Source organism: Magnolia sinica, chromosome 6 (genome assembly GCF_029962835.1).
Source record: "Magnolia sinica isolate HGM2019 chromosome 6, MsV1, whole genome shotgun sequence".
Taxonomy (NCBI): Eukaryota; Viridiplantae; Streptophyta; class Magnoliopsida; order Magnoliales; family Magnoliaceae; genus Magnolia; species Magnolia sinica.
Genome location: NC_080578.1, coordinates 7,859,005 through 7,931,093, shown reverse-complemented (window position 1 = coordinate 7,931,093; position 72,089 = coordinate 7,859,005). Strand labels below are relative to the sequence as shown.

At 40.9% G+C, this 72,089-nt stretch overlaps 4 protein-coding genes and 1 long non-coding RNA gene across 5 annotated transcripts; 4 read left to right on the top strand and 1 right to left on the bottom strand.

Annotated features, from left to right (window-relative positions):
• Positions 1-22,992: 22,992 nt before the first annotated feature.
• Positions 22,993-23,854, top strand: LOC131249848 (probable serine/threonine-protein kinase WNK9). The gene is made up of 3 exons (XM_058250596.1): positions 22,993-23,428; positions 23,526-23,563; positions 23,668-23,854. Exons 1-3 carry the CDS (start codon positions 23,351-23,353, stop codon positions 23,852-23,854), a joined length of 303 nt encoding a protein of 100 aa, XP_058106579.1. The 5' UTR covers positions 22,993-23,350.
• A 2,849-nt stretch (positions 23,855-26,703) lies between these two features.
• LOC131248153 (protoheme IX farnesyltransferase, mitochondrial) lies at positions 26,704-38,852 on the top strand. Its single transcript, XM_058248238.1, has 7 exons — positions 26,704-27,115; positions 33,859-33,988; positions 34,219-34,356; positions 34,517-34,650; positions 36,277-36,402; positions 36,508-36,611; positions 38,221-38,852. The coding sequence occupies exons 1-7, from the start codon at positions 26,787-26,789 to the stop codon at positions 38,607-38,609; spliced, it is 1,350 nt and encodes a 449-aa protein (XP_058104221.1). The 5' UTR covers positions 26,704-26,786; the 3' UTR covers positions 38,610-38,852.
• Positions 38,853-41,970: 3,118 nt separating this feature from the next.
• Positions 41,971-42,993, top strand: LOC131249479 (uncharacterized). The gene has a single exon (XM_058250292.1). The coding sequence runs from the start codon at positions 41,971-41,973 to the stop codon at positions 42,991-42,993; it is 1,023 nt and encodes a 340-aa protein (XP_058106275.1).
• A 1,880-nt stretch (positions 42,994-44,873) lies between these two features.
• On the top strand, positions 44,874-46,209 carry LOC131249847 (uncharacterized). The gene is made up of 2 exons (XR_009172869.1): positions 44,874-45,619; positions 45,764-46,209. It is a non-coding gene; the product is annotated as an uncharacterized LOC131249847 (long non-coding RNA).
• A 9,961-nt stretch (positions 46,210-56,170) lies between these two features.
• LOC131249478 (egg cell-secreted protein 1.1-like) lies at positions 56,171-56,557 on the bottom strand. Its single transcript, XM_058250291.1, has one exon. It carries the CDS (start codon positions 56,555-56,557, stop codon positions 56,171-56,173), a length of 387 nt encoding a protein of 128 aa, XP_058106274.1.
• Positions 56,558-72,089: the final 15,532 nt, after the last annotated feature.

The following is a 72,089-nucleotide window of genomic DNA, read 5'->3' as shown; positions in this document are numbered from 1 at the left end:
ATCATCCAAATATGTAGATTCTAGCCTGCCTCATAACTGTTCTCGACTGTTGATTTTCAGATAAAGAATTGAATGGATGGGATTTCCCTATCAAGGAGAATTTTTTGGAAAGGTCCATTCCTGGTGAGAGAAAACATACGGATGGTTCGGATCATTAAATCATGGACCCAGTTACACAATCTGAAAACCCGAGTGCATTTTTGCATATGCTGCGGTTTGCACAGTATGCTGCGGCTTCTTGTCCTGACTGCTGATGAAGCCAGTATTTCAGTAATCTATACCGTTCATCTGTTGCATCCAACTGTGGATGGATTAAAACTCTTCTACTCGTCTCATCAGGCAGCTCAAACCTTATTTCGGCCCAGGGAGTTGGTGGACGGCTTAGATCTTGCCCCTCAAATGTGCGGGAAGTAGTCCGGACTCCGGAGTGTAGAATTTCAATCCTACTTGCATGTAAGCATTGTTATTTAGCATTTCATCCTCACGTATTGCAATTGTATCCGTGGGATACTTTTTAACCATTCGATCAAGCTGACCAGGAATCATTTACACGATGATCCTCACCTTGAATAGGATGCCCAACACAACAATCACATTTAATTATTTTTAACTTTGCAAAGATAATTAAGACCGTCCCATTCAAAGGACAAGATTCAAATGATGAAAGAAATCTAATTTTTGGAGGTACTTGTAAATACCTCCCTTCTGTTTAAATTATTACAAGTACCCCCTCTACTAAAAATGTTAGAGAAACCTACACCAAATGACAAAAATACTTCATTTTTAAGAGTTCCATCAGGGTCCCACCATTATGAATAGATGGTATACATCCCATCCATTAGGGTCCCTCCACTGTAATTCTTGGACGTTGAAAAATGAAGCTAATTTAATCAACGGGTGGTCCACGCCCACCCAAGCCTCCAAGTTTACTTGGTGGGTCACCTAATGGTTAGGTTAATCTAATTTTTTATATTTCTCATTTTTATGGTGGTCCACGCCAAGCCATCTACTACTAGCTGCCTATGTGATAAGGGTAAAATGGTAAATTTCTCAATGATCAGGCCCTATGGGGTAATCTGCATTGAATGGGTGAACCAAAGTGGACGTTTTTGTAATAATAAACGAAAGGGTTGGTGTTTACAATTGCCTGAAATCAGAGGAAAAGTGTTTAAAATTATTCCTTTTTCATTTTTGCTGTTCCATATCAAGGTGAGGCCCATCATCTGAACGCTTTGGATCATTTAAAGATGGCATTGTGTACATACGTTAGAGTAGCAATGTATCTTCTAGATGTATTCTAGCCAACCTCTCTGTTTGGAGGGGCAAGGGCACGTGATGGGAGAAAAAACAACCGGCCCTGCTCTTCGCAGGCAGATGGGGGAGTCTTTACTATCTTTAACGTGGATGGATCGATATCGATCATTTGAATCATCCACAAGGTACATCAGATGCATCTCACCTCATCAATGAATAGAAATTCAAAAGTCAGATCGACCCAACAGTCAGTTGGGCCACACCATGGGAAACAGTTGAGAAGTTCCACCATTGGGTGTAGTTTGGCACCATGGATTGTTGAGGGGATTTTAGTATGTTTGGCACCAGAAAGAGGGGGTTTGCTTTGTGTAACATGTGTGTCACTAGATTATTAATCTCCCAGGCACATGATGTGCCGATGATATCTCAAAACAATTAGATTATCAATTGCATCACTATAAGTATTTTTAATATGATGATCTGCACCATCCAAACATTGTTCATGTAAATCAATGATTAAACATCATTGGTTAATCGTTGGAATGTGATCTTATGCTTGTGCCCATCTACGACTTGAAATTTTGTAAATTATATATTTCGACAAATTTATTATAATTATTATGTCAAAAATTAAACACATATACTAATTAAAAATATTAAAGTTGATTTAGTAACTAAAATCAAACTCCCGTGAATATGAACTACTTTTGAATTACGTAAGACTCTTGACCAAAGTGACAAACACAATAGAAGAATTTCAATCCTAGGGTCCAAACATGGTAGAGTTGTCTAAATTCATTTTAGGGTCTTTTACTTGTATATGCCATCCAATCCATTCATCTTGCGCAGCACACCAGGATGAATGGATTTCCAAATATTAGGACATTTCAGGAGTTAGGTAGGGCACATCATATGAATTTAGAGGTTGAAGGCATGATTTTACACCATTTCTTATAGTGTGGCCCACCTTGACCTTGGATTTACTTTTTTCTTTAGAATCCTTTCCGAAAATGTAGCCGAGCAGCTGATACACGGGTTGGATCTGATGCATATTTGTACCAGCTTCCCGGACTCGGTGTAGGTTAGGCTGTCCACGTCCATACGCAAAGTCAGGCCAGCGCATTATCAGGTCAGGACAAAGGGTTGGTTCTTATTATTTTTCGGTACACGTGATCGTGCCACTTTGATGCATAAAAACCGTGCTCGGACCAAAAGGATACAAGAACCATTCGGGTCTAAGACTCTTAGGTTTGTATAAGTGGGGCCCATTGTTCTGTGGTCGAAAACCTTCGGACTGAAGGGACCGGATTACGTGTTGCCCGAGTAACACGCTAGGCGGTGTTTCCTTGGCAGTGGACCCCACTTTGATAATATGTGTTGTATATCCACACCGTACATCAGTTTTTACAGTCTATTTCAGAGCAAGGTCCAGAGAATGAAGGAGATCCAACTCTTAAGTAGACCACAGTAGGGATTGAATGATCACCATTAAAAACTTCTCTGGGGCTACGAAAGTTTTGAATCATGCTGATAATTGTGTTTTCCAGTCATTTGTCTTGCTGACCTTATCAGCAGGTTGTATGGCAAATGAACATTACAGTGGGTCCTAGGAAAATTTAATGGTGGCCGTTCATTAACCATTATTTCCTGTGGTGTGGCCCACTTGAGATTTGGACATGATTCATTTTTGGGACCATGCCCTAAAATGAGCTGTAAAAACTGATGGACAGCATAGATATAAAACACATGCATCAAGGTGGGCCCGATCAGGGGACATGTTCCCCTGGTAACCCCTAATCTGCTCTCAGAGGTACCCAAGTTCATCCACACGAGCAGTCCTTATAGATGCATGATATTGAGCCTTTTTCTTGGTTGGACGTGAACCCTTTCTATATTTTCTCATTACCCACGTGGAGGATTTTTTGTGTGGAGTCCATCTCGAGTGAAGCACACAATATCAATGATTTGGATCACTGGTAGGCTTTCACTGGATGATACTAAGGTTTTAAATATCATTATTGCGTAATGTGTCACAACCTTAGGATATGGATGCATGTTGGTTATTGCATGGGATCTATCAGTTATATCGCATAATATATCATTGTTGTTGGGAAAAATGAAAACATTAAGAAATTGGTAAAAAACTTCAATAAAACTTTAGAAATGGTTGAACAAGCTATTAATAAATATTTAGACATCAAAACATTACAATATATATATATATATATATATATATATATATATATATATATATATATATATATATATATATATGCATGATGACAAAACATGCTTAATATAACATCATGATACATGCATTTTTAATTAAACCGATGTAAATATGTTCAAAGTCTATTTATATAATTTATAAATGTAAAAAGACATATAAAAACATAAGTAATACGTTCAAGTGAAAAAGAAGAATCACTAAATCAAGTTACATATACGTTTAATTTTATGTTTGGATATAAATATTGCAATTGATTTACGAGAAATTTAGAAATTTTGATTTTTTTTTTTTAATTTTTACATATTTAACCCACTTTCCTTAAATATCGAAATCAAAGTTCTAAATTCATAATTTTTCTTGAAAAATACGAAAAATCATATATTATAGCCATTTGATATTGGTTTAACATAATTTACAATAAAAATATGTATTAAAAATAAAAAAAACTTATTGAATCAAATAAGTGGAATATAACAACACATTTGTAAGTTTCATATCACATAAGTGTGATACAAAATATATCGTGCGATATATCAGCTCATATGGTTGATATTTCGAATATGGGACAAGACATTTTTTTATCACGCACTCACACACTCCACACACGCCCTTAAACCCACGCCATAGTTGGTACTCAACTCCTGTCCTCATGTTGAAACTCTCGAGACTTGTGAGCACGACTCCACCATGTCCTGCTATACACACTGGAAACCTGGACACTCATTGGATGGCCCTCATTTTTGTGACAATAAATCATGAACGGTTGGCAATCATTAGTCGAGAGTTGTGGATATCCCAGGGACCCCTGGACTGCCAAGATGGAAATACCCAACGACAATTCCAGCCGTTCGATTGATGGTTTTGTTAGGAGAGTTTGAAATCGACTTTGTTTTGGGTGTTGTCCAGATCAATGCCATTTTGAACCATGGTCCATCCCAGTGGGGCCACATTTTAAATGTCTTGGATGTTAACACGAGTGGTGGATATTTGTGGGGCCCACCAACGCGGCATCTCGTGATATTGTCTACCTGTAAATGTAGCTGGTAGATCTTTCCATGCTCGTGTCAGGTGAAAAGCATGCGTTCGAACAACTCTTTTATAAAATCTTCGATCATGCATTAAAGAAAAGAGAAACAAGAACAAGAATAAAAGAAAAAAAGAGAACGTTGGAGAATTAAGGAGAGAGTGTGTTCAGCCGCGCATGAGGATTCCACGTAAACAAGGGTTCCAGACCTCCGGAAACGGATTGGCTACTCCCCCAGCCACCGGCCAATGGCAGGTGGTCAGTGATCTGCGGGCCCCACCATGATGTATGTGTTTTATCCATGGACGGCCGTCCATCTATTTTTTTAGATCATTTTATACAATGAGACAAAAAATGAAGTATATTATAATCTCATTTTGGACCACATTATAGGAAACAATGTTGAACGAACGTTGACCATTAAAAACTTTTTGAGGCCTATAAAAGTTTTGGATCAAGCTAATATTTGTTTTTTTCCATTCATCTGGGTTTGTATGACCTAATCAACAGATTGGATGTCAAATAAACAGTACATTGGGCCTTAGGAGGATTTTAATGGTGGATATCCAATCACTATTGTTTCCCTGTGGTGTCGCCCACATGAGATTTGGACATGATTCATTTTTGGGACCATGCCCTAAAATGAGCTGTAAAAACTGATGGACAGCATAGATATAAAACACATGCTTCAAAGTGGGCCCGATCAGGGGACATGTTCCCCTAGTAACCCCTAATCTGCTCTCTGAAGTACCCAAGTTCATCCACACGAGCAGTCCTTATAGATGCATGATATTTAGCCTTTTTCTTGGTTGGACATGAACCCTTTCTATATTTTTTCATCACCCTCGTGGAGGATTTTTTGTGTGGGTCCATCTAGATTGAAGCACACAATATCAATGATTTGGATCACAGGTAGGCTGCACTTTTTTTTTTTTATTGGATGATACTAATGTTTTAAATATTATTATTGAGTAATGTATTGCAACCTTAGGATGTGGATACATATCGGTTATTGCATGAGATCTATCGGTTATATCGCGTAATGTATCGTTATTGTTAGGAAAAATGAAAACATTGAAAAATTGGTAAAAAATTTTAATAAAACTTTAGAAATGGTTGAACAAGCTATTAATACATGTTTAAAAATCAAAACATTATAAAAAAAAAATATGCATGATATATATATATATATATATATATATATATATATATATATATATATGTGTGTATATATAATATATATTATTTATGAACATTGTAAAATATATGTACCTTTTAATTGAACTGATGCAAGTATATTCAAAATCTATTTATATAATTTATAAACGTAAAAAGAAATATATAAAAATATGAGTAATACATTCAAGTGAAAAAAAAAAAAAAAAGAATCACTAGATTAAGTTACATATAAGTTTAATTTTGTGTTTGGATACAAATATTGTAATTGATTTATGAAAATTTAGAATTTTTGATTTTTTCTCAAATTTTCACAAATTTAACCCACTTTCCCTAAACATCGAAATTGAAGTTCTAAATTCATAATTTTTCTTGGAAAATACGAAAAATCATATATTTATAATCATTTAATATTGGTTTAACATAATTTACAACAAAAACATGTATCAAAAATCAAATAAGTGAAATATAACAACACATTTGTGCATTTCATATCACACAAGTATGTTATAAAATATATCATGGGATATATCAGCTCATATAGTTGATCTTTCGAACATAGGACAAGACATTTTTTTATCACGCACTCACACACTCCACACACGCCCGCAAACCCACGCCACAGTTGGTACTCAATTCCTGTCCTCGTGTTGAAAGTCTCGAGACTTATGCGCATGACTCCACTTGTCCTGCTATACACACTGGAAACCTGGACGCTCATTGGATGGCCCTCATTTTTGTGACTATAAATCATGAACGGTTGGCAATCATCAGTCGAGAGTTGCGGATATCCCAGGAACCCCTGGACTGCCAAGATGGAAATACCCAAGGACAATTCCAGCCGTTCGATTGATGGTTTTGTTAGGAGAGTTTGAAATCGACTTTGTTTTGGGTGTTGTCCGGATCAATGCCATTTTGAACCATGGTCCATCCCAGTGGGGCCACATTTTAAATGTCTTGGATGTTAACACGAGTGGTGGATATTTGTGGGGCCCACCAACGCGGCATCTCCTGATATTGTCTATCTGTAAATGTAGCTGGTAGATCTTTCCATGCCCCGTGTCAGGTGAAAAGCATGCGTTCAAACAACTCTTTCATAAAATCTTCGATCTTGCATTAAAGAAACAAGAACAAGAATAAAAGTAAAAATGAGGACGTTGGAGAATTGAGGAGAGAGTATGTTCAGCCGCGCACGAGGATTCCACGTAAACAAGGGTTCCAGACCTCCGGAAACGGATTGGCTACTCCCCCCGCCACCGGCCAATGGCTGGTGGTCAGTGATCGTGGGCCCCACCATGATGTATGTGTTTTATCCATGGACGGCCGTCCATCTATTTTTTTTAGATCATTTTATACAATGAGACAAAAAATAAAGTATATTCCAATCTCAATTGGACCACATTATAGGAAACAATGTTGAATGAACGTCGAACGTTAAAAACTTTTTGGGGCCCATCAAAGTTTTGGATCAAGCTAATATTTGTTTTTTCCATTCATTTGGGTTTGTATGACCTAATCAACAGATGGGATGTCAAATAAACAGTACATGGGGCCTTAGGAGGATTTTAATGGTGGATATCCAATCACCATTGTTTTTCCGTAGTGTCGTCCACATGAGATTTATATCCCTCTCTTTGAGACTAGCCCTAAAATGATATATAAAAATGGATGAACGGAATGGATGAAACACATACATCATGGTAGGGCTCACAGAGCACCGATCATCAGCCACAAGGCTGGTGGCAGGGGAGTAGCCAATACGTTTCCCAGACGTCCCCGGCAACGTGGCACGTGCACACAGGATTTAGGACATCCATTGAACGGGCCGCCCCATAGTGAATGTTCCTTAGCTCACGCTATCTGGTAAAATTCATCACGTGGGCCATGCTTGCATGGATCGACGGTCCACACTTAGCATACATGTGTGTGGGCCACCTGACCAAGTGAATGTGGGGAGCGGATTTCATCCGAACCTGGTCGGACCTTGAAGTGTCCAACCAGATACGTGTGAGCCCCACCGTAATATATTTATTTATCCCAGCTGTCCATTCCTTTTTTTTAATATCATGTCAGGATAATGGCCAAAACATAAGCAGATATAAAGCTCTAGTTTTATTAAATGTGCATTAAATGCAAGAGTCGTATCTAGTGTAGTCCGATAAAGCTTTGGATTTGTTCATTTTTGGACCATACCTTAACATGATCTTATTTTTTACGATGGACGACGTAGATTTCCACACAGATCTGGTCGTACGTTTAAAAGTACGACTGGGAGTCATACGCAATGTCCAATTTTTAGGACAGGTGAAATTTGCTTGGAAGCCGTTCGATGAATGACTCAATCTCGCATGACTCATGCACCACGTCAGCACATGAGATTCTTGCGTTCAGCACTTTTTCACACGTGCGAATTTATTCTTTCACGTAAGCCAGCAAGTAGCAATTTGCAATAGAAGTGGAGGTCTCAAGTCCACGTGGTTGTACCAAAAGCGACTGTCCGTACAGATAATATCTTCTAACCTATTAACTGCACATGACATCAAACCTTTCCAATAGATTGATCCCACCAAGAATATCATCTAGAGAAAATTTCACCCTTATCTACTCATCAGGTGGGCCAGAAATATAAAATAATTTTTATCCATTGATAATTAGAAAATTATAAATTTGGCTCATTCGATGAGTGGATATGGGTTTTTTTTTTTTTTTTCCAAAAGTAAGAATCATGGTGGGGCAAACCTATTGGACGGATTAGATTTTGCACAGGCGTTAAAGATTGGAAGTTATAGACTGGGTGGTGCTTGATTTATTCAACCGCTTGGAATTTATAGCGGTATTTTTTTTTTTCGGAAGACGGTGGGACTTGCAGATCGACGATACCGCGGAGAGTCTGAATTCCCGTGTCGTGTTACACGTTGAATAGTCCAAGGGAAGCAATTTGATACTCTGATAAACCACGGTGAACGATACGCAGGCAGTTGGAAATTACTGCGAAATTGCAAATGGCATGCAATTAATTCGAATTAACTGGCCATATTATGGACACAAGTTTAGATGTATCATGGACAAAATATTATTATTATTTAGTAATCCATCTGTTAGATTTTTAGATATTAATCGGACGGTTAACAATGAAGAGAAAATCCAATGGTCTTATTTCAAACAACAGTGATCCACGAATCAGAGGAGAGGATGGTTAAACCAATCGAAATTTTAAATTGTAACGTGTTCCGTAATTTTAGTTAATATATGTCATGTGTATCATTTCCACGTGCCTGCGTATCAAGTGTCGTACTTGGCCAGAGTGTCGTTGTACGAATCAACAACTTTGGAATATGCACGCGGCACTCAGTTGTCAGTCTAGAATGTATTCGGTGGACCACGGTTCAATGATCCAGACCATTGGTGAAGGGACTACCTGACCCATAGATCTCTCGGATAGGAAGATCTTAACCTACAGTCTTGATCATTTTTCGGTGGTTGAACATGGAACATTGCTGAATTTCTCTTCTTGACCGTCAATTTGCAGGTCACCGAATAGAAAGGTTGGGATTGTCCTGGTGATGAATCTTTGTAAGGAATGGTCTGGACACATCAGTTAAATGGATTGCTAGAATCTCAAATCGGAATTTTTTGGAGCATGGTCCATCACGGTGGGGTGCATGCAACAAAGGTCTAGATTGCGAAAGAATGGGCCCCACTTGTCAGAGTCGAAAATCCACTTGTTCTTTATACAACGCCTCAAGTTGGGAAACGGATTGGCTACTCCCCTGCCACTAGCCCGATGGCTGGTGGTCGGTGCTCCGTGGGCCCCATCATGATGTATGTGTTTCATTCATGTTTTCCATTCATTTTTACCTATCATTTTATGCCTTGATCCCAAAAATGAGAGGGATATAATATAAGAACTCTATTTAGTGGGTTTTACTGATCAACGGTTTGGATTTTTATTCAGTTGGACTGGATAATTGAGTAGACCAGTGGGCCCCACTTCAGGTGATGCACTGCGCAGTGTATCTGCGCAGCTTTGCGTACTAGGGCTAAAATGTTATAGCTGTCTTACGCAAATAGCTATTTGAGTTGAACTAGGATGCTACAATGTGGAGCATGGGGGAGAGAGAGTTGTGATGAGTTTCAAACTCTCTCTCCATATACTCTATATAAGGGAACTGGGTCCCCGATCCTACATTACGGTAGAAATTCGAGTCTCATCTTATGAATTGCAGAAAGGGTATAAAGGAGAGGAAGACCCTAAGCTCTACAGGTATTCTGGTATTCATATCCGGCTTCCATGGTGGCGTCTCAGGTAGGTAAGCTATTCGACCCCCTGATCGCCATGTCCCATGCACAGACAAATCCCTAGATTTCCATAACCAGATAAAAATTACAGTTGATATCAAAGCCATCTGTGCATAGGTATGGTTGATCCCATACATCAATTAGGGCTTTCAAATTCGAAACCCATACAACAATTAGGGCTTTCGAATTCGAATTCCATATCAGATCAGTATTAGGGATTTTCGAATCCCTGAATCCAGAAACAGTATAGATTAGGGATTTCAAATCCCAAATCCTAAATTGGGAATTTCAAATCTAAAATCCTAAATCCAGTTAATTAGGGAGTATTCGAAAACCTAATCCAATTAATTAGAGATTTCCAAATCCATCAATCCAGAAACATTTAATTAGGGTATCACGTCCAGATTTAAATTAGGGATTTCAAATCTCAACTTTGAATATTAGGGATCCAGATCTCAAAACCCTAAATCGAGGAAAATTAGGGATTTCAAATTCCCAAATCCAGATGCCAATTGGGGATCTTCGAACTCCAAATCCAGATATTAGAGATTTGAAATCCCATATCAAATTAGGGATTTCAAAATCGGTTCATCCAGTGGGCCCTTACCTGTAATTTGTGGGGGCCGACTACCATTGTCAAATTCCGGATCTACGATTACAAGCGATGGCGTGCCACCTTCCTTTCAACCATGTTTATGAAGCCATTACCAACGTCTCATGGATGGATCTTCATTGCTGGAGGCCATGTCTGTCCTTTTCGATGACACTGTTGGCACCATAGATCCATCTCAGCCCATCAGAACCGCCAAAAAACGAGTTGCAGAAAGAGGAAATTCACATCTTCTCATCATCTCGAGGTGATGGATGGCGAGCGCTGCTTCTCTCTCTCTCTCTCTCTCTCTCTCTCTCTCTCTCTCTCTCAGCCAGGAAGTTTTAGAGATAGGCTCGTGAAGAGTCTAGGGCACTCTGCCCTGATACATCGCACATATGGGATTCATCCCATACGTTTAATAATCGGGTACTTGGACCCGGTTTCTGTAGATTCGGGTCCATTCTCTGAACCCGCGAACGGGATAGATCTGTTATGGGCCTGCTGCATTGGGCCAGAACCGAATTTCCAGATCTGGAACAAGCCTGTTACTTGGGCCTGTACCAGATCTTGGTGCTAATCACCTTATGACATAAGTTATAGACCCGTGTGCTGGATCTACCTACTGGGCCTAACGCTCATTTTAGAGCCCACTTCGAGTTATGGATCCACCTAATTTTTGTATTGGGCCTGACACTTGTTCTAAGCCCATTACATATACTCTAGGACATTAGATCAAGTTTCCTTTTGTCACCAGTGGGCCTCATTAATAGATTTTAGCATGGATGTTAGTTAGGCCCATTTCTTTGGACCATGTAGTTCATATTAAATTCAGATCATATCCATGGACCGTGAAGTTTAATGGGCCCTATATTCGTGGCCCAGTTCAGGTCTATGCCCACTTAAATTTTATTTTGGGTCCATTTTAGCCTCTTGTGTTGATCCTTAATTTAGGCTTGGGGTAAAATTGGATCTGTCTAGCAATTCATAATAAGGAACCATCTCATGGGCCCACTCCAGTCAATTTTGGGCCCAATTAAGGCCTGATGGTTGACTATATGAAGCCCCTATTTTAGGCCTATACCAATTTTATTCAACCCAACTTAAGAAATGTTAAATGCACATTTAATGCTTGAGCCTTCCATTTGGACCAATTTTGGAATTTGTTTTCCTATATCTGAGCTGTCTGTTTAGTTTAAAATGGGCATATAATCTAACTCATTCACTAGATAGGACAATGAAGAATATAAAACTTTCACATGTGGATCTTAAGTATTGGATCTGATTTGTCCATCTTATGGACACTTCAGTTGTCGCCTCCCCTAGCAACTGAATTGGTTTAGTTTGCCTGATATTTAGCTTTTTCATGAATTGTTCTATGTAAAACAATCTGCCAATGTGAGTATATTTTGCATTTAGTTCCTATCCTAACTGGATTCGATTATGTTCAATAAAAGGAGTTCATAGAGATAGTTCTGAGATGATTACATTTGGAGATCACTTCAGAAAATTCTAAACCGTTAAAACCTTTTGAAAACAGTTAGAACATTGATCTTGTAACCTTAGGATATGTACCTGAACATAATGGAAACAGAAGAGAAAACATGGTTCTAACGAGGGATCCTCAGGACCTCACAGTCCTCTAGGTTCTTCAATTGAAAACCAACCTAGGAATGGATCGAGTCGCAAGCAGACTAAAGAGGATACTTGCTTCTTTTACAAGAAGCAAAACCATCAGAAGAAAGACTGCGTAAAGTATAAGGAATGACTCATAAAGAAGGGTAATAATTCTATTCCAGTTTATTTTAAATCTAATCTAACTGATGTGTTAGTGGATTCTTAGTGGATAGATTCGAAAACCACTATTCACACATATACTTCTATACAGGACTAACTACAGACCAGGCCACCAACTGATACAGAATTCTCAGTATACGTAGGCAATGGTGTCAAAGTCAATGTTGAGGCAATTAGAGTCTATAAACTTAGGTTAGAGTCTGTTTGTTTATTGAATTTGGTAGATACATTTTGTGTGCCTTTTATAAAGCGCAATCCAGTCTCTATTTCTCGTTTTGATAAATTGGGATACTCATTCCAATTTGAGAATAAAGGATTTAGTATTTACCTTAATTCGATTAAAGTCAACATAAACTCTATAGTAAACAACCTATGCCAGCAAGACTTGATTGTCTCACACGTCTATAATGTTAATGACTTGTATGGAAATAGAGTAGGATTTAAGCAAAGGCTAAGCTATGAGAAATCCTCCATGTTGTGGCACAGGCGTCTATGTCTCATATATCGTGAGAGATTGGATAGACTTGTGCGAGAAGGAATTCTACATTCTCTAGACTTCTCTGACTATAAGGTATGCATTGATTGCATAAAAGGAAAACAGACTAGAACTAGAAAAAATAGTGCAACCATGAGTGTAGGTTTATTAGATGCGATACATACAGACATTTGTGGACCATTCCCTACAGCATCATGGAGAGGATACAAATATTTTATTACCTTTATAGATAACTACTCTCGTTTCGGGTACCTTTACTTTATTACTGAGAAATTAGATGCCCTAAATGCTTTTAAAATTTATAAGGCTGAGGTTGAAAATCAACTCGATAAGAGAATTAAAGTTGTCAGATCTGACCGTGGTGGTGAATACTATGACAAATATGACGAATCAGGATGCAATCCAAGGCCATTTGCTAAATACTTACAGGATTGTGGCATTGTTGTTCAGTATACTATGCCTGGTACTCCAGATCAGAATAGAGTGGTTGAGAGACGCAATCGCACCCTTATGGATATGGTGCGAAGCATGGTCAGCAATTCGACATTGCCAGAATCTCTGTGGGGTGATGCGATCAAAATCGCAGTTCATATACTAAACAGGGTTCCTAGTAAAGCAGTAAACAAAACTCCTTTTGAGTTGTGGAATGGGGGAAAGCCAAGTCTCCGATATCTACATGTTTGGGGTTGTCCCGCTAAGGTCAAAAGTTATAACCTGCATGAAAAAAAGCTTAATCCTAGAACCATAAGTTGTTTCTTCATTGGATACCTAGAAAGATCAAAAGACTATCGATTCTACTGTCCTTCCCACTCCATCAGAATTGTTGAGACTGGGTATGCCAGATTCATTGAGGACAATGAAAACAGTGAGAGCATGAATATAAGAAATTTTGTATATGAGGAACAAAGGACTGTGACTCATATCATAGTCAATCCAGATTACGTAGACATTAATGATGCGGTTGATTCTGCAGTCACTGCAAAGCACCACGTAAAACCTCATATACAAACCACTGATGAGGAAAATCAAGATCAGACCCGACAAGCTGAACCATTGAGAAGATCTGAAAAAGAGAGAAGTTCTGTAAATCGAGACGATTACATCGTATACTTACAGGAGCACGACTTTGACATAGGGGTGAAAAAAGATCTTGAATCCTTTACACAAGTCAAACAAAATGCTGATCTTTTTCGTTGGTTTGATGCCATGAAAGATAAGTTGAAATCCATGTAGGACAATAAAGTATGAGATCTTGTAGAATTACTCATTGGAATAAGGCTTATTGATTGTAAATGGATATTTAAAACCAAACGGGACTCCAAAGGTAATGTCGAACGATATAAAGCTAGACTTGTTGCCAAGGGTTTTAACCAATGTGAGGGCATTGACTTTAAGGAGACTTTCTCACCAGTATCCAAAAAAGACTCATTCAGGATCATAATGGCTCTTGTAGCTCATATGGATTTAGAGTTACATCAGATAGATGTAAAGACTGCATTTCTCAATAGGGATCTGAATAAGAATGTGTACATGTTGCAGCCCAAAGGTTTTGTAGCTACTGGCTCAGAACATTTGGTTTGCAAACTTAAGAAGTCCATCTATGGGTTAAAACAGGCATCGCGACAGTGATACCTTAAGTTTCATGAAGTAATTTTCTCATATGGCTTTGTAGAAAACACTGAAGATGAATACATTTACATTAAAACTAGTGGGAGTAAGTTCATTATGATAATTTTGTATGTTGATGACATTCTATTAGCTACCAGTGATATCAAGATGTTAAGTGATACTAAGAAATTCTTATCTCAAAGGTTTGAAATGAAAGACCCTGGTGAAGCTTCTTACTTCATCGGCATTAAGATTCGCCGTGACAGAACATTTGGACTGCTCAGCCTGTCACAGAGAGCCTATATTACTAGGGTACTCGAAAGGTATGACATGCAAAATTATGCTTCAGGAAAGTCGCTCATTGTAAAGAGCGACAAATTTGGTCTATTTCAGTGTCCAAAGAATGATTTAGAAGAGAATCGAATGAAGAAATTTTCGTACGCATCAGTAGTAGGGAGCAAAATGTATGCTCAAGTCTGTACGCAACTGGACATTACCTTTATCACTGGAATGTTGGGAAGATATCTATCTAATCCAGGAATGCAACTTTGGATAGCTGCGAAAAAAGTGTTACGGTATCTTTAGAGAATGAAAGACTTCAGACTCATATACAGAAGATTTGATCAGTTGGAGTTGATCGGATATTCAGATGCAGACTTCGCAGGCTACGTTGACACTAAGAAGTCTACTTCAAGATACATATTCATGATGGTGGGAGGAGATGTGTTGTGGAAAAGCGTGAAATAGTCTACCACAGCCTCATCCACTATGGAAGTTGAATTTATTGCATGTCATGAGGCATCTAATCAGGCACTATGGTTATAGAGTTTCTTCTCAGGTTTGTGGGTATTGGAGCATATCCCGAAACTATTGAGAATATTTTACGATAATTTGGCTACTATTTCATTCTCTAGTAACAACAAGCATTCGTCAAGGTCGAGACATATTGACATCAAGTACCTTGTTGTAAAGGAAATGGTTCAGAATCACCAAGTGTCCATGGAATTCATCGACACTAAGCAGATGATTGCAGATCCGCTCACTAAAGGGCTCCCTATCACGCCATTTTAGGAGCATGTAACATCCATGAGAGTCATTGACCCCACAGATATTTTCAGTTAGTGGGAGTTGAGCGTATTGTGTTTTTCACAGACACTTAGAGATCTCGTTTTATACAGTTTGTTTAGGTGATTTTGATATAAAGATTTATTTCTGCTTCTCTATATATATGCGCAAATTTTGAGTAAGTAGAACTACAGTCGTGTCTCGTTGGAGACATGTAAAAGCTTCATGACCTCTTAAGGATAGACACATATCATCACACTAAAGTGTGTAATCCTTATACTACATTTCCTAGTTCGTAATCTATGTCGTTAAGATTGAAAGTATTTGTGATCGCGCTTACACTCACTTCGCCTAAATTAAATGTTGTGATGACTACCGCGTTTCGATACTGACTGTCTTGATGGACCAGATTGAATAGCATTACTTATACTGTACAAATATTTCATTGGTTAACCATTTAGATATTTTCTTAAAAGATCAAAACTTATTTTCAAAATAATTCTATATGATTATCATTGACGTTGCTCAATAAGGCCCAAGTGGGAGAATGTAAGAACTCTATTTAGTGGGTCTTACTAATCAACAGTTTGGATTGTCATTCAGTTGGACTGGATGATTGAGTAGACCAGTAGGCTCCACTTCAGGTGATGCACTGCGTAGTCTATCTGCGCAGCTTTGCGTACTAGGGCTAGAATGCTATAGTTGTCTTACGCAGACAGCTATTTGAGTTGAACTAGGATGCTACAATGTGGAGCGTGGGAGAGAGAGAGAGTTGTGATGGGTTTCAAACTCTCTCTCCACAGACTCTATATAAGGGAGCTGGGTCCCCGATCCTACACCACGACAAAAATTCAAGTCTCATCTTGTGAATTGCAGAAAGGGTGTGAAGGAGAGGAAGATCCTATGCTCCACAGGTATTCTGGTATTCTTATCCAGCTTCCATGGTGGCGTCTCAGGTAAGTAAGCTATTCGACCCCCTGATCGCCATGTCCCATGCACAGACAAATCCATGGGCCTATTCCGCATACAGATTAAGTCCCGCATATAAATCTCAGGTGGACCACACTACGGGAAAATAATAGTGATTGGATATCCACCATTAAAATCCTCCTAAGGCCAACTGTACTTTTTATTTCACATCCAATTTGTTGATTAGGTCATACAAACTTATATGAAGAGAAAAAACAAAGATCAGCTTGATCCAAAACTTTTATGGGCCTCAAAAAGTTTTAATGGCCGACATTCATTCAACACCATTTCCTATAATGTAGTCCAATTGAGATTGGGATATACCTCATTTTTTATCTCATACCTTAAAATGATCTAAAAAAATAAATTTACATCACGAATGAAACACATATATCATGAGGGCCCACGGAGCACTGACCACCGGTCATTGGCTGATGGCAGGGGTAGTAGCCAATCGGTGCATGTAATAAATCCATCATTGCGTGTTGCATTTTATAAGGAGAAATTGCCCACGGTATACAGTAAATGCCACCTTTTACCAGTGTCTTTTCAATGCGCTCGCAAACTTTACTTTCCCAGGGCAAACCATTTTGTAGGGACATACTATTTGTGGACGAAAATACCGAACGTGGATTTCCTGCGAAAGTTCCTGTGTTGGGAACTCATGTGGGGCCCATTGTGATGTTTGTGAGAAATCTCACCCGTCCATCCGTTTTTTGAGTTCAATTCAAGACATGAAGCCAAAAATTAACCATTTCCAGAGCTCACGTGGGCCGAAAACGTGATAATTGAACGTACACAATTGAAATATTCATGGGCCACAGAAGTTTTGAATCATGCTAATATTTGTGATTTCAGTTCATCCCAATAGGAATGAAGTTATTAACGGTATGGATGGCTTTTAAACTTCACTGTTGAACCCAGGTAGGTTTTAACGGTAAGAATTTCCCTAACCACATTTTCCTTTCAGTACAGCCCACTTGAGCTTTGGATACGTATTCAATTTTGGCATCATGTCCTAAAATGAACTCAAAAAACAGATGGAAGGGGAGGAATTCTTACAACCATCACACTGGGCCCCACTTGGTTCCCAATAGGAACTTTATGCGAGAGCTTTTAGCAGGAAATCCGCGTCTGAAAACGTTCCATTCATGTGGCTAAATGCCTATAGCTACGGTTATAATCTGTAGCCGTATGTAGTGAATGCGAGGTCAATTTGATCTCCAAATAGTATGTCCATACACAATGGTTTGCTATGGGAAAGTAAAGTTTGGGAGCGCTTTGAAAATACGCTGGGTAAAAGGTGATGTTTGCAGTGGTCAATTTCTCTTTTATAAGAGAGCGGATTAGGTGAGACCCCGGCCTCACCCAATATGGTGCGGCCCTTACCGTGGGCCCCACCTTGATGTATGTATTTTGTATCCACACCATCCATCCATTTTTATACATCATTTTAGGGCATGATCCTAAAAATTAAGAAGATACAAATACCAGGTGGACCATAATCTAGGAAATAGTGGTGATTGAATACCCTACCATTAAAAACTTCTTAGGCTGCAAATTAATATTTCTGTAGTGTTTATTTTCCATCCAATATATTGATAAAGTCACTGGATGAAGGTTAAAAAACAAATATCAGCTTGATCCAAAACTTGTGTGGCTCATTAATGGTAAATCACCACTGTTTCCTAAGGTATGGTCCACCATGATACAATTTTTGGTTAATGTCAAAATGATTTGGAATAATAGATGGATGGTGTGGATACAGAATAGAAACATCTAAGGTGGGCCCCACAATAAGGTTCGTATCATCTTGGTGTGAGGCTAAGGTCTCACCTAATCAAATCCCCATTTAATAAGGCATGGTTTGTACTATAGTGGACGGTTAAGAGTTTAAAGAAAAGGGATAGTTAGGGGTGTACATCGAGTCGAGCTGGCCTCAGATCGACTCGGCTCGAACACTGGCTGACCTCAGCTCGAACTCAGCTCAGCTCGGTGCTCGAGCCTGATTGGCTAGCTCGGCTCGGTTCGATCAACAGCTCAGGCCAGCTTGGGCCGAGTTCAAGCTAAGATCGAGCCGAGTTCACCATTGAGGCATTTCCACAAACACTTGAACTGCAACTTCAAAAACCCATTGTTTTACAAACAGAGGCAATGGTTTTACAGGTGTTTTATCAAACACCTCTCTAAGTAACATAAAAACCAAAAAAAAAGAAGAAAAATATTTGTTTAATGTACATACCTTGCTTGCCACCGGCCAAACCTTCCTTGCCACTTGCCACATCTCGTTGAGTCATTTTATCAAACAGTTGGTGAGCAACATCAATGCTAAAGTAATCGAGTCACCAAACTGGTTCAATTCGAGTTCAATTCGAGCTGGATTCGATCCGAGTCGAGTCGAGCTGGAGCTTGCTCGAACTCGGCTCAAACTCATTTTCGAGCTAAAAAAATCAGCTCGACTCGACTCGAACTCAGCTTTGAACCGAGTTAAATCGAGCTTTTTCGAGTCAAGTTGAGCGAGCTAACCGAGCTAGCTCGGTTCGTGTACACCCCTAAGGACAGTTATTAGACTAATAGCGGTGTGATCCATGCCACATGATGAATAGTTTGTAACATGTTAGAATGTGCCATGTTGACACGTAAGCATGTAGAACTTAAATGGCTACTAGCAATCCCAAATTAAATTGAACGCAGACACTTCAAACCATGATGCTATAGCATGGTACTCCATGTGATTGGAACATGATATTGGACGATTCTAGTATTTCCAACTGTAATTGGAACATGAAATTGGACCATTCCAGTATAGCCAACAGAATAAACTAGAATGACGATTGTAGAGATCAAAGATGCGTTGGAGATGTGAATAATTTGTTAAAAGGATATAAAATTACTATTAATAACTACTGCTACAAATAGAGGTGTACACAAACCGAGCTAGCTCAGTTAGCTCACTTGACTCGACTAAAAAAAGCCCGATTCGACTCAGTTCGAAGCTGAGTTCGAGTCGATTTTTTGAGCTTGAAAATGAGTTCGAGTTGGCCCCAGCTCAACTCGACTTGGATCGAACCTAGCTCAAATCGAACTCAGATCAAACCAATTTGGTGACTTGGTTACTTTGATATTGATGTTGCTCATCAAGTGTTTGATGAAATGACTCAACGAAGTGTGGCTGGTGGCAAGGAAGGTATGTATATGAAACAATATCCTTTTTTTTTTCCTTGATTTTTATGTTGCTTAGAAGGTGTTTGATAAAATACTTGAAAAATCTTTGCTGCTGTTTTACATACAGTGGATTTTTGAAGGTGTAGTCCAGGTGTTTGTGGAAATGTTGCACAGACGAACTCGGCTCGATCTTGCTCAAACTCGGCTCGAACTGGTCCGAGTTGCTGACCGCACTGAGCTGAGCTGGCCAACCAGGCTCGAGGACCGAGCCGAGCTGCCGAGTTTGAGCCGAGGTCAGCTAGTGGCCGAGCCGAGTCGAGTTGAGGCCAGCTCGACTTGATTCGACTCAATGTACACCCCTATCTACAAATAAAGAGAAGAGGTGAAAAAAGACTTATTGTCCACTAATAACCAATAATCTTAATTTACATTTTTAAGCGTGTTCCACCTAGTAAACTTTCACAACATCACACGCTTGCAAGATGTTAGTATCATGAAACTTTTCAAATTGCTTACTTTTAAAGTCAAAACTATTAGTATGCTAGTTAAGTGCTTATCCTTAATGGGATTGGCCCACTCTTTAAGTTAAATATGTAACGAAAGGACCTTAAATGCCTTTATACATATTGAAGTTAAACTTTAGGTAAAGTCGCCTAAATACCATCCTTAAGACATGAAGGATATGCTGATGCTTAACTCGACACTTAAAACCTAAGGCCTAAGCTCAACCTGAGCAAGGCATGGGCCTAGCATAACAGGCCAAAGCCTTTTAAAAAATGGTTTAGGTCCAAGTTCCCCCTTAAATTGACCCGACTCAGCTCGAAAATTTATAAAATTCCTATTTTTCCCTTGAATTTTCCTAATGATTTTGTTTATAAATTGAGTCATATATGCACAAAAAATAAGCATTTTAGAAAAATATAAACCAACGGTCCATTTTTTTTTTTTTTGGTAGCACGTTAGTACACACCCTCCATTGTAGGCCACACCCCATTTGGGAATGGATACCAAGACTTTAGTGTTGAAACGGGATTATCTTCACTCAATTTATTACTTAAGCTATGGATCGGTCTACATTAAGAAAAATGGTTATGTAATTAAGGATTATAATTATATATTTGTAAGATTTAACACATGTACATATTAATTCGGGTCAAGCCCTAACACATGTACATATTAATTCAGGTCAACCCATGATAAAATCACTGTAGCTCAAGCCTAACCTGAAAATTTGATTGGATCATGTATGCGAGGCCTAAGCCCGGCCCAAAGGCCAAGCTAGTAGGTCCAAGCCTAGCCCAAATTAAGTTGGTTCGGGCTTGTCAGTCTGAGCAGGCTACCAAGCCATTGCCATCCTTATAATTCACGAATATATGATACGATGATCTACGGTAGATCTCTACAGATCTCCTACTCTTATGTATTTGGTCATTCTCATCAACGACCCACACATATACTACACTTTAACAAAATCTACATGTAAAAGCACCTAATATGCCAATCCTTTATGCATTTAGCCTTAGTTCTCTTGATAAATGCCACTAAGTGTTAATTTTTTTAGGCATTTAAGCTATGATTTCATCAAAATTTTATTAGAAAAGGCGCATTGATTCTTTTCCTTAAGGCGTTTAATCTAAAATTTGAGTTAAAATATAGATAAAATCAACCTAACAAGTTCAAGTTTTATGTAAGGGCTCGGTAACTTAAATTAAAACTGCAAGTAAAGAAACCTAAATGCTTATGGTAAATGTATTAACTCTCTTTACAAGCTAACATTATAAGGCACTTAAATACCTACACTTGGAGCATTTAACCAACTTTTCAAGTTATAATTATAGGCAAAGGCATGTAAATGCCCATCCTTGACGCATTTAGCTAATTTTTAAGGTTGAAGCTCTTGTTAATGTACCTAAATGCTAATCCTCATGGCATTTATCTTGCATTTAAAATTATATTTGTAGGTATAGTCACCTCTATGCCTATGATTTAGGCATATGATCATCTAATTTAAAGTTAGACTTAAAGATAAATTCACCTAAATTGTTAAACTCAATGCATCTAGAGTACTTTTAATTGAAAAAAGAGCAGCTAAAATGCTTCGAGGATAGACGTTTAGGTGCACTTACATAAGTTATAACTTGAAATGTTACATAAATGGCTTGTAAACATATATTTAAATACATTTACACACAAATATAACATAAAAATTGCCTAGATTTATAGCATTTAGCCAACTTTCAACCTAAAACTTTCGGTAAAGGCATTTAGATGCTTAAGGCAGTTAGTCCACTTTAAATATTAGATGTGTTTGGATGCACTAAGTTTTAAGTTGTAAACACTTCACATGTGAAAAGAGTTTTAAGTACTGTAAACCGTTTACAGGATATTCTATTTGACTTTTTAAGTTATAATCCATTTATAGTGGGCTAACTTGTGAAGTGTTTATAATGCATAAAGTATATGTTCGCGCTACATACAGCTTGAGGTAGTTAATTCCACAAAAAAGAGCAAATCACATAAAATTAACATAATTTTTTTTAGAGCCCTGAAAGATCATTAAAGCATGCATGCACCAAATGGATTGGACTTCCTCCACCCATTATAATGGGCCTCAAAATACAATTTGGAAGTGTTTACGATGGACATCCCATCGGTGCTTATGTGGTCAATTTGATGACCAATCAAGCTATTTTGGGGACCATAGAAGAACATGAAGGCAAGCATGTGGTGGACAATTTGAATGCACCATAAACATTATGGTGGGCCCTACACATCATGAGTGTGTATTAGCCATTGTGTTATCTTACGTATGATTAGAGGTGGGCAACTTGGGCCCGATTCAGTGGATCCGACCTGACCAGACTTGACTCGGTACCGTTCCGAACAAAACCGAAGGTTTAGATCGAGCTTGATTGATTCTGATGGTCCAGATCCGATATTATTTCGAGTCGGGTTCGGATAGTACTGTATCCGGACAGATCCGGTACGAATACCTGGACCGTAGGGTCCGAACCGAACCGAACAGACCCGACCTGGAGCGACGTCGGGTATACTATAAATACCATTTTTTCACCCAAACCTAACCCTCTTTTCTTACCCTAGCTCATTTTTTCCCCCAAACCTCTCCCTCTTTTTACCCTAGCTCGTTTTTTCCCCAAAACTCTCTTGCCTGAACGAGAACGTGTGAAATCTTCTTCGGTTCTTCCTCTCCTCTTCTTCTTCGATGCTCGTCGCTTGATCACAGGTAGGTTTCTCTTACCCATAAGCCGTGGAAGTCCACTGTGGATTAATGTGGACTTCTGCTGGGTTTTCACAGGTATTATTTCCATTTAAACTTTAGAGAAAATCGCTATGATTTCGGACCTCCGGCCTCTGTTACAAACATCCAGAAGAGAGAGAGAGGGAGTCTGTTTGGAAATGGAGGAAAACAAGAGAGAGGAAGAAGGGTTTCCTTGTTCTTGTCTTAATTTTGTTGTGGTGTGATGGTCCGTACCCATCTCAGACCTTTTGCATTGTATATGAGTTGGAAAGTCTTGTCTTTTGATAACCCATCTCTCTCTCTCTCTCTCTCTCTCTCTCTCTCTCTACTATTTCTCTCTAAATCTAAAGTGATATCTTCCTTCTTCTAATATTCTCCATGGGTTTTTAATTTGGAAATGATTTTCTAGAAAAAAGAGGATGATAGGTCTTAGTACACCACATGAACCAGATTACTTTGAGTTTCTTGGAGTTGATCCCACTGGAAGATATGGAAGGGTATTGTTATATTTTTATATTTTATATTTCTATTACTTTTCAGTCCTTTTTCTTTCTTTCTTTATTTTTGGTTGAGAAATTTCTATTGTTGTTACAGTACAATGAAGTCCTTGGCAAAGGAGCTTCCAAGACAGTGTATGGCCTTCTCCTCAAGTTATCCAATAACCCTTTTTTGTATTTTAGGAAACTGTGCGGTTTTCCTAATGTGGGTACTTTTTTGGGGTGGGGTTTTGTTGAAGGTATAGAGGTTTTGATGAATATGAAGGTATTGAGGTTGCTTGGAACCAGGTGAAACTGTATGACTTCCTTCAGAGCCCTCAAGATCTTGAGAGGCTCTATTGTGAAATCCATCTCTTGAAGACACTCAAACACAAGAACATCATGAAATTCTACACTTCTTGGGTTCATACTACCACTGGAATATAAATTCAAGCACCCTTTTATTTCATTTTTTGGGATTTGAAATTGTACATATGAAAATTCAGCAATCGATCCGAACCTTGCACAATTCGATCCGACTCGGTTTTCCTGACCGAGTCGGACTCGGATCGGTTCAAACCAGCATATGTTCGGGTCGAACGGAGTTAGCTGACTTAGACTCGGTTCCGGTTCGGTCCGAGTTCGGGTTGGGCCATGTAAAATCCGAACCTGGTCGGGTTGGGCTAAATCTGAGCCGACTCGGTCCGATGCCCAACTCTACATATGATGTCTTTTTAATTGTAAACATTATAACTATGATTTAAAACATGGCCTTGTATTATGGGCACTACCTTGATGTGTGTATTTTGTAATCTGAAACATGGCCCTTCCCACCACCATGGGCTGTTTGTTAGATTACCTGCATTTGGGCAAATGCAGGTATCCCAACAGCCTATGCAATCTAATTATTAGTAATCCTTCACAACTTGAAGATTTTGCGAGCATCCAACGGACCCCTTATTAAAGCAACAACAATGAAATTATAATTTCTCAGCATTCAAACCAAGGGCTTGAGTAGCATTTGATATCTCCCAACTGGACTTAAGAGACATCAGAACAATTGCTTCAGTTGTAATTTATGTAATTTATATTCTAATATGCTGGGCTCACATGTATGGATGGTTAGATGATTGAAAATTGAAAACTGTTCATGTAGTCCAAATCACATGCACAACAGATCACCTTTTTAAGTGTGATCAGTGAACTGTGGCTCATTTGACTCCTATGACACCAAAACAAGCAAAAACCAATGGAAGCTGCATTCAAAACAGTGTTCTGATGTAAAAGACTAATACAGAAATGTTGAAATGTTGGGTTTGCTACATGGTTAAAATGATGTATGGGTTTTATCTACTCCGTCCATTCTTTTTCCATATCATTTTAGAATATAAAACCAAAAAATTAGGCAGATCAAAGGCTCAAGTTGACCACACCACATGAAAGAGTGGTGATGATGACACCCAGAGTTGAAACCTTTTTAGGGCCCGGCGTGATGGTCAAGTGCCATCCAACCTGTTCATAGGGTCACATGGACCTGAATGAATGGAAAATATATATGAGCTTGATTCAAAACTTACGTGGCCCCTAAAAAGTTTTCAATGGCACGAGTTTAATCCGTCACTGTGTGGTCCACTGAGCCTTTGGAATTGCCTCATTTTTGGGCTTGTACCCTAAAATAGTATGGAAAAATAGATGGACAGTGTGGATAAAACCCGTACATCAATGTGGCCCCTCAAAGCCCTGTCCGTTCCTAGCTATACACGGGTGGGGTTAGTACCCATCCGCGTCCGGTGAGAATTTGAACCGGATGGATGGAATCATAGGGACGCGGATTAAGTCCTACCGGATCTGTGGGGCCCACATAGATGTAAGTGTTTTATCCACGCCGTTCATCGCTTTTATCATACCATTTAAATTTATGATCCTAAAAATGAGGCAGGTCCACAGCTCCAGTGTACCACACCAAAGTAAGCTGCAGTGATAATGACACCCACCCTTGAAACCTTTCTAAGGGCCACCGTGATGTTTTTTTTATACCATCCAACCAATTCATTAGTTCATGTAGACGTGGATGAAGTGAAAAAACAAATATAAGCTTGATCCGAAACTTCTCCAGCTCTTAAGAACTTTTTAATGGTGGACGTTCAATCTCTACTTTGTGGTCCATTGGAGCTGTGGACCTGCCTCATTTTTAGAATTATATTTTAAACTGATCTGAGAAAAGAGATGAACGGCGTGGATAAAACACTTACATCACGGTGGGCCGTAGGACGCAATCCGCGTCCGGAATCATAGAATCTAAACATCAACTAAAAAGCAGGAAGGTTTCTACGGTGTTCATTTCCATTCCCACTGTTTCCTGTGGTGTGGCCCTCTTGGATTTTTATCTGCCTCACTTTCAACTTGTTCGTACTAAAATGAGCTAGTGAAACTGATGGACAGAGTGGATTTTATACAGACATCTCCGTGGGTCCCACAGGGCTTTGTGTTACAGGAACTGCCCATGAAACTCGCGTCCGGGTTGGAGACCGCATCCAGTACACGTTCGCACGAGATGGACGGAGGTTTCTCGGACCACGTGCCATTGAAATTCACTTGAGATGAATCGATACTGTTCATCGGATATGAGCACCGTTAACAATGACAATACCCAAAAATCTTCCTTTTAACGTCAGTGTTTTATATTTACCGTCCATTTTTTCTGTTATCCAAGTGTGAACTAATTAACTTTCCAGTCATAAATTTATATCACGATAAAAAAAAAATCATAATATACTCTATGAATGGTTCAGATCTCTCGTACATTCTCTGAGTAGTCACATGAGATGCGAAGCTCTCATTCTATCTCACGCGAGCGAGTGCACACAGAATTCCCCATAAGAGACCATTTCCCCGGCCAGCCGACTTCGTTGTCTCTCTCGCGACTAAGGATCAAACCTGTGTCGCCGCTCGTTGGGCCCCACATGCAGAGTGGTTTGATGATCATAAACGTCCATATTGTCGAATATATGCTGTACGTACCAGCATGAGAAGCTTACATTCAACGGGTAATTACGAGTATCACTATCTGGAGATGAATCCAGAACAATGAAAAAGCAAAATTTTCAATGGCTCCAATTCAAATACAAAAATCAAAGGTTAGGATCATTACAAAATACTGATAACTGGAAATAACTTATTTACGGAATTATCTAGAAAACGAACGGTTCAAATCATGGGATCATCTCAGCATGTGGGCCCCCGTTGGTGGCGACACACGATGGCGCTTTACTCGAGATGGAGGTAAAAACGAACTCGTCCCATCCTCCTCCAAAAGCCAGGATCTGCTCTTCCAGACGGACTGGATTCCCCCCTCTTTCTCTCTCGATAGCCATCAGCCATGTGGAGAAACTCATCGAGTTTCTCTTCCAAGCTCTTCTCACTCTCTCGTGCAAACCCTAACCCTAACTCTCCCATCTTTCGCGGCGCCGATGGCGTCCGTACACCGCTCTTCCCACCACCATCTCACCTCCACTCGTCGAGCTCAGGGATCCCTCCGTCCGTCGATCCCTTGAAACCAGCGCTTGCAAAGTCCGAGGCGGGAAGATCTTTCGGATTCGCTTCTTCGTCGTCAGCCGCGATCCTTAGCTCTCCAGCATCTGCTTCGGTTGCGGAGGCGGTCCGGCATTATGGCCAGTGCTACTGGGAGCTTTCGAAGGCTCGGCTCAGGTCAGATTTCGGAAAATTCACGTGTACGGTTCATAGCAAGATCTTTATTTTTTATTATTTGTTTTTGGGGTTTTTAAACTTGAAAATTGGAATTGGGTCTGTTGGGAGTCGATTGGAATCTGAAGCTTTTGATTTCCATCCTACGTGTCTGCATTTGGATGCACAAGTGAATTGAATTGTGAACATCTCGGTGAATCTGCTTCTATTCTTCATTATATCTAACCCCGTCAAAATGCTCTAGAACACACCTCATATCAATGGAATAACTGTAATGGCTATACGGCCAGCCTTATGGTTATTATTGGCCTTAACGGGCGGTTACAGCCCTATAACTGTCAGATTTTGTTTTTAAAGGAAGAAACTGTGTTGGTCTGTTACGGGCCATATTTTATCAGAACGGGCGTTACTCCCCAGTATCATGTAACGGCTCCCACCATCACCATATGTTACCAGGAGGTGGAGAAGCTATTTACATAACTTGTTAAATGATGATTACTCTAGGAGCTTAGGAATAGAAGGAATTATTAACTCAAATGAGGCTGGAGGTTTTAGAAACTTTTGTGGGATTATGATATCCAAAGAGAAGGAAGTTTTGAGAAAGATCACGTTAAGAAAGGCCCTCGGGCTAGATGGTATTCAAGTAGAGGTTTGGAAGTGTGTGAGAGATATTGGTTTATTTTTGTTGACAAAGATGTTTAACATGATTGTAACGAAGAATGTCAAACTAATGGAGGAAATAGTACTGTGACTGTGAGATCTATTTATTGGAATGTAGGAGACATGCGGAGCTTTACTAACTATTATGGGATTAAACTTATGATTCATACCATTGAACTTTGGAAGAGAGTGATCAAGCAAAAATTAAGCATGGATGAATGTGATCAGAATATTAATTGACATTCAGGCTAGGAAGGTTGGCCATTGAGGCTATTTTCCTAGCTAGATAGCTGATGGAGAAACATAGGGTGAAGAGGAAGGATCTCCACATTGTTTTTGTTGATGTAGAGAAAGCATGCGACAGAGTCCATAGAGAGTTAATACGGTGGATGTTGGGAAAAAAAGGAGTTTCAAGATGATACATTGACATGATTAAGGATATGTATGGGGGAGCAATAACAAATTTGAGGACCACTAACAAAGAGACAAGTAAGATTCCAATGGTGTAGGCTTGCACTAGGGGTCAACATTAAACCCATATCCTTTTGCATTGGACAACTTAACGAGGCATTAATGAGAAGAGATCATGTGGTATTTGTTGTTTGCAAATGACATAGTTTTGATTGACCAGACGGGGAAGTTAACTCAAAGCTAAAACTATGGAGGGATGCTTTAGAATCTAAAGCATTGTTGTCAAAACTGTTGTCGGATTGCAAATTGTAATGGGGGATTGTCACCATTGACAACCTTCGAAGAAGATCCCTCGTATTGCTGAACATCTGTTAGATGTGCATGCAAGATGCATAATCGATCGATCATCTCTTTATTCACTGTCCGTTTGTGAGGAAGATCTGGGACTATTTTTTGGCTCATCTCAGCACTATGTGGGTTATGCTGAAATCCGTGGAGGAACTCCTTTGGGTAGGGCATGGAGGAGGAAAGGGAAAATCTGAAAAAGTTAGATGGAGGCTTCATATTATGGACATCATGTGGGTTATTTGGGGAGCAAGAAATGCTTGTTGCTTTCATAATAAATCTTTGTCGATTGAGGGGGCCATTGGTAGAATCAAAGGCTTTGTTTCAGGTTGAGCAGCTTATGTAACTCCAGCCTAGGCTATTTTGGGGATCTTTCTTGTTTGTCTTGTATTCTCTTCTCGCCTTTTTGTGTGTTTTTCAATAAAAGTTGTTGTTACCTCTCAAAAAAAAAAAAAAAAAGGGAAAAAAAAGAAGATAAGTGTAATTTGAATTGTAAGTAGGGTTTTGAATAGTATATTGTAAGAAGAATTGTAGGATTCATCTAAAAAAGGATTTGTTGTGGGATGCAAATGGTTTTGCCGAATATTTGACTTAAATCACATATAGTAATTCATAAATTATAGGATTTTGACAACTATGATCCAAAGGTTTTAAAAAGTTAGAACATAGTATATGGAATGTAATTGTAGTAACAATAAGAGTGGAAGTGAGGAATTAGTTAATATTGTTAACCAAGAGATACCCCATGAAGATAATTTTCTATATCTTGGGTCAATAATTCATTAAAGTGGAGGGATTAAGAAGGTTGTTATTCATAGAATTAGAGCTAGGTGGATGAAGTGGAGATGTTCCTCTAGAGTTTTATATGATTTCCATATACCAATGAAATTGAAGGACATTTTCTTTTTTTGATATAGCTATAAGACTATCATGCTTGGATAAAATGTTGGGCAATCATGGACTAACATGTTTGTAGGATGAGAATAGCTAAAATGAGGATGTTGAGGTGGATGAGTGGCAGGACAAGGAAGGATAGAAATAGAACTTAGGAGTAGTACTTATAGGTACTAAGATGAGGGAAACCTAGATGGTTTGGCCACGTGCAACAGAGACTAGGAATTGCACTGGTTAGGAGTGACTTGGTCCAACTTAAAGGCTCTTTAAGACAAGGGGAATGCCCAAAAGGACATGGGTAGAGTTAGTAAGAAAAGTAATGCAGGGGCATTTTCACGCCGGGCTCGAGTGAGGTTGCCTGTGGGATGCAAGGGCACACTCGGGGTGGGCGGCCCGTGTGAGGCGGGTGGCTAGTGTGACGCGGTACCCATGTGATTTGGGGCCCACGAGGAGGGTTCGACCGAGGTCCCAACCCATAAGATGTGGGGCCTGAGCTATGAGATAAAGGGATTAATTCGCCACGCTCTATCAGTTTGAGCTTTTAGAGCAAGTGGTTCATTGTCATGCATCAAATTGGTATCAGAGTAGGAGATCTCGTGTTCGAGACTCCTCACCGGGGTGATTAATGCAGGGGCATTTTCATATCGGGCTCAAGTGGGGTTGCTTGTGGGATGCAGGGGCACACTCGGGGTGGGTGGCGGTACCCATGTGATTTGGGGCCCATGAGGGGGTTCAGCCGAGGTCCTAACCCATGAGATGTGGGGCTGGGGTTATGAGATAAATTGATTAATTCGCCACACTCTATCAGTTCGAGCTTTTAGAGTAAGTGGTTAATTGTCTTGCATCAAATATTAATGCGGGGGCATTTTCATACTAGACTTGTGTGGGGTTACTTGTCGGATGCAGGGGCACACTCGGGGTGGGCGGCCCGTGTGAGGCGATACCCATGTGTTTTGGAGCCCACGAGGGGGGTTCGGCCGAGGTCCTAACCTATGAGATGTGAGGCTTGGGCTATGAGATAAATGGATTGATTCGTCATGCTCTAACAGTTCGAGCTTTTAGAGCAACTGGTTAATTGTCGCGCATCAAATTGATATCAGAGCGGGAGGTCCCGTATTCGAGACTCCTCACCGGGGGTGATTAATGCGGGGTCATTTTCACATCAGGCTTGAGTGGGGTTGCCTGTAGGATGCAGGGGCACACGGGGTGGGCGGCCCGTGTGAGGCAGTACCCATGTGAATTGGGGCCCATGAGGGGGGTTCGACCGAGGTCCTAACCCACGAGATGTGGGGCCTGGGCTATGAGATAAAAGGATTGATTCACCATGCTCTAACAGTTTGAGCTTTTAGAGCAACTGGTTAATTGTTTTTTATTTTTTTTTTAAAATAAAAGTGACGGAAGTTATATTAAAAAGATCAAAATACAAGAGAAAGAGGGAACTCCTGCTAAGATAGGGGGAGAAACAACCTCCAAAGCAAAAACAAAATACAGCCAATAGATTGGGAAAAAACTTAGTTCCCATGTTTAATTGTCCTGCATTTAAAAAACTTAGTACCCATGGTTTAATTGAAGATATGGTCCTTGATAGAGTGGGATGGTGAACCTGGATTTGCGTAGCTGAACCCAATTAGTTGGGATAAGGTGTAGATGATGATGATGTTGACACAAAAGAATCTACAAGTTCCATCTTCTTGCCTGGGTGGGCAGTAAAGACATCCTTATGACCAATATTGCTTTGTTGGGTAAACGGTGATGGAGGCTGTGATTTTGTAGCTGTTATAACTGAGGGTTATTGCCAAGAAATACTAGGTCATTGTTAATGGCTGGGATGTGTTTTGTGCTTCCTGCAGGGGGGGGGGGGGGGGGGGTAGGTCCGGTTGTTTTGCAGTCTCTGGGGTAGTTTAGATCCAGAGTTGGGAAGACCTAAGGTGTGCTGCAATTCCTCCGTGTGAGAAATTCTAAGATCTGTATCTGGCTGCTGCTAATGGAGGGTCTTGATAAAAAAATTTGTTTTCAACTTTCTGGAGTAAGATCATCTAAGGTTCTCGTTTTCACGGCAATCTCAAGGAGGATGAAATTGTCAACTTGTCACGTTTACTGAACCTTCTCTCGGGTGTTTACATCCCCAAACATGGCTCAGACAGGAGGATCTGGGCTCTAGAAGCAGATGGGAAATTTTTTGCTATGTCATGCTTTCTTTCTGGAGAAAATCGGATTATTTCATCTTCCTTTCCATGAAAGTGAGGGCATTTGTGTGGACCGCATGTCTTGAAAAGATCCTCACAATTGATCATATGAGGAGTTATGGGGTTGGTGATTCCAACTAGAGCTGTACACGAACTGAGCTAGCTTGGTCAACTTGGCTCGAAAAAGCTCGATTCGACTCGGTTCGAAATCGAGTTCGAGTTGAGTCGAGCTTATTTTTTGAGCTTGAAATTTTTTCGAGCCGAGTTCGAGCTGGCCCGAGCTTGACTTGACTCAGTTCGATGTATAACTCGAACTCGGCTTGACTCAGTTTGACTTGGCTCGACTCGGTCAAGTGGTATAAAAAGAAAAATTTTAAACCCTAAGGTTTATCCCACTTTCAAGTTTCAACCTAGCCGCCCGAGCTCTCCCTCCCTCCCTCTCGAGCAACTAGTCCGGTCACCGGTGCTCGCCCGTAGCCGCTGCCCTGCCTTGCTGCCTGTCCCTCGTTGGTCTGGTGGTCCTTGCCTTGCCCCGCTGTCTTTGGCTCTCTGCTGTTCGCCCTGCCCCTGCTGTCCGGTGGTCCTTGCCCTGCCCTTGCCGCAACTCGCCAGTTAGGCCATCGCCCTGCCCTGCCTTGCCCTACCCGCCGGTAAGCACGAACTCGAACTCAGCTCTAAAACTCGAACTAGAACTCGAACTTGGCTCGAAAGCTTGAGCTCGAACTCGGCTCAAACTAGTCTGAGCTGCTGAACGAGCCGAGTCGAGCTGCACAAAGCGGCTCGGAGACCGAGCCCAGCCGAACACAAGCTGGGGGTAGCTACTGACCGAGCTGAGTCGAAATGAGGCCAGCTCAACTCAGTGTACACCTCTAATTGCAACTCACTGCTGTATCTGCTGCAATAGTGATGAAACAGTGAATCATTTGCAGATCCAGTGCCAAATTGCTTGGAAATCTGGTTGGCTGTTGTTGATAAATTTGGGATGGGCTTGGCCTCCCTGTGTTCATTTCCATGTGTGGTTAGTAGCTGATCTTCCGCTGCTTGGGGCCTCATTAGTTTGGCTTGAAAGGGACGGCGCAACCTTCAGTGGGAAGATCTCTTCAGTTGGAGTGTTTTCTTAGAAAATTTTCAGGTTAGTGAAGGCATGGGCGAAAGCTTGATCTTCCACTGATTGGGGCCTTGTCAGTTTGGCTTGAAAGGGATGGAACTACCTTCAGTGGGAAGATCTCTTCAGTTGGAGTGTTTTCGTAGAAAATTTTCAGGTTAGTGAAGGCGCGGGCGAAAGCGGATTCCAGGTTCATAGGCATATCTCTGTCGATGTTGGACTAGAATTGGGAGGAGGTTCTTATATGCAGGTGGAAGCACCCAAAGCCGAACCCTGGGTCAATAGCGCCTCCACATGGCAGTTTCATGGCTCACTTTGATGAGTGTTCTTTCGGGAACCCTAGGCCCGTGGAATCGGCAGAGCTGTTTGGGACTGCAGTGGTGTTTTGTTGAATGAATATTCTGGCCCTATCAGTCTCAAGGATTCAAATTATTTGTAGGCTGCTGTGCTGTTGCTGATTATTAAGATTGTCAGAAATATCTACTTATTCCTGATTACCATCAATAGTGATTCCAGCAATGGTGTAGTTTGGGCCATTCCCAGATCATCTCTGTGGAGGGTGATGGATATGGTGGAAGCAGCTTGGGATATGTGCGACCAAAAGCTGGTATTGATTTCAGTTGTTCCCAGAAGCGCCAGTGAAGTGGCTGATGATTTGGCTTAGTGCTGTGAGGGCTGACATTCTCATCACATATTGGAGATAATAGATAGGTGTTCTGATTTTGGGTGGTTTTTTGCTTTGTTTTTCTCTGTTGTGAGTTTTATTGCCTTCTCGGCATCTCTTTTCTGCCATGGATGTTTTGTGGTGTTTTGGCTCTTGCAGTCGAGCCACTTCTTGTACCAGTTCCTCCCCCCCTTTTAATAATTAATTCTGATTACCAATCAAAATGGGCTTAAATTAATTTCCCCACAGACTGGACTGATATTGTTCAAGTATTCTTTTTTTAACCAATCAATTGGCCATTGTCAGACCTTTCAAATAAAAAACATGTATCACATCTTTCATCTCCTTCCTATTTTCTTCTGCTTGTGTTTGAATCCCTTTCGTTCTAACTCTATCACACAATTGCTGGTATATGGCACATTAAATGTCATCTCACAGGAATGCATTGTCTTTTGTTTTTCCTATTGTGATTTGTACTCAGCTTGCTTGTTGTTGCAACTTCTGGAGCGGGCTTCGTCCTTGGGAGTGGCAGCATTATTGATTTTTCTGGACTTTGTTGGACATGTGCTGGGACCATGATGGTGGCAGCTTCTGCTAACTCCTTAAATCAGGTGCAGTAGTTGAACTATATTTGATAATCACCACATCTTCAACGCTTCTTAGATCTTACCCTCCCCTTTTCATTAGAATCTAGTATTGCGATATCATTAGCATTGTGATGCACTTGTTCAATTTTTGGGTGCACTTGTTTGATTTTATCTAAAGTAGTACTGATAGTGATAGCATACCTCTCAAAAAGCATGGACAAATTTTGAAGTTCACTCTTTGTGCTGTTTTCCAGGTGTTTGAGATAAATAATGATGCTAAAATGAAAAGAACAAGGCAAAGACCTCTTCCATCTGGACGTCTTGGTGTTGCTCATGCAGCTATATGGGCATCTAGTGTTGGAGTTGCTGGTACAACTTTACTGGCGTGGAAGGTGTCAAAATATTTTTGTTTACGACTTTTCTGTGACATGTTGATATTATCTTTTTCGTTTTTTTTTTTTAATTTTTTAAATATATATATATACTGGAGGATGATGTGCCATGAAGGAGTTTTGGGCCTAATGATTGCAAACTTTCGCAAGGTTGTTGCAGGCTAATGCCTTGGCAGCAGGGCTTGCAGCTTCTAATCTTGCTCTTTATGCATTCGTATATACCCCTTTAAAGCAAATACACCCAGTAAATACTTGGGTTGGAGCTGTTGTTGGCGCCATTCCTCCACTTCTTGGGTAATGCCTTCTCCTTTAGTTCACTTTTTCACTCTTGGTGGTCCTTAAATTGATTTTGCGTTTTGCTATTTACGGTGGAATTTGTTATCGTGGTCATATTCTTTAGGGAGATGAGTTTTGTTTGCATAATCGGCTCTATCTTTTCAATTGCCATTCATCAGTCCGCTTGTGAGCACAGGTTGCTAGAAACCTCAGCTTTGGGAGGGAAATAATCTTTATACTTTTAGAATAAGCTTTTTGCATCTTATGTTGATGTAATTTTATCATCTCATGGTTATTTCAGCCACTATCTGGTATTGGCTGTCGATAGTTGGGGCCAACCACTGGATAATTTTCATAAAATTTTCATTTGGTGCTTAGTGGCTAGTAAAGAGAATTGATAATGAACAGGCATTGATACCACAACTTGTGGCACTGTACCATCTTTCCCTCCAACATGCCACTTGTTTAGGAAAGTGCCATCAAAGCTAGAGGCCCCACCATGGTGATTACATATCTTCTCACTCAGTGGGCCACACCCGTGTGTTGAGTCAGTCCATCTTCTGTCCATTGATTCCAACGGCGTGGGCCACCTGATGAGCAGAGGTGATCTCCATGGTGGGGGGGCCTACAAAAGTGGCTTGTTTTTACTGTACCACAAGTTGCGCCTTGCCTTGCCTGCTGGTGATCAATTCACTAAATCGTTGTGCCCTGTTTGCTACACAACAAGCGTTATCTTAAGGAAACATTGGAATATTGGAAAGGAGGAAATAAGCTGCTGAAGAAGCTGCTAGCCTAGTGGGATGAGAAGCAGCTAGACACCTAGTGGCCGGCCTGGCTCCCCAAGTTTGGGGGACTGGTGGCCCTCACAACAACTAGGTTCATGCTGCATAGTTGGCTGTTGCGGCATATCTAACCCAAGTTGTTAGTCTCCTACTATGTATTTTACTGATAAACAAAGATTTCTCAGAACTTGAACAAGAACTGAAATATGTTCAAATAACTAGCGGTATTCAGTTACCAAGATTTTGTAAATGTTGCAATATTGTCAAGAATTTTTTTATTTTTGGTAATTTTATCGTGAAATTGTCATGATATAGGACGACTTATTTGAAAGTTAAAATAAGTCGTTTTATACCAATATTTCCCAAAATTTGAAATCATTTAACAAGTTATAATAAATATTTTTAACGTTTTATTTTCTGTGAGAAAAATATTAGATAATACCAATATTTCCTGATATTAGATAATACCGTGAGAAAAATATATATTTTTGAAAATCTCCCAAGAAATATCTGGCCGAGAAATTTTAAAGAACGATATTTGTCACTATGGCAGTATGAATGTTGTTACTTATTATCATTTGATGTTCATGGACATGTGGGTTTGAAACTTCCCCTTCCTATTGTTCCTTTTCTCTACTTTTCTTTAGGTACCTGAATAATGAATAGGTTTTATACTCCTAGTGAAGTTCGTGGATGATGATGGTTAGATCATCATCATCATCACATAGCCTTGTCCCAGCTATTTGGGGTCGGCTGTTTAGTGTCTCACCTAATGATAATTTTAGAAATGGTTAAGTTAGGATTATGGACTCTGCATTTATGTACATATTCTGCTCACAACATATCTGTCATGAGTTTTCAGGTGGGCAGCAGCTTCTGGTGAGATTTCGCTCAATGGGATGATTCTACCTGCTGCCCTCTATTTTTGGCAAATACCCCATTTTATGGCCCTTGCATACTTCTGCCGCAATGATTATGCTACTGGCGGGTATGTGTTCTACTACTTTTCAAAAGTTGTTTCTATTCAACAGATGTAGGGATCAAATGAATATGGCTTGTGCTCATTTTCTGTTGTTGATTGTGTATCATTCAGCTTTAAGATGATCTCTCTTGCTGATCCTTCTGGTCAGAGGACTGCGTTGGTAGCTTTGCGGAACTGCCTTTATCTACTTCCCTTGGGATTCCTAGCTTTTGATTGTGAGTTCTAATGCTTGGCACTTCTACCCACTAAACAAATAGACATTTCTCTATCTATGTTTCTTTCAGACATAATCAAATAGATCCTTTATTTTGGAAAGCTGATCCCAAATAGCTGGGACAAGGCTATCATGATGATGATGATTTTGGAAATATCCAATGTGCTAGTTCAATGTCATTCTGAGTCATGAGCATGACTTACAGCTCAGGTTCAAACGTCCTTGATTCAAGCCTCAGAAATTTTCTATAGCAGATTGAGGTGGAACTGAGTAATATACTAATTTCTAACATTGGTCGTACCATCTCTAGAGATGTGGACTGACTACTTCCTGAAACTACAATATATAAACAAATCTATAGTTAATATGCTACCTGTATGATCCTCTTTTTTTTTTTTTTTTTGCTTGTGCTGACCCCAATTTGTTGGAATAAGGCTTAGATGATGATGGTGATGATCATCATGTTTGTTTGTTTGTTTTTTTGTGGTCGAGTTCCCTATTCGGGCAGAGCTGGTCCATCCATGATGTGGGTTGTCGGTGAGGGTTGTCAGATCAATGGCTTGGAAAGGCCGACAATGAGCACCACATATCCAAACCAAGTTCCGATTGGGGAAGTTCTCTGTTTGGAACAAACAGGGAACTTGGCCTCTCTCTCTCTCTCTCTCTCTCTCTCTCTCTCTCGTTTTCTTTTTCTTTTTTAGGTTTTTGAAATGTACCCATTTAGCCCTTGTATTTAAAAATGTTGAGATGTTGAGATGTTGTGTTACCTTGATATGCTTCACCACCCATTTTTTTCATGAAACAGAACCAAATGATACCTTTCTTGGTTTTGATGTGCTCCTCGCAGAGGCCTAAAGGCAACTGGTTTTCTGTGTTACATGAAGAAGGTGCTCTGGACCATGAGTTTTGTGTAACTTCAAGATGGCCGTGATTTTAGCAAAAGTGAGCGAAATCTACATTTCATGGCATCTTAGTTTATCCATCATTCCATTAAGCTTATCAGCTTCTTCGTCCATCATCTGTGGATCTATAGATCAAAAGAAAACCCAACCCACTAAGAAATACAATCAGCTAGAATATTCAAACTGGAATACCACTGTTTCACAAAGAACAAAGCCCTCCCAAAAGATATAGAAGAGGGAGCAGTCTTATCCCTAAAGCAGCGGTGTCACTTGTTCGGTCTTGCATGCATATGATTGTATTTGCACATGATTTTTGTCTTTAGTTAACCTTGACCCCATGTGTTTACCTTTATTTATTTCTCATTCCTCTTCCAACTATAATCTAATTCATTAATTCAAAGTGTCAACAAAATCAGTCAAGACTGGGACACGTCTGATTGGCAACGTACTGTGGGTCTGCCCAAAGAAAATCCCAAAGCCAATGACATGCCTGGGGGTCCTGTACGTCACTAATCATCTTCTGCTCTGCATTCCCTGCTTACAACAGGATCCATTAAACTGTCACGTGATTTTCTAGTTTTAGCAGCAGTATGCAATCCCACTGCGAACTTCAAGCTAACACGCAATTCCTTCTTTATTCAATGCTCAGATGCATGTTTTTCCATCCAAAATATTTACTCTACAGTTTCAAATGCCAACTATTTGCAGGGGGTGTCACCTCAGAATGGTTCTGCATCGAATCATCACTCTTTACACTGCTCTTGAGTGCTGCGGCAATGTCATTTCACCGCGACCGCACAACGAAAAATGCCAGGCGGATGTTTCATGCCAGCCTTCTGTATCTTCCCGTATTTATGGCCAGCATGCTTCTCCATCGCCACCCCAATAATCATCCAGAGCTCACAGTGGCCGATTCAGATGGGCTCCTTGAGCTTCCATTCTCTGCTGTGGAAGGGCAGGAGAGTGAGAAGAAGAGAAGTCAAAATAAGCTGAAGAAAAACCCAGTTGGAGCACAAGCTCGTCCGCCTGTTGCTTATGCCTCCATCCCTCCTTTCCCATTTTTGCCAGCTCCCTTGTACATTTCGCCTGATCAATAAGTTTCAGTTGTCTGCAGGTGTCGGACTGTAACAAGCAAACACTGCGGTTGGGAGTTGTGTGCCGATATCTGTAAGATACCCTTTGTTTTTCTTCAAATTCTCTTGGGAGGCTTTTTTTTCCATCTTTGCTTCTTTCTCAAGTTCCATCTGAGTGAGATGATTGGTAGCAATAACGGATCTGTAAGTTGTCCATGACCAGTACATTTATTTTGCAGTGTGATTTTCTTGATTTATTTGTTTTCATTATCCATCAACTATATCAGATCTCGGTTGAGTTACATCATATGTTATCTGATATAGGTTGGGGTTCAAAAGTCACGAGGCTGGGGGGCATCCTAACCATCCCCATAGGTTCTTGATGATAATTTTTTACCCGATTTTAACGCCTGTTTTGAGGGCATATATTGAACCGTGTGGAACCATCTCATATTTAAGTGGGGGCACAATACATGAACTCTGGCCAGAGGATCAAGCTCAATTGGATGTATTTTTCCGCCGTTAAAAATCTTGTCTAGAAGGATGGTATTTTCTCTCCCTCCTAATATTTCCACTGTCCACGTTGCACACTTCTAGGGTGATTGAAACCGTTGATCTGGTTTGCCACCATGTGGGTGGGCATGGGGGTAGAAACTGCTGTGACTGGGCTATCGTAATAGCTCTTCAGCCGGTGAAGTTTCTTTCATTAAAAGTGGGCCATTGTGCATCTGTTTGCACAATCTTTTTGGTAGGCAAATTAAAGGAACTGGTACTTTTGTGCCCCATTCATTTGCTATGCCTGCCGTTAGCCTGCCTTGACCAGGCTGGCCTGGCCCAGGCTTCATGCTGCCCAATTCCAGCCCAAAATGTTCTAAGATTGCCCTAGTCTGACCCATGTCCAAAAGAAAATCCAAAGTGTTGCCACGCCCAGCCCATTTGATAGTTTATGTGCCTATGACTGGTCTACGACCACTTTCGCATGCAAAATGTGAAAAAAAGAAGGATTTTTTAGTTATTTCAATCGTATTTGGATACATGGAAAGGAAAGGAAATCTTATTTCTCATGAAACTACTTCTCTTGTTTGTCAAGACTTTCTTTGTGAGAATTGTGGAGATAACATTTTCAACCTAATAACAAAATTCATTTTTCTACATCAGCATTTTTCACAATGGAGGACAAGTGAATTTCTTAAGAGTTAGACTAAAATGTGTCACCATCATGCACTAATGTGCCAAAGGAGCCATTGTTCGTTTTGGGCTATGCCCATAAAGGCCACTATGCCACATGAACCAATGAGACACGTCTGCCTTCACCCATCTTCTCTCATGTCCTGCATGTGCCAATGTGCCACATGTACCACAATCTACACTCTCTTGGGCCCCATGTACTAATGTGCCACATGTACTACCATGTATCTTCTCTTGGTCTATGTGTGCAAAGTACCCTAATGCACTAATGCACCAAGTGTGTTGCCATTCATCTTTAGTTGCTCTATATGTGCCAATGTGTAGGTGTGCTAATGTGCACAAGTTCTACCATCAACATTCAGGTGCCCACATGTGCGAAATGTGCCCATGCATGCCTTTATAATATGTGCCAATGTACATCTTTGAGCACCTCACATGTGCTACGTGTGCTGCAATTCAGCTTCAATCACCTCACATATATCGGGCATGCCAAATGTACCACTGGTCATTTCATATATCTAACATGTCCAACATCTGCTATCCTACACATGCCATTGACTACTAAGATTATTATTTTTTACTAAATAATATATTTAGAAATAAAACCTAAAATTTTAAGAAAATCTTGTTGAAAAACAAACAAAGAAAATAATTGAAATATACTTTGAATGTTGACTCTAATCCTGTGATTTATGGCTTGTAAATAGTGGATGGTTGTAACATATTAGCCCTATTAAAAAGGTTAGGATCATTCGAATGATGTGAATCTTGCACCATGGTGTGCTTGTAGTTGTATGAACGAATGAACAGTTCAAATTGACCCATGTGCCGTTTAAAAGGTTTGGAAAGGTTGATGAGCAAATCACACATAACCGAAATTAGTTTAAGCTTGGCTCAAAATTGTGACGATAGCAAAAATTCAAGATATTTGAATAAGAACTTTTATGGTAATTTTCTTTCTGGCAGTTTTCTTTTCTTTTCTTTTCATTTTTTCAATCGACACAGATTGCCTGCCACCCCAACATCAGAACATCCTGCAGTCCCGAAAAAATGAGGCACATCCATTGAAACATTTGGTGGGGCATTAGAAGTTTCGAATCAGGCTAACATTTTTGTGTTTTCATTTCAGCCCAGTGGGAATGACCTTATGAACGGTTTGGATGGCATATTAACATCACAGTGGACCCGGGGACAGATTCAACGGCAGTCATGTCTCTGTCCCCACTGTTTTCTATCATGTGACCCACTTGAGTTCTGGCGTTGCCTCAATTTTGGGTTCATGTCTTAACATGAGCGGGCAAAACGGATAAACATGGTGGATCGGGATTTCTCACCAACATCATGGTGGGCCCCACTTATCTTCCGGGCTATCCGCGTCCACTTGCAAAGCCATATGTGCAAAATTGCGGCTGTCAATGGGTTGAGGTTCTGGAAGGGTTCTAGAGTGCAACGGTAGCCGGTATGATTGGATACGGGTCCAATTGGGTCCGGCTATCCTTACCAAGGACTTGCACCCTGATCTGATTGGGCCCAGGTATTTGTCAGGTATCCATTGGATCTTTGGTAAGGCTGCCAATGATCTGGGCCTGGGTTTAGCAAAATAAATTTTTAAAAAATGGCAAAGCCGGAAGCCCAACCTGATTAGTTCAAAATGCAAGCGTGGCGTTGGCTCTATGCCAGACTTATCTTTCAACCTTGGGTTTCGGGTATAGTCTGGCTCAAGTAAAGATATTTAAATAGTCGAGCTCGCCTCACGGATGGATGAGATCTTCAGACACATGTGCTCCTTTGACACATCCATGGTGTGTAAACGGGCTTTCTTACCTTCATCTTGGCTTAGCAAACCTCATTCCATTGCATAATTAATTACTAAAATTAAATTTATCAATCGTTTTAACCCATTTCGGACTGTGGACCCGATGAGGCCCGATTTCCCATTTTTTGCGGGCTCGAAAATGGTAGACGCGACCGGAACCCAACCTAACCTCTAAACGGGCCCAAAAAAAATAGCTGGGCCCGACAATTCGTCTCGGTTCCATCCAGGTACCCGCCTTAGGGATACAATCTCCTCCTGTCATTCACTAGGAGCGATCGACAGAAGACTTTCCTGTCCTTTCAGTCCAAAAGCCAGAGCAACCGTCTGCAGCTCTCCTCACAACAGAAACAGAGAGAGAGAGAGAGAGAGAGAGAGAGAGAGATGAAGGCTTCTATAAAGCTGAGGGAGGAGCACCAAAACCCGCTGCTCCGCGCCAAGGTACCCATCAGCGTCCTGGGCCTTCCCTTCATCTCAGCCGTCTCTGCAGGGGACCCCACCGACCTCTCCTTCCACCTCCGAACATCCTCCCCCAATGGCCCTTCCCTCAAACTCTCCTACATGCCTAACGACCTCCACAGCCCTTTCTCTCTCACTGTCCGATCCGGCATAGGCCTCTGGGGCTCTCCCGACGACTCTCCCCTCATCATGTCTGCCCATTTCACCCTCCTCGGAAGGGCAATTCCCTCTTTCTCTCTCCAAATCAAACCCCAATTCGGCGATTTCTCCCTCAAGAAGACTGCCTCCTCCCCGTACCTTCCTAACCCTAACCCTAACCCTGGCAAGGAGAACGGCGAGGCCCACCTCCAAAACGGCGGAGATCCTCCCGTCTTGAGGGAGTGGACTGAATTCCAGGCTGGCGGAGTGGGGTTCCTCTCCGGCATGGCTGTTACGGCGAAGACACTACTGCCGGTGATGAGGCGGGCGGTGGTGAAGTTCCGGTGGGGGGTGAATTTCGAGGGGGATGCCGGGCGGAAGAAGCTTCCGTTCCTGACAATGGATAAGATTGGGATTGAGCGGATTGAAGAGCCTAAGACAGGGAGTAGTGACAGAGGCGCTGGGCTCTTCCCGTCGGATTCCACGGGGAAGGAATTGGAGGTTTTGAAGGGGCTGTGTTTTTGGATGGGAAAGGAAGTGGAATCTCTGCAGAGGGAGAACCGGTCGATGAAGGAGAGTATAGAGGAGCTGAGATCAGGGGCTACAGCGAGGACTACCCGGGTTGAAGTTCCCAGCAAAAAGCCTCTGGAGGTGGCGAATGGTTCCAGCGAGTTCGATGGGTGGAGGAAGAAGAAGAATGGCGGGGGAGAGGATAGACGGCCGGAAGCCATGCCCAGCACATTTTCTGGAGCAGCTGCAAACGATGTAGGGGAGGAGCTGAAGAGAGCTATAAAGGCTGCTTCGTCTTAACAGGGTTTGAGCTTTGAATTCTCCATCTCTTGCCTTAACTCTTTCATTGCTTTTGTGGATAATCATGTTATTAGCTAGAAAAATCATTTTCATTATGCATTGCAATTTTCCATGCTTTTCCGTGATTTCTTTCCAAATCGAATGTAAATTATATCACTAAAGTGAAAATAATAATAATAATAATAATAATGATAATGTGAATATATATGTGTACATAGTACATGACCACAATGTGAGATTATTGGTTGGATTGTTTGAAATAGGGTGGCCCCAAACCCGTATGGCTCCACTTGTCTATCACCGCCTACACATCTGTACTGGAAAAAGCCACTACAAAGATGAATTGAGGAAATTGTGTTTGGTTGCACCAAATATCATGAAGTTTCATGATAATTTTCACCAAAGTAGACTGATTATCATGAATATCATGTAATTTTGTGATATTTGGTGCAACCAAACACACAATTACTTGATGAATTGGTATGTTCACAACTCACATGTGCCACTTGGTACACATTGTCCATTGGAGGTGGAGGGAGATCCCTGCTAGGCTGGAAAACCGCCAATTGATGGTGTGAGATGTCTGGTACACAGTATCAGTTACCACATCTGATCTTTTCTCTTGTATATATGGTGTAATCCTTTTGGCATTTTTCTTTTTGAGATTGTATGTGCAGCTTTCATTAATTATCTTATACCCTAAGTTTGCAGAATGCAGTTTTTAACTCCATTATCGGGGAAAAGAAAAAGAGTTCATGTAACCGGCTAAACATTTCTGTATTTTTCAGAAGATAGCCAAAAAAAACTTGTTTTTTACTTGTTTTCTGGGGCAAACCATTAAAATGTATTTTAGAAAAAAAAAACATGTTATATTTGGAAAAAAGAATTATTTAAGGATGATCTAACAATCAGAGATTGGTGGTCGTCATCCATTGATATTTATACAAGGATTAATTGAAAATGAAGGATTTGAGAGGTGCAAAGAATGATATTAATTTACGATTTGATTAACTATGAATGTTATTGCTCATGCATATAGAATTCTATCCATTTTGGTTGAAGTTTTGTATTTGATTAATCTTATTTATATTCAATATATCCACAAATGGGTGCATATATAGCCTTTTTTCTCAGTCTGTTTTTTCAGTCGAAACTGTATTAAACCCAAACTTTACATTCTCTGATTTTTTGGCATTTCCATTTTTTCAACTGAAATTTAGCCACCTTTTTAATGATCTAAACTGAATTAAACGTGAGCATTTCTATGTATTTTTGCCGTATGGCATTATTCTATGGTCTAACCCACTTTAAAAGAAATTAGGGTTTTGTATGACTAACTTAGCTGACTACTCTTTTATTATTATTATTATTATTATTTTTTAATACTTATCTTGCCACAAAACCTTTCACTTTTATCCATTTTTTTAGCAGATGAGGAGTCAGCTCTAACTGTCATGCTAAATCAACCCGTTCTATATCTGTTTTAACAATTAATTCACTAACAACATTATGTTTGTACCAAGAAACCCATTTTTATTTTTTATCTTTTATTTTTTTATTTTTAAATTATCTCTCTCGTTAGATCTGTTTGTGTGTGTTCACCATTCTAGGCGTTCATTCGTGAAGTATTCTTCGACAACATTTGTTTTTAAATGTTTGTACCAAGAAAACATTTCTATCTCTTGTTAGATATGTTTATACTGATTGATGATTCCCCATGTGGGTTATGGTGGAACACATTAAGATATATATATATATATCTATAGCGGAACGCTTACCTGCGAACCAGTTCGTACTATCACTTTTATCCATTTTTTTAGCAGATGAGGAGTCAGGTCTAACTGTCATGCTAAATCAACCCGTTCTATATCTGTTTAGTTAGGAGTGGGTGAGACTCCCCCCCAAACAGAATTCCTTGATCAGGGGAGGGATTGAAGGGTCCAAGGGTAGTAACAAAGGTTTGAAAGGTAGGAAGGACAGCATCTTAGGCCAGCAATTTTGGCCAATCTCATTGATGGCCTCACAACATGCGGGGCCCAGGTGGACCTGGTGCTTGACAGTGGAGGTAAAGATCTCAAGCTCGCACCCTTCCACGCTTTTGAAAGATGACCAACATGCTTCCATTTCTGGGTCTAGGATCGGGGGCAGTAAAAACTCCCATGGAGATGGCATCTTAAACTTCTCATCGTCAGCTTGGCCGCTTCTGACTGCTTCTGCAAGCCATGATCGTGACCATTAATAACTCTCCTGCTCTCCTCATGGTTGCAGTCCTTGTACTACTACTAAAGTGGGTTTGCAATGAGGGCTTGAGGATTGTAGGAAGTGGGAGGGTGGAGATTTATAGAGCTGGGGTAGAGAGGGCATGGGGCTTTGATATAATTGAAACGGTAACTATTAATAATAAACAAATAAATAAATTCTGCATGAATGCATGCTCCAGATATCAGCATTTGTTCGGTTATTGGGAATTATTTGATACTCCGGCTGCATACTATGCTGGATATGCAGAGCCTGTCCCAAAATCATATTGGGTGACGAATCCTAACCTCTTATTTGTGGACACTTCTGTTGAAATAGGACCGTTGGATGTTTTTATTCATAACCATTGGATAAATGCCCACAAGGAGTGTAATTTTTGGTTCATGATAATCGAAACTTGGACCTGTAATTTGGACAGGTTAATTTGAATTACCTGGATTCCATGCATGTAATTTCGAAGTAATTTATATGTGCCTGCGTATCATCCACACACTTTGCCAGAGTATCAAAGTTTTTATCTTTGGTTTTGTTTTTGTTTTGTCGAGCCTATGTTGTGTTCCTGTACCATTTCTTAAATGGTGCTGTGCTGACTCATCAATACAGTTGGCGTACATGTACTTTACTTTCCAGAGTGGTGGACCACAATTTTTATGGAATGTATCCTAATGATCACGACCATTGGATGTTTGTAATTATCCCAATGGTTGCTATCAAATGCATGGTTAAAATGAAAATGGTCATATGGTCCAAATTCAAGGGCCAATATTGGATATTTAAAAATAATGACTCGTGACCAATGTGGTTTTTGAGCTGTTATCTGGACACTTTGGGGGCCCATAATTTTGATGGTCTGGAATATGGATTGACATACGTATAGTGTATGCCACTTGTATGGTGGATAATGCTGAAAAAGCAGATAGTAGCAAATGTCAAAAAATGCACATGTTCTTTTTATTTATTTATTTATTTAATAGATGAATTACTAGTGAATTTATGGAACATAGTCCGTTATTATTTAATCCTGGAATGGGTTAGTAATTAGTAAATGGAAGTCTTCTTGAATGAATTGCATGTGGATGTAGGTAAAGAATATGATGCATGATCTCCGAATTAGTTACTTCATGGGGCTGGATCACCTTGATAGATTTCCACTGTTTGTTTAGCTCATGGTATGTCATCCATCCATCTATAATAATCTGGACTTTCATAATCGTGGGTGGGTACTCGTGTGGATTTAGCATGGTCTGAAATTCTCATGTATCTTAATCACCTGATTTCATGTTCAATCCCTACATCCCTACACGTTACAAGTGTCAAAGATCCCTGCGGTCAAACTTGTATAAGAAAAATGGACGGTAGAAAAAAGCCCAACAGTCCAAAAGATCCCTCGCTAGATGAGGTTACTATTGAGTTTTGGTACGCTGCATGTGGCCTAGATCTCTAGACTCCTGTGCCATAGGCAACAACATTTGGCACCTGGTCCACCCCCTCATTTGAGGGCCCCTCATTGAATCTACGTTGAGCCGCATTACGTACAACAAATACCGTTGGATGGAATCCTTTGTGTATTTCCCATCATCCCAAAATACCCACGATTGAAATATCGCAGCCGTACAATTAATGGACGGTGTAATAATGCTCTTAACGTGCATTATGTACAATCTGTGTTACCTTATCAAGGAGTTGGATGGCAAATAAACATTGGTGGACCATTTCCTAAATGAGCTGGCAAAACGGATGATGTACAACACATACATGGAGGTGGCTCCATAGTCAGGGCCGCACCCACCTAATCCATGTTCCTAATATTCAGGGCCTTGTTACAAGTGGCAGAGGGCACATATGTGATCGATACGATATGGATCATTCATTAGAAACTTACACCAAGTGGGCCACACATGTATATTGAATCAGGTTTCCAAGCCCATGGCCTATCAAAATCGGCAAATGAGAGAGAGAGAGAGAGAGAGAGAGAGAGAGAGTTTAACACAAGAAAGAAGCTCTTATTATGGGGGAAGTTAGTGACAAAAACACAAGATGAAGCTCATGAGTCATGACCAGAAACACCCCACCGTAGCTATTCTATCAATTAAAATCCTCAGCGAGGAGTTGGTGCATGCCCATGTTTGGAGCCACAGTAGCTCTTGATCATGGGTGGGACCAGAGGGTTGTATGGTAGAGGATTGAATGGCAGGAAACTCAGCATATTGGGCCAGCAGTTCTCTCTAATATCTGTGATGGCCTTGCAACAGGCGGGCTCCACGTTGATCTGATGGTTAAGGAATGCAGCGAATATCTCTAGTGCGCATCCTGGTATGTCTAGTAACGATGACCAGCACTTCTCTATCTGTGGGTCTCGAAATGGCAGCCATGGAATAATTATCTTATGTTCTTCGGGTTGCACCGCAAGTGTGGCCCACGGCATTACTGACATGGCCATAATGACCATGATCAAGACCATTGATACAACTCCTGCATTCCTCATGGTACTCGATCTTTTTCAATGTTCCATCTATGTAGAGATAGATTAGGGTTTTTATAGAGTTGGTTTTGCCTATGTAGCCATTTATCATATTTGTAACGTTTTGATTTAGTGCTTTGCATGGGTTTGTCTGTTATTAGGTCTCACATGCAATTAGTTGGATGATAGCTTACTGTCTGTCTAACAACCACATAAGCGGCAATAAATGAAGTGTCTACAAAATCCAAGCCATCTGAAAGGTTGACCCCACAATGAAGATTACCGGCTGCAGTACTGTGGGAAACAATGGACAGCCGTGGATCTGATCGAAAGTATATGTTTGGCCCAACTGATAAGTGGATCTAACTTTATTTTTTGTTGGAGGGCGTAGGTGGTCTTCACGGTGGGGTCAGACCTTTTGGATGGTTGGATGTCATACAATTTAGATCCTGCGTATCAAGATCATAGTTTTGCAGAGCATCAAACGACTCTCCAACCTGCATATTAATTTTTTATTTTGCGTCGAGGTTAAAACGTTTTTAGAGGTATAAAAGCATCATTATGGCTAATGGGAGCTTGTATTCAGTGAAAGACGTATTAGGGTTTGCCAATGTATACATCCATCCGGACCATCTAAAATGTGCATTTGTCGTGGCGATATGACGCTGAGTTTTGGAGTAAATCCTATTTTCAAATAGGGATATATGGAAACTGTGCCCTTCTATGTACATCATGCATGTTGAACACGGGAATATGATCTGACCGTTCATCAGGTGGTCCCCATAGTAAGGGTTAGAACGGATGGAAATAAGTGTTTAATTGGTGACCTGCGAGAGCGGACACTTAACTACAAAAACGACCAATGGTTCCTTATTCAAACTGGAAAAAGTCCCTTGATTGGACGGTAGGCATCATTCCATTTGTGTGATTTTGAGTATGGATCATCTCGCTTAGATCTACTGATGAATGGTATAGATCATGTCTACATCTCCCACATGTGTAGAACATCTGAGCTTCATATCACGTAGGACTTTACTTCTAGACAAACTGGGCCAGATATTAGGTTGGTTCGCTGATGAGGCAAACAACATGTTGATTGAATATACTGTTTGGATTATTTATAGCTGTCCATTGTCCGGGAACATGTGTGGCCAATCTAATATATTGACTGTCCTTAATCGGTCATCTACATGATAGGGCCCAACTAATGCACCGGCTAGACAGAACACACAACAGGTACCTCTACAATAATAGATTAAGCCAAATGAGGGTTAGAGGCATCAGAAGCGTCCCCGGTAGCCAGATCTACGGCTAGATATCAAAACAACCTCCACAATACCTAATAACCTCTCCTATCTTCCATGGCACCATAGTTCAAAAGGGAAGCGGATTGCGTACTGAGTAAAATATGTGGGGCTCACCGTGATTTGTGTACTCCGCCCCACCATTTTACAAGATAATTTTAGGGCTTCATGAAAAAAAATTGAAGCATATCCAAAGCTCAAGAGGACCACGCCACAGGAAACAGTGTGAATTAAACGTCTAGCGTTGAAAAAATAGTGTTTTCCCTTCATCCATTTTGGTCTGATCACATGAATAGGTTGGGTAACAAATAAACATCACTTTGGACCCTCGGAAGGTTTCAACGGTGGATATCATTATTCCAACTATTTCTGTGGTGTGGTCCAATTTAGCTCTGGATATGCTTCAATTTTGGGCTCAACCACTAAAATAAGCTGGAAAAAAATGGATGGACACTGTGGACAAACCACATACATTCAAGGTGGGCCCAGTAGAGTTCTCTAAGTTACTCAATATGCAATCTGATTTCGTTCAAAAGTACGCGGATGGAATGATAAATGTTAAATTGAAGTACTTGGATGGTTGGATGGACTCTACTTTTTTTTTAATTTTTTTAATTTTTTTTTATCCGTTTATTGGGAGAAAGGTGGAATCACACCACCTTGACTTTGTTGAAGAGAGCGATGCACTTAGATAAGCTTAGATGCACTTAAGTGCAGTTAGACAAACTTAGATGCGCTTGGTACCTTAAGCTTAAGGTACAAAGCTATTGGGAGGAGTGGATTAGGTGCGGTCCTCACTGTAGAGCCCACTTTGATGTCCGTCCATTTTCCATCTCATTTTAGAGCATGAACCCAAAAATAAAGCCGATCCAAATCTCAGGTGGACCACACTACAAGGAACAGTCGGGATTAAACGACCAACATTAAATCGTTCCTAGGGCCCACCGTAATGTTTGTTTGCCATCCAACCTGTTGATAAGATCAAACAGAGCTGGATGAGTGGAGAAAAAATATCAGCTTGATCCAAAACTTTTGTGGCCCATATGAAGCTTTTAATGGTCAATCACCACTGTTTCTTGTACTGTGGTCCACTTGATATTTGGATCTGTTTAATTTTTGGTAAAATTCCCTAAAATGATCTGTAAAAAAGGATGGATGGCATGGATATACTACATATACATCGATCTGGGCCCTACAGGCAGGGCCACACCATGTTTCGTGAAGCCGGGCTGCACCTAATCCACTCCCTTATATTGGATATAGCTCATTTAATTAAGCGTGGCAATTGGCTGGGTTCGACCAGCCCGGCAAGGCCCGACGTAGCCAGAAAATGTAAAGCCCACGGCCCAGGCCTGAGCTTGAAAAGGTTTGGTGGTCTAGCTCATGTAAAGCCCACGGACCAGGCCTGAGCCTGAAAAGGTTTGGTGGGCTAGAGCTAGACCAGGCCTGTCTCCAAAATTGACTAAATCCCTTTTCCCAGTGTGAACCTAATCCATCCGTTTGATTAGGTGGGATGTAGGTGCACAAAGAAACAGGTATTTGGAAAATTGAAAATCAATGGTCCACATTTAAGATAATATGTACCGAATAGCATACTTTTAGTATATAGCACTTGTACACATGAACTCAGGACTAGCCTGGTCAGGGTAATTCAAAATTGGTCTGGTCATGCATGGCAAACTGAGTCTCATGATCCAAGGACAGTTAATGGGGAAGAGCCTCCCAATCCCAAATTAAGCAGGTCGAGGCCGGTCAGTAGATTGCCAATTCTAAATTTAACCATGAGGTATCATACAATGAGCTAAAAGGTTGTATCCAGTTTTCATTTTATAGAATCTGTGAGAAGCGAGAGCCACAGTCTCTCATCTAAAGAGCTGATATTATAAGCCTCATTATGAATTGCATACGTGATCCAGGTATTTACACCCAGCTTAGTAGGACCCGATCGAAAAAATCCAAAAGGCAGCAGGGGACAATCATTCAATACATGGTGAGAATAAGCCTCAAAGCCTCAAAAGGTAGTAGCATGTTTGTTTGGGAAAATCAAGACTAGAGTTTAGAAAAAAGTAATTCTCTACGAAATAAGACTCATGTAAGTTTAAAAAAATAAATTTTTTTTTTTTAAAAAAGTAATCTGGAAGAAGAAAAGAATCCAATCATATCAAGACTCTAAGAAAGTTTCTTAGGATGTTTCCTATCGGAATATCAAGAGGCTTATGGAATCTTTTCCAAACATGTGGCTTGATATATATAGTTGACTATGCTCATGTAAAAAATCAGGCAGATCCGCATGAATGATCATCCAAATATACGAAAATTAGAGTAGGGCTATCACCTCTCCAGATCTGTATAAGGAGCACCGGATGAAGAGATCAGGGTCCACACCAAACACAATATCTTGTATTTTAGCTATTATTCTCTCACTTCTATCCAGCCCCGCTTAACAACGTTTGAAGTTTAGAATAGGTTAAATCACTGTTGTTCAGCGTCATCGCTATAGTATGCATAAGAGTACTATAAATATCCATAATTCACTGTTGTTGGATTCTTGATCAAATTGAGTCCTTACCGGGAAGATTACACCCCGGTCACATCCTGCTGACCATCCACCTCGATTCACGATCACAAGTATTTATCTTCTTATTTTGTTTTTATTTATTTATTTATTTATTGTATTGAGCTTCAATAATAAATTAATAAAATTAACATTTAAGCCTTTAGTTTTTAATCATTTCCATCCATTATTACATTATTAAGAAACGCAAGGCTCGCGATCATTGTCGAAAGAAAAGTCATTGTCTTAAGGCAAAAGTTCTCATTCAAAAGGACTAATCCTCTCCTTTTAAATTGCCTGATCGCTACAACAATGGTGATTGGACAATCAAGTCAACCTTCACAAGTCTGATCCTACAACTGATTTAGCGCCTAGGGTTGTAAGTGTTCAATCGAAGTCGAGTCGAGAACGACCCTGGCATGCTTGCACTATCTTAATTACACACGCTTGATTGAATATGGGCCTTCATTAACACATGTGACCTCGTGTTTGATTGAATAAGGAACAACTTTTTGGCATGCCCGATGGGACCACGTTGTGTTATCCTTAGCGTTTCTCAATAAAGTAATATATTTGGCAGATCAAAATCAAAGGCTAGTAATCTCCTTGATGTTTTGAAAGTGACAATCTATATGGACGCAGGATCCTCTTCCCGATCGACTGTCATGCTGAGTGAAGTCATGAACCACTTCTGTGACATGCGAGGAGATTTATGATAGATTGTAAAAGACAATAGGTTCAAAGCAAAGAAAATTGTTTGCTTAATCGAAACCTTCTTTGAAAGGTTACTGCCACTGACGAACCGCCAATCTACCGACATGTCCTCAACGAGCCAAGAGGTAAAGAGACCATCTAATCTTCCAATAAAATTTGGCCAGACAGAACCACAAGGTCGTCCTCCACACCAACTCAGGTGGTTACGAGGAGAAACAATGAGAACAACATTAAAATGGCCAACAGAAATTTGTAGACCCCTAAATTGTTTATATAACCATGGGACGATTCCATGTAGGCGTTGTTCAGCTTGGGGGGCAATTGCCCCCGCTAGTGGCGCCACACAATTATGATGCTAGAGTGGAGCACCCTAGGGGCTAGCCTCTTATGATGCCGACAAGACTAAAAATATATAGAAGGGTCGATCTAGCAGAGGGAAACCTTTAATGCCTCAGGCTCCATCCTTAAAGTCCACTGCTCGCAACACAATTAAAACAATTAGGTCATAAAGATCTAATCAATTTGATGCAAAAGGTAACTTGCCATCTCATGACTAGAAGGTTACTAGACATTCAGCGGACACAAAAGTTGTCATGGTCAATCCAGAAAAATCAGAATGGTCGAAGACGACGAGTAGTAATCGATATCCAAAGATCGGCTTCCAAAAATGACCGAATAAAATGAACAAGTCAAATCTAGAGACATTCAAGAGAAAAGACGAAAACCAATCCCTTGTGAAAAAGAATCGCTAAAAGATATGACGCCAAGACATGTATTATGTGAACGATGTTGCCAAAAATTTTATACAACTGACCAATGTAGTGCTCCAAACAAGCCACACGATGAACCGTCATAGCCATATTGTCCGTATTAAAAGTCGATTCTTTATGAAGATAACCCACTAAGAGACGTATCGCATAAGCATGTACTACATGAACGATGTTGTTGCAAGATTTATACAACAGAATGACGCACTGCTCTAAGCAAACCACAATGGCCGCATAGAGAACTATGGAGGCCCTCATGGCTGAATATAAAGATATCGGCAACAACAACTGATAAGAAAACTTCAACAACTAATAAGAAAATTTTAACGGTTAACTACAACTAATGACCAACCTAATGGCCGATTTAACTAGAATTGTTAAATTAACAGCTGGAATATTTGATTTCATAGCCGATTTGACCATAATTGTCATAATGGCCGAAAGTGGTGGGTATAGAACTCCCACCGTTGAAAACTTCCTAGGGTTCATGCTGTATATTTGCCATCCAACCTATTCATAAGGTCACATAGACCAGTATGAAGGGAAAACATAATATCAGTTGATCCAAAACTTCTATGGCCCCAAAAAGTTTTCAACAATAGGCTTTCAATCCCTGCTACTTCCAGCTGCCTCTTTTTGGGCTCATGCCCTAAAATGATATTTCAAAATGGACGGATGGCGTGGATAATACATATACATCATGGTAGTCTCCACATAGAGCTGTATGTGAGTCGTGTTAGCTTGGTTAGCTTGCTCGACTTAGCTCGGCTCGAAACTGGATTCAGATCGAACCCTAACTTGAATCGACTTGGATCGAATCGGCTTGGTGACTCGATTATTTTGATCTTGATGTTGCTCACTGAATGTTTGATGAAATGACTTAATGAAGTATTGTTAATTTCTTGAATTACGCTCATATAAGGGTATTCTTAAAATGGTATTCGAGGAAAAATTAAAGAAATAAATCACAAAATGAAAGCTTTACATTGTAGGAATACCTTCATATCTTGATTTTGATACTACTCGCTGAGTGTTTGAAGAAATTCCTGTAAAATGTTGTTACGGTTTTGCATTTAAAATGTGAGAGATTGAAAATGCATTTTATGTATTTGAGAAAATGTCGCATAGGCTTGAACTTGGCTCGAGTTGGCCTGAGCTGCTGACCTAACCAAGCTGAGCTAGCTAGTTAGGCTCGAGGGCCGAGCTGAATCGAGTTTAAGCTGGAGTTGGCTGTTGGCCGAGCTAAGTTGTGCCAAGCTCATCTTGGTTCAACTCATGTACAACTTGTACAACTCTCCCTCTCCCTCGGACAGAACCATCTATCTCTAACTAGATCCCAATGAGGGTAGTACCCACTACGCGCCCCTCTAAGTAAACACCAAATATATTGGAGAGGTAGAAAGTGGACCCGGCATCATAGCTACTATTCGGATAGGGATCTAGATGCGACCCGAATCAAGCTAGGTGGCTGCAGCCTTGACCAGAAGCCCATCTTCACGTATGCATTGATTTTGCGAGCTCTTTTTAAGGCATGGTCCTAAAAACAAAGTAGATGTAAATCTCACGTGACCATAGATTAGGGATTGAATTCCCACTATTAAAAAACTTCTTGACGGCCATAAATGTTTTGTATCAAGCATCTTTTTGCGTTTTCCCTTTATCCACGTCTGTGTCACCTTATTAAGGAGTTTTATGGCAAATAAGCATTACAACGGACCATTCCCTAAATGAGCGAGCAAAACGGATGGACAATAATATAGATGTACAACTAGAGGTGGACATCGAACCAAGTCGAGTGGAGGTGCGCCAAGCTTGGCTTGTCTTGTCCATGATGTACTCGAGTTCGAGCTCAACATTGAAGCTTGGCTTATTTGCCAAGGCTGTCGAGTCGAGTTCGAGTCGAGCTAGTGGTTCGAGTCAAGTCGAGTTTACCTCGAGTCAAGCTTGAGCTTGTTAGGTGAGAGAGTAATCGATTCTGTTCTTGATCTTCCTCTATTGATGAAAAATTTAAAAATCTTAAGAGAATTAAAGCAAAACCCGATGAAAAAACCAAACAAATCTTCGAATCAAATGAGGAAACCTGTAAAAACCGATCTATTCTTGATCTTCTTTCACCAGCAGAAATCCAAGTACTAGAAAAGAAACAGAGCGGAACACAGATCAGAAATCCAAGTAAAGAACTCTAGCCAATCAGATCATTGGATTTCTTTGAAGCTCTAACAAATCTGAGAAGAACCCATCTCGAATTTCTTGGGTTTCTCGCCTAAGAAGTAGATCTCAAGAGATTGAAATCATACTATTGTGGATCTGAAATGAAAACTGGTGGTGGTGGTCGGGGCAGACGTGCAGCTGGCAGTGGGCAAAAAAAGAGAAGAAAGGGAAAGGGAAGGGGGTGCATGCGGTCGGGTAGAGATTCTAGGATATGTTTTTTATATTTTTATTTTTAAGTTTAAACTTAAAACTTATATTAATATAATATAATATAATATAATATATATAATATTTAATATTTAATATATTTATTAATCGAGCCGAGTTGAGCTCGAGTTGAGTCGAGTTGACATGCCCCCTTGGTCGAACTTGGCTTGAACTCAATTCGAGCTTCAAATAATTAGCTTGGCTCAGCTCGAATCGGCCATTCAAGCCGAGTCAATCCGAGTTGACTCGAGCCGAGTTGAGCGAGCTTTTCGAGCTAGCTTGACTCGTGAACAGCCCAATGTACAGCACATACATCGAGGTGGCTCCATAGTCAGGGCCGCACCCACCGACTAGACCCGAGGTCGCACCTAATCCCTGTTCCTACTATTCAAGGCCTTGTTACAACTGGCAGAGGGCGCATCTGTGATCGATACGATATGTGCCATTCATTAGAAAGGTAATCCGTCAACATGACATATACAAGTGGGCCACACGTGTATATTGAATTCGTGCCGCTGCATTCTATCAAAACACGGTGAATCCACAGGCTTCCAAGCCCATGGCCCACCAAAATCGGCATATGAGAGAGAGACTTTAACGGAAGAAAGAAGCTCTTATTATGAAGTACTTAAGACAAAAACATGAGATGAAGCTCATGCACAGAAACACTCCACCATAGCAATTCTATCAATTAAAATCCTCAGCGAGGAGTTGGTGCATGCCCAAGTTTGGAGCTACAGTAGCTCTTGATCATGGGTGGGACCAGAGGGTTGTATGGTAGAGGATTGAATGGCAGGAAACCCAGCATCTTGGGCCAGCAGTTCTCTCCAATATCTGTGATGGCCTTGCAACAGGCGGGCCCCACGTTGATCTGATGGTTAAGGAATGCAGAGAAGATCTCTAGCGCGCATCCTGGTATGTCTAGTAACGATGACCAGCACTTCTCTATCTGTGGGTCTGGAAATGGTAGCCATGGAATAATCAACTTATGTTCTTCGGCTTGCACAGCAACTGTGGCCCACGGCATGACCGACATGGCCACAATAGCCATGATCAAGACCATTGATACAACTCCTGCATTCTTCATTGTACTCGATCTTTTTCAATGTTTCATCTATGTAGAGATAGATTAGGGTTTTTATAGAGTTGGTTTTGCAGAGCAATGGTGGTAATGGTATGTCGCCATTTATCATCTTTGTAACGTTTTGATTTAGTGCTTTGCATGGGTTTGTCTGTTATTAGGTCTCACATGCAATTAGTTGGATGATAGCTTACTGTCTAACAACCACATAAGTGGCAATAAATGAAGAGTCTACGAAATCCAAGCCGTCTGAAAGGTTGAACCCACAATGAAGATTACCTGATGTAAAAATCAGGATGATCCTCTTATCACGTGGGCTGAATTGCTGTAGAAAACAATGGACAGCCGTGCATCTGTTCGAAAGTATATGTTTGGCCCAACTGATAAGTGGATCTAACCCTATTTTTTGTTGGAGGGCGTAGGTGGTCTTCACGGTGGGGTCAGACCTTTTGGATGGTTGGATGTCATACAATTTAGAGCCTGCGTATCAAGACCATAGTCTTGCGCAGAGTATCAAACGACTCTCCAACATGCATGTTAATTTTTTATTTTGCTTCGAGGTTAAAACGTTTTTAGAGGTATAAAAGCATCATTATGGCAAATGGGAGTTTTTATTTAGTGAAAGACGCATTAGGGTTTGGCAATGAATACATTCATCCGGACCGTCTAAAATGTGCATTTGTCAGGTGGTTTTCCTGTAGCAAATCCTCTATTCAAACAGGGATATGTGGAAATTGTGTCCTTCAACGTACCTCATGCATGTTGAACACGGGAATATGATCTGACCGTTCATCAGGTGGTCCCTACCGTAGGGGTTATTAGAACGGATGGAAATAAGTGTTTAATATTTGGTGACCTGTGAGCGGACACTAACTACAAAAACGACCAATGGGTCTTTATTCAAACTGGAAAAAGTCCCTTGATTGGACGGTAGGCGTCATTCCATCGGTGTGATTTTTGAGTATGGATCATCTCGCTTAGATCTACTGATGAATGGTATAGATCATGTCTACATCTCCCACATGTGTAGAACATCCGAGCTTCATATCATGTAGGAGTTGACTCTACTTCTGGGCCAGGTTGGTTGTTTGGATTCAAAACAACCTCCGCAATACCTAATAAGCTCTCCTACCTTCCATAGGACTATAGTTTTGTGTTTTTTTTTTTTTTTTAAACCACACGCACACACACCCCCATTTCACCACTAATGGATACTCGAACCCTTGACCGTGTGTTGAAACTCCCGAGAGTCTACCACACCCGAGCAAGAGTAAGGATACTCGGTAGCACCATAGTTCAAAAAGGTTGCGGATTGCGTATTGAGTAAAATCTGTGGGGCCCACCGTGATTTGTGTATTTTATCCACTCTGCCCATCCATTTTACAATATAATTTTAATGTTAAAAGTTTAGAATGAAGTCGTATCCCAAGCTCAATTGGACCACACCACCGGAAACAATGTGAATTAAATGCCTACTGTTGAAAACTTCTTGGGAGCCACATAATTTTTAGATCAAGCTGATATTTGTGTTTTCCTCTCATCCATTTCTGTGTGATCATATGAACAGGTTCGATTACAAGTAAACATCACTGTGGGCCCCAGTAAAGTTTCAACGTTGGAAATCATCATTCACTCTATTTCCCATGGATCATAAAACAATACATTGGAAACACCATCATTACCTTGAAATCCATGCTATCCACCCTAATACCTTTCAATCCCTTCACTCCACCAGGTCAAACGGGCCCTTAGATATGCTTCGATGTCGGGCTCAATTGCTAAAATAAGCTGCAAAAACGGATGTACAGCGTGGATAAACCATACACATTCAAGGTGGGCCCAACAGAATGCGGAGACGGATTAGCTACTCCCCCTGACACCAGCCCCGTTGCTGGTGGTCAGTGCGCCCCACCGTGATGTATATGTTTCATCCATTCCGTTCATCCATTTTTACAGATCATTATAGGATTGATAAAAAAATGATAGGGATATAAATCTTAGGTGGACCACACCACAGGAAAACAGTAATGATTTGATATCCATCATTAAAATCCTCCTAAGATCCACTGTACTGTTTATTTGACATCCAATCTGTTGATCAGGTCATAAAGACCCAAATGAAGGAAAAAAAATAAATATCAGCTTGATCCAAAAGTTTTATGGCCCCAAAATGTTTTTAATGGTCAACGTTCATTTAACACTCTTTCCTATAATGTGGTACACTTGAGATTGAGATATACCTCATTTTTTTCTCTCATACAATAAAACAATCAAGAAAAATAGATGGACGGCATGGTTGAAGCACATACATCATGGTGGGGCCACAAAGCACCAACCATAAGCCATTGGCTGGTGGCAGGGGAGTAGCCAATCCGTTCCCGTTGGATGCACACTACTTTTTTTCTCCCTTCTTTTGTTGGGAGGAGCGGATTAGGTGCGACCTGGCCTCAGCCAACATGGTGCGGTCCTCACCGTCGAGCCTACCTTGATGTCCATCTATTTTTCCATCTTATTTTAGAGCATGAACCTAAAAATGAAGCAGATCCAAATCTCAGGTGGACCACACTATAGGAAACAGTGGGGATTAAATGCCCAACATTAAAACATTTCTAGCACCCACCGTAATTTTTGTTTGCCATCCAACCTATTGATAAGATCAAACAGAGCTCGATGATGGAGAAAAATTTCAGCTTGATCCAAAACTTTAGTGGCCCATGTGAAGCTTTTAATGGTCAATCACCATTGTTTTTATAGTGTGGTCCACCTGATATTTGGATTTGTTTAATTCTTGGTGTAATTCCCTAAAATAATCTGAAAAAAAAGATGGACGGTATGGATATACTACAAATACATTGATATTGTCTCTACATCTGGCATGGCCACACCGTGTTTCGTGAGGCCGGGCCACACCTAATCCACTCCCTTGAAGTGGATACAACTCATTTAATTAAGCGTTGCAATTGGCTGGGTTTGACTAGGCTGGACTCGGCCAAACAATGTAAGGCCCACGGCCCAGGCCTAAGCCTAAAAAGGTTTGGTGGGTTCGGGCTAGACCAGGCCTGGCCCCAAAATTGACTAAAGCCCTTTTCCCAGTGCCATCCGTTTGATTAGGTGTGATGTACGTGCACACAGAAACAGGTATTTGGAAAACTGAAAATCAATTGTCCACATTTAAGATACTATGTACGGAACAGCATATTTCTAGTATGTAGAACTTGTACACATGAACTCAGGACTAGCTGGGTCAGGGTAAAATGACCGGAGCCCATTCCAGATTCAAAATTCGTCTGATCCAAAGATAGTTAATGGGTGGGAGCCTCTCAAAGCGGGTCCAAGGCCGGTCAGTCCATTGCCACTTATAAATTTAACCACGAGGGATCATATATACAATGACCTAAAAGGTTGTGTCCAATTCCAATTTTATAGAATCCGTGGGAAGTAGGCCACAGTCTCTTATCTAAAGGGCTGATATTATAAGGCCCCATTATGAATGGCATACTTGATCTATGTATTTACACCCAGCTTGGTATGACTAGATGAAGGTGCATGTACGTGACAACCATGCCACATGTGGTGAGAGTAAGTCTGGAAGTCTAAAGATTAATAACATGTTTGTGTTGGGAAAATTAGTACAAGGGCCCCTCTAAAAAAAAAAAAAAAAAAAACTCTATAAATCAAAAATCTTACCCAAAAAGCAACTTTACAAAAGGAAAGATTTTACTCATATCAATATTCTAACAAGGAGACTTCCGACAGCTATTGTCGCCGTGCAACCTGCGAAGGTAGATGATGTGATCGGCCCAAAGTCCTATATGAGGGTTTTTCCACCTCGCATGGGGATGACAAATGTATCTGGACAGACTCTGCCTCGGGAGAGATGTCGATCGGGTCAGCATGGAAAAATATCAGAGCGCACAACACTAATAAACTTTGGTTGAAATGGGTGTGGCACACGAAGCTTCCTCCGAAACTCTCCCTCCTCACATGGAAGATCATCCACAAGGCAATCCCAGTGAATGCTAGGAGATCAAGGCAAAGGAATTTGCATCGTCTCAAAGTGTGACTGCTGCCCTTCTGATTCCTCGCCCCAGATTGAAACGATTGACCACCTATTCTCCACTGGTGACACGGCTAGGCAGGTGTGGGAATATTTCGGGCAGACCTTCAGTATCTACAAGCCAATTTTCCAAATGGTGTGTGGAATGTATGGTGGGCTGCAGCCGCTGCCTCCAAAAGATTTTTCCAGCTAAAGGGACTCAAGCCCATATTCATCTTCTAGGAGCTATGGAAGAGTAGAAATAAGGCCCGCTTCGACGGCATCACGATGAACTCCGTGGAGGTTATCACAAGCACCCTCCACTAGACCAGAATTTACGGGCCCATTCTGCTGCTCCAAAAGGCCCCAAATTTATGCACGACGTTAATTCTACAAGATTTGGAGATTGTCGTTCAAAAGCCCAATCTGCCATCAGTCCATATTGTCAACCGGAATAAACCTCCCCACTGTTGGATTAACATGAATGTTAATGGCTCGGTGTTGGGCAGTCTGCGTCCTTTGGGAGGTGGGGGCGTTGCTAGGAATAGCTTAGGAGCCTTCGTCTTTGCATTTTCAGCTGGATACGAATTTGGTTCCAACTCTAGGGCTGAGATTAGGGCAATCTGGGATGGCCTCTTTATATGCACCAAACGGGGAATTGCAAAAGTTGTGGTCGAGAGCGAGTCCAAGTCAGTCATTTCTGCCCTATCCAAACAAGTGGGTTGCGCTTGGTCAACGTGGTATTGGGCGGCCAGAATTGCATCCCTCATGAACGTTATGGAGGTCCGCCTTGTCCGTATTAGGCGAACTAGGTTGCGGATGACCTCCCTAAGCTGGGTAGTGTTGGTCAAGGTTATTATCAGTATCTATCGCAGAGCATCCTCCCCTCGCCCATCCGTGGCTTGCTGTTCCTAGATAGAGTGGGGCTAGGCTCGATTCGAGAGATTTAACTCCCTTTATGCTTTTATTTCCTTTTATGATAGGTGGGCTTGCCTCTTTTTCCTGGTAGGCCTCCTCGAAAAAATCTTGCTTGTGCTTCCACAACTGTATTTACAGATCTTATGAATATACTTGATGATTCTGAAGAAAAAAAAAAGAAAAAGAAAAGGAAATTCAAAATCAAGATTTTTGGTACAAACATAAAAATGTGCAAGAATCATGTTTTATGCCATCAAATGTTGCTGGAAGCCTAGAACAAAGGAATGAATGTTAATAAATTAGTTCAAGTTAAAAAATATATATATTCTAACAAAGCTTCTTAGGATGTTCCATTATCGGAATATCAAGAAGCTTAGAGGATCTTTACCGAACATGTGGCCTGATATGATTGACTACATTTATGTGAAAAATCAAAGAGATCCGCATGACCGATCATCTAAATCTCTCAAGATACAAAAATTATAGTCTACCGATAAGTCCTCAGCAAGCTTAGAGGTAGAGAGACTGTATGATCTTCCAATAAGATTCGATCGGACAGAACCACAAGGTTGTCCTCCCCATCGAATAGGGTGGTTATGAGGAGAAACAACAGGAACAACATGAAAATTGACAACCGAAATTTGCAGACCCCCAAAACGTCTATATACCCATGAGGCAATTCCATGTAGGTGATGATCGGCTTGTGGGGCAATTGCCCCTGCCAGTGGCGCTACACAATTTTGATGCTAGAGTGGAGCACCCTGGGGGCCAACCTCTTATGATGCCTAGAAGACTAAAAATATATACAAGGGTCAATCCCCTAGAAAGAAACCTTTGATGCCTCGGGCTCCACTAGTCATGGATACAACGGCTCAAAGTCCATCGTTTGTAGCACAACTACAGCAACTAGGTCGTAAAGATCTAATCAATTTGATGCAAAAGGTAACTTGTCAGTCTCATGACTGAAATGTTACTATACATTCAGCGGACATAAAAGTTGTCATAACCAATCTAGAAAAATCAAAATGGTCGAAGACAACAAGTAATAATCGATATTCAAAGATTGTCTTCTAAAAAAATGATTGAATAAAATGAACAAGTCAAATCTAGAGACATACGGGGGATAAAGACGAAAACCAATTTCTCATGAAAAAGAACTGCCAAAAGATATGCCGCCAAGACATGTATTATGCGAACGATGTTGTCAAAAAATTTATACATCCGACTGACATGGTGCTTGAGACAGGCCACATGATGAACTGTCATGATCATATTGTCCGTATCAAAAGCTGATTCTTCATGAAGATAACCCGCTAAGAGACGTGTCGTATAAGACATACTACATGAATGATGCTGTTACAAGATTTATGTAACAGACCGACACACCACTCCAAGCAAACCATGATGGCCGCATAGAGAACGATCAAGGCCCTCACAGCCTAATACAAAAACATCAACTACCAACAAGAAAACTAAGAAAATTTTATCAGTCGACCACAACTAACAACGGTTGAAATGACCAAACTAATGGCGAATTCAACTAGCTAGAATTGTTAAATTAACAGTTGAAATATCTGATTTCATAGCCGAATTGTCAAAATGGCCAAGTGGTGGAGATAGAACTCTCACCATTGAAAACTTCCAAAATCCATGATATATATTTGCCATCCAACATGTTCACAAGGTCACATAGACCATTGCGAAGGGAAAACATAATATCAGCTGATCCAAAACTTCTATGGCTCCAAAAAGTTCTCAGCGGTAGGCTTTCAACCCCCGCTGCTTTCAGTGGTGCGGTCCAATTGAGCCTTCAATATTTGCCTTTTTTTTTGAGCTCATGCCCTAAGATGGTATTTCAATATGGATGGGGCATGGATAATACATACACATATACATTATCGTTGACAGGACCGTCTATCTCTAGCTAGATCCTGGAGGGGATAGTACCAATCCGCACCCCTGAAATATACACCAAGTATTACGGGGAGGTAGAAGGTAGACCCCTACAGGGATCAGGTGCGACCCGAATCGAGATAGGTGTGTGCAGCCTTGACCGGAGGCCCACCTTGCTGTATGCATTGTATATCCATGTTGTCCATTAGTTTTGCGAGCTCCCTTTAAGGCTTTTTTCCTAAAATCGAAGTAGATGCAAATCTCACGTGACCACACAGTAAGGATTGAATTTCCACCATTAAAAACTCCTTGAGGCCACAAATGTTTTGTTCCAAGCTTCTTTTTGCGTTTTCCCTTCATCCAGGTCTGTGTCACATTATCAACGAGGTGGATGGCAAATAAATATTACAGCGAACCATTTCCTAAATGAGCCGGCAAAACGGATGGACAATAATATGGACGTACGAGGTGGCCCCATAGTCAGGGCCGCACCCACCTGGCTTTATCCGTTGTCGCACCTAATCCATGTTCCTACTATTCAGGCCTTGTTACAACTAGAGAGGGCACACATATGTGATCGATACGCGATGTGGGGCATTCATTAGAAAGGTAATCCTTCAACATGACATATAACAAGTGGGCCACACATGTATATTGAATTTGGACCACTGCATTCTATCAAAACACGGGGAATCGGAAGGCTTCCAAGCCCATGGCACACCAAAATCGGCATATGAGAGAGAGACTTTAACATGAGAAAGGACTTATTATGGGGAAGCTAGTGACAAAAAACATGAGATGAAGCTCATGCACAGAAACACCCCACTGTAGTAATTCTATCAAGAAAATCCTCAACGAGGAGTTGGTGCATGCCCAATTTTGGAGCCACAGTAGCTCTTGATCATGGGTGGGATCAGAGGGTTGTATGGTAGAGGATTGAATGGCAGGAAACCCAGCATCTTGGGCCAGCAGTTCTCCCCAATATCTATGATGGCCTTGCAACAGGCGGGCCCCACGTTGATCTGATGGTTAAGGAATGCAGAGAAGATCTCTAGTGCGCATCCTGGTATGTCTAGTAACGATGACCAGCACTTCTCCATCTGTGGGTCTGGAAATGGTAGCCATGGAATAATCAACTTATGTTCTTCGGCTTGCATCGCTACTGTGGCCCACGGCATGACCGACATGGCCACAATAGCCATGATCAAGACCATTGATACAATTCCTGCATTCTTCATTGTACTCGATCTTTTTCAATGTTCCATCTATGTAGAGGTTTGGGTTTTTATAGAGTTGGTTTTGCCGAGCAAAGGTGTTACGTAGACCTGTATCATTTTTGTAACGTTTTGATTTAGTGCTTTGCATGGGCGGGTTTGTCTGTTATTAAGTCTCACATGCAACTAGTTGGAGGATAGCTTGCTGTCTAACAAGCACATAAGTGTCAATAAATGAGGCATCTATGAAATCCAAGCCGTCTGAAAGGTTGGCCCCACAATGAAGATTACCTAATGCAAAAATCAGGATGATCCTCTTATTACATGGGCTGCACTGTGGAAAACCATAAACAGCTTTGGATCTTATCGAAAGCATATGTTTGGCCCAACTGATAAGTGGATCTAACCTGATTTTTTGTTGGAGGGCGTAGGTGGTCTTAATGGTGGGGTCAGACCTTTTGGATAGTTGGATGCCATACAATTTAGAGCCAGCGTATCAAAATCACAGTCATGCAGAGTATCAAACGACTCTCCAACATGCATATTAGTTTTTAATTTGCTTCGAGGTTAAAACGTTTTTAGAGGTATAAAAGCATCATTATGGCTAATGGGAGTTTGTATTTAGTGAAAGACATATTAGGGTTTGGCAATGTATACATCCATCTGGACCGTCTAAAATGTGCTTTTGTCGTGACGATATAAGGCTGAGTTTTGCTGGAGTAAATACTCTATTCAAACACTTGGTGGAGGGTTCGAGTACCCATAGGTGGTGAAATTCCACTACGGCGTGAGTGTGTGTGCGTGTAGAAAGGAAAAAATAAAAAATAAAAAATCCTCTATTCAAACCTGGATAATACATGTACGGTAGGCCCCACAGAGCTCCTAACATGACCATCCGTCTCTAGCTAGATCACGGTGAGGTTAGTACCCAATCCGTACGCCCCTCCAAATAGACACCAAGTATATACCGCCGGAGACGTAGTAAGTGTACTCGGCATCATAGCTAATATTCGGACAGGGTTCAGGTGTGACCCGAATCGAGCCAGGTGGGTGCGGCCTTGACTTGAGGCCCACCTTCATGTATGCATTATATATCCATGTTGTCCATTAGTTTTGCAAGCACTTTTTAAGGCATGGATCTAAAAAATGAAGAGTAGGAATTGAATTCCCACCATTAAAAACTATTTGGGGGCCACAAATGTTCCGAATCAAGCTGCTTTTTGCATTTTCCCTTCATTTAGGTCTGTGTCACCTTATCAACGGGTTAGATGGCAAATAAACATTACAGTGGACCATTTCCTAAATGATCAGCTGGAAAAACGGGTGGACAATTATATGGATATACAAAACATACATTTAGGTGGGCCCATAATCACAGCTGCACCCATCTGGCTATATCCGGGGTCGCACCTAATCCTTGTTCCTACTATTCAGGCCTTGTTAAAACTGGCGAGTGCACATATGTGATCGAGACGATATGGACCATTCATTAGAAAGGTACTCCATCAGCATGACATATATACCAAGTGGGCCACATGTGTATATCGAATTTGGGCCGCTGCATTTTATCAAAACACAGGGTATCAGCAGGCTTCCAAGCCCATGGCCCACCAAAATCGGCATATGAGATAGAGAGAGACTTTATCAGAAGAAAGAAGGTCTTATTATGGGGAAGTTATTGAGAACAAACATGAGACGAAGCATGTCCTTGCCTGGCCCACGATCTCCAAGCAGAGCCCAACACTTGAATGTACGGCTGTAAATGGATGAGACTCTTGTCGGATACTGTAATATCTGTATCCGACCAGTTTAGAAGTAGGATAATCGGGTAAAAACCATAGTGGAACCCCATTTTCTCATGTCAGATATGGACAATCTGATAAACGGAAATCTATTGCTGGTCATCTTTCCACTGGAGCATTGCATAATTCCTCTCTCTGATCAAATCGTAATTCTAAACACGGAGAAAGCGAGTTGGTAGTGGCAGGAAACGCTGATTGCATACTGAGAAAACTTTGTGGGCCCACCATGATGTATGTGTCTTATCCACGCCGTCTATTCATTTTTTTCAGCTCATTTTAGGGCATGGGAACATAATTGAGGTATATCCAGAGCTCAAGTAGACCATACCACAGGAAACGGTGGGGATATGACGTCCACCGTTGAAATCTTCCTGGGCCTACAGTGATTTATTATTATTATTTTTTCATCCAACCGGTTCATAAGGAAAAATACAAATATAAGCTTGATCCAAAACCATCGTGGCCTACAAAAAGATTTTTAATGGTCATTCAACACGTTTTCCATTGGTGTGGTCAACTAGAGACTTAGATGTATTTAATTTCTAAGATAACATACTAAAATGAGCTTAAAAAATGGATGGACAGCGTGGATATGAAAAAAAAAATAATCAAGGTGGGCCCCACACGGTAAGGGTAATACCTAATCTGCTCCCGTAGATGGACCTGGCTTGGAGTGCCGGCCCACTAAATAAACCTAGGGCCGGGCCCATGACATGTCGAAACAAATAGGCTTGTTTGCACCTAACCATGATGATTATGCATGGTCCGGCCACCCACTTTTATTAAAGATCTGGGCTGTACAATAAGTGGGTCCCACCATGCATGGTATTTCACAAAAATGGCCTTCAAATCATAAATGGAAAACGTGCTTTTAAACAAAGCGCTGTCCTGGCCTGGTTATTAACGGGCTTGAATTGTACGCCTGCCTGGCCTTAGGGCCTAGCATTCTAGGGCCATAAGCAGGCCCTGCCCGAAAAGCAAACGGGTCAGTCTGGCCCATTGAAAGCCCTACCTGGCATCCAAGCCATACGTTAAACGAAAATAAGCAATCTATAGCCGTTCATCAGGCGGACCCGTTGGCTTTGCAGGCAGGGCCTATATTAGCCTATTTCTAGAGGCCTTTATCCCAACTAATCGACCGGTCTGGTGTAACTCATTATTCTTCTTGCTATTGGTTGTAAGGTTGTTGATTTAAAACCATGAATTTGGATCTAATGTTTTCAATGGCCCTTAATGGTCGTGACTCATCAGTCTACCGTTTCGGATCTACAAATGGGGCCCATCCTAGCAGATGGGTCTTTCTTGGCTTATGAAGAAGATGACAGTTACATCGACGGTGAATTTCCATCAACCGGTTTATTTGACGATCTAAAGCTTCTAGATGGTATGGATTGTGCTCAGGAAGCTTGTGGTGTGCAGTTTATGGTGAGAGAGGAGTCGCTGATACTTTATTTGGAACCGAAACAGCTTGCTCGGCTGCGATATCTCGCCATATCTCGCCGAATTCTCGGAAATATTCTTTCCGTAGGATTTCAGAATACTATCTGGGCATATTGCCAGCTGTTTGTGGAGGACCGGAATGGCTTCTGTTTTCGGAAATTAAAATGCTCCGCACAGCTATTTGCGTCAGGGGTTGTGCGTACGCACGTGTGAGTTAACGTGTGAAAACTTCTGAAGTTTTGCAGCAGCTCGTCCGGAGTATGATGGACAGCTCGGATCATCACAATGGACCATGATTATGGGCCACACCGATCACAGCGGCGATCGTTCGTTCTATACCGCAGCTGGGCGGAAACAACGGAAGACAGAGAGGAACGAGAGAGAATCTTTCCTTTTTCAGGAAAACGCGGGTTAGACCCTGTTTGACAGTGAGGTTGGTTGGGTGCAGTGCTGGTACGCCATTCCTGGTGCACACGCAACATTTTTACAGGGCCCATAGTGATGTACAGTGAAATCCACTCCATCCATTCACATTTTAGGTTCCAATCGAGGTCTCGAACCAAATATCAGGTAGATCCAAAGTTTATGTGGTCCGTAACATGGGATTCAGATGTCTAATTGAGAGTATCTGATGATCTTCAAAGATTTGACGGTCCGATCCTTTCATAATGGCTTGATTACCGTCCTGGGTCCTGAGGGCTGATCGAATAACCAATTGGATGCATTGGAATGGAGATTCTATTCGATTGAACCTCACATACCAACGGATGAATCCTTCCATAATGGCTTGATTACCGTCCTAAGTCCCTAGGGCCGATTGAATAGCCAACCGGATGCATTGAAATGGGGATTCTATTCCATTGAACCTCACATACCAACACATGGCTAATGAGACTATATGATTCCAAAAGTTTGCCTTTTTCAAATTTAATGATCTTAGTATAAGTACTTAATTCACTTACAAGGTTAAATTAGTGATGATCAAATGGGCCACCTAAAATATCAATAGTCTAATGGCATAATCGCAAATGAAAACTACTTCATGTGGATTTAGCTTATCAAATGAATTGCTTCCAGTGGTGTAGTCCACCCTAATTGCATGGATAAAACACACACACACACAAACACACACACACATTGCATGTCCGCCCTAATTGCATGGATAAAACACACACACACAATATAAAATCAAATTATAAATAATAATGTAGCATTGAATATCTTTTATAAGTATGTATATAAAAATCATTAGATACTGATGTAGAGCGGGTTGCGGACAGTTTCATGGCCAAGATGGATCAGAAAAGGCCTGGTTGACGACAGAAGTGATCCGGACCATCGGACCTTAGATCGGGCATATTTTGCAATCTGGAATGAGTTATCTGACGTAAAATATATGATTTTGGGGTAGAACGAGCTACTTTAGCCAACCAACCCAGCTACGCAGGGTTACGCAGCCCGGAATTGCTAAAAATCCCTTGATCGATGGTCGTTTCCCTGTTTTAGTTTCGTTTTTACTATAAATAGTAAGTTTTAGTTTGATTATAACTCTTCATCCGTCGGGCTTTAGGAGTTGCGCCCAACATGAAAAGAGCTTAGAATAATTAGGAGAACGGTTTAGTGGGGCTAAATAGGACACTTACTATTTTTGGCCGAAAACCTTGCGCACTAGTAGACATCACGACCGTCTATAAATAGTAAGTTTACTATTTATAGTAAGTCGTGGATTCTAGGAGTTTGAGTTGTAGTTTGATTCTAATTTCTTTCCCATTGCTTGGTACCCTTATTTAAAGGGTTGTGAACTCATTTTTAATTAGTTATCAATCAATTTCAAATTTATTAGAATTTATTTCTATTTTTTGCTTTCTTTCCTCGTGGATTCGAGAAGTCTCTGTGAGGAGTCCAGAGAAGTTCCGTAGATTCGGAATAGTTATCCTCTTGAGGAAGACGGTGCTCGACCTCACGTCCTCCCCTACGTCACATACTTTAATGGAATTGCATATTATTTAATAACATTATCAAATACAAATATAATTTTAATTAAATATGATATTGTACAATCTTCAATGCATTTATACATATGATATGATATTGTATATTATGAATTATGTATATTAATGAATGTGTAAACAACAACATGTAATTAGTGGTATATTAATATTAAAGTTATATATATATATATATATATATATATATATATATATATATGAGATTTTAAACATTGTAATTATAAGTGATATATAAAAATAATAAAAATTATATTAATATTAGTATCGGTTAGTAATATATGACTAAAGCTTTACAAATGGCCTATTAGGACCTTTTAACCATTGACGTCCAACTTTGGAATCATCCGACCACTAGATTAATGAGAAACCACCATCAAGACTACAAATCACGTTGTGGGCCCCACCTAAGAAATTTATCGGCTTGATCTTTGGTCAAGGCCCCTGAAGGCAGCCTTAAAAGATGAATGTACGGTGTGGATTAGTCACAAACATCACAGTGGATCCCACAAGGGGTGCGAGTTCACCTAGTGCACCCGTACCCGCCGTGCACCAGGCGTACCAGCTCGGTGGGAAGCCGCTGACCCGAAATTTCAACAAAAAGAGAGAATCTCTCTCTTTCTTCTCCTTCGCCGGCAAACGGACGAATGTCCGTTTTTTTGGTAGGTGGCCCACCTACACTATCCGTGATAATGATCCAAACCGTCCATCAGATTCAGAGTATGGCTTTGACCTAAAAAAGGAAATATAACTCGGATAAAAAGGTGTACATGCGCACGATCCTTACCGCAAGCGAGTCCTACAAACACATCATTTCCAAAAATGGAAACCTGTCCCCACCACCAGCTGTCACGATCCATGTGAGGAGTCTTTAATCGATCCTGGCGGACCGTTTAGGAGGCTCTCAGCTTTCCGATGCTAGTGGTTTAGGTCTTCCAAACAAAACCACTACAGTTTCCATCCTACCCACCGGATTTGAAAACGGTTTCAGTCAGAACAAATCCGAGCCATCAGTTACTGATCCGATGGTTCTGGGACGTTAGGGTTAGCAAATAAAATGGGATGGATCGAGCAACAGGAGCTCGCCCTCCATGCTTGCAGCCATCCGAGAGAAATCGACTGTTTCCTTCCTCCAGCGAACCCACCACCTAAACCCCATAGGAGCTTCGTTTTCTTTCTTCCTCAAGCTTCATGGCCTGATTCTGAGTCGTCCCATGCTCTCGTTTCAAAGAAACGGATGCAGATTGAGAATCTGCCATTATCTTCCTCGTTGATGAGGAGCTGTATCACGTCGGGTTGAGGTGAGTTCGAGCATGTTGGACGAACTCGTCGAGTCCAGTGGAGTTGCTGGACCTGTTTAAACGAGACGAAGGTGGCGATTTCTTTCCCCTACTTTTCTTTTCTTTAGATTAGAAGCTCATATCAAAAATGGTCACCTGCATTCCATTTACGTGAAGCTGTCCACCCAGTCCTACCTTTCTAACCGTGCATGGGGTGGCCCACCTGAGTTTCTGCTCATGGCCCACCTAACGTTGAAGGACCCACCTCATGGATGGGGTGGATCTGATATGCAGGCGTGGCCCACCTGATTTTCAGCGTCCTTTGATCAAATGGACGGCTGTCCCTTTGTTTGGAATGGTGGCCAAGTTCTACATGCTGGAACCACACAGAAATTCAGTGGGCCAGTTGGTGAAATCCGTCGGCCCCAGAGGGTTTGGAACAGCAGGTTGGGCCGACATCGGTCCAGCCCAGGCAAGTTCTGGGCCAAAATCTGCCCAGAAATGGGCCACCTTCGGGACCACAAGCCTGGGCCGAGCCCAGCCCAGTCTTTGGGACATCAATGGGTGGTTGCCGCTGGGCCTAAAACAGTCCAGCCCTGGCCCAGTTTGGGGCCATAGTTGAACAGCAAATGCTGGGCCAAACCAGGCTGAGACGGGGCCCAGTGTTGGGTCCCAGCATCGAGCCACAACTGATGGGCCTGATCAAGATTGGTGCAGGCCCAGTTTCCACTTAGGGAAATCTTCATATATGTGAATTTTACCAGATTATTTTGCAACTAGATTTTGACGATGCGAGTCAGTTTATGTATACCAACTTCCAACTCTTGCATAATAGATTCTTAAAATTTAGTTATCATTATTGTTAATGTAAGTACTGATGGTGATATCATTAGAAATCATTATCATTGATATTAATTCCGTTGTTATTACTATTATCGTTGTGTGATTA

What these genes read in the sequence shown, in the direction of transcription:
- LOC131249848 (XM_058250596.1), top strand. Translation starts at nt 23,351, where the DNA reads ATGATAGGTCTTAGTACACCACATGAACCAGATTACTTTGAGTTTCTT. An exon ending in CCACTGGAAGATATGGAAGG is followed by an intron (nt 23,429 to 23,525) that starts GTATTGTTATAT and finishes TTGTTGTTACAG; the next exon opens with TACAATGAAGTCCTTGGCAA. An exon ending in AAAGGAGCTTCCAAGACAGT is followed by an intron (nt 23,564 to 23,667) that starts GTATGGCCTTCT and finishes GTTTTGTTGAAG; the next exon opens with GTATAGAGGTTTTGATGAAT.
- LOC131248153 (XM_058248238.1), top strand. Translation starts at nt 26,787, where the DNA reads ATGTGGAGAAACTCATCGAGTTTCTCTTCCAAGCTCTTCTCACTCTCT. An exon ending in CTGCTAACTCCTTAAATCAG is followed by an intron (nt 33,989 to 34,218) that starts GTGCAGTAGTTG and finishes GCTGTTTTCCAG; the next exon opens with GTGTTTGAGATAAATAATGA. An exon ending in GGGATTCCTAGCTTTTGATT is followed by an intron (nt 36,612 to 38,220) that starts GTGAGTTCTAAT and finishes AACTATTTGCAG; the next exon opens with GGGGTGTCACCTCAGAATGG.
- LOC131249479 (XM_058250292.1), top strand. Translation starts at nt 41,971, where the DNA reads ATGAAGGCTTCTATAAAGCTGAGGGAGGAGCACCAAAACCCGCTGCTC.
- LOC131249478 (XM_058250291.1), bottom strand. Translation starts at nt 56,557, where the DNA reads ATGAAGAATGCAGGAGTTGTATCAATGGTCTTGATCATGGCTATTGTG.